General features: G+C 49.2%; 5 protein-coding genes and 1 non-coding gene across 8 annotated transcripts in view; 3 read left to right on the top strand and 3 right to left on the bottom strand.

The window, feature by feature from the left end:
- Positions 1-7,967: 7,967 nt before the first annotated feature.
- C1QTNF4 (C1q and TNF related 4) lies at positions 7,968-8,984 on the top strand. The gene has a single exon (XM_049780710.1). The coding sequence runs from the start codon at positions 7,968-7,970 to the stop codon at positions 8,982-8,984; it is 1,017 nt and encodes a 338-aa protein (XP_049636667.1).
- A 2,119-nt stretch (positions 8,985-11,103) lies between these two features.
- On the bottom strand, positions 11,104-16,412 carry NDUFS3 (NADH:ubiquinone oxidoreductase core subunit S3). Its single transcript, XM_049779889.1, has 7 exons — positions 16,300-16,412; positions 16,133-16,201; positions 14,791-14,888; positions 14,513-14,662; positions 13,054-13,179; positions 12,831-12,950; positions 11,104-11,357 (listed from the first exon to the last, which is right to left on the bottom strand). Exons 1-7 carry the CDS (start codon positions 16,367-16,369, stop codon positions 11,190-11,192), a joined length of 801 nt encoding a protein of 266 aa, XP_049635846.1. The 5' UTR covers positions 16,370-16,412; the 3' UTR covers positions 11,104-11,189.
- An 81-nt stretch (positions 16,413-16,493) lies between these two features.
- On the top strand, positions 16,494-25,442 carry KBTBD4 (kelch repeat and BTB domain containing 4). The gene is made up of 4 exons (XM_049779655.1): positions 16,494-16,534; positions 18,138-18,755; positions 20,735-20,841; positions 24,521-25,442. Exons 1-4 carry the CDS (start codon positions 16,507-16,509, stop codon positions 25,379-25,381), a joined length of 1,614 nt encoding a protein of 537 aa, XP_049635612.1. The 5' UTR covers positions 16,494-16,506; the 3' UTR covers positions 25,382-25,442.
- Positions 25,443-30,125: 4,683 nt separating this feature from the next.
- On the bottom strand, positions 30,126-36,236 carry PTPMT1 (protein tyrosine phosphatase mitochondrial 1). The gene is made up of 4 exons (XM_049779970.1): positions 35,889-36,236; positions 35,677-35,757; positions 33,510-33,701; positions 30,126-30,460 (listed from the first exon to the last, which is right to left on the bottom strand). The coding sequence occupies exons 1-4, from the start codon at positions 36,060-36,062 to the stop codon at positions 30,302-30,304; spliced, it is 606 nt and encodes a 201-aa protein (XP_049635927.1). The 5' UTR covers positions 36,063-36,236; the 3' UTR covers positions 30,126-30,301.
- On the bottom strand, positions 32,825-32,931 carry LOC126019799 (U6 spliceosomal RNA). Its single transcript, XR_007499421.1, has one exon. It is a non-coding gene; the product is annotated as a U6 spliceosomal RNA (small nuclear RNA).
- Positions 36,237-50,815: 14,579 nt separating the features above from the next.
- Positions 50,816-67,913, top strand: part of CELF1 (CUGBP Elav-like family member 1) — a 111,937-nt gene continuing 94,839 nt past the window's right edge. For 2 of the 3 annotated variants that reach the window (XM_049779676.1, XM_049779673.1), the window contains exon 1: positions 50,816-50,904. The gene's annotated coding sequence lies outside the window, so the exon portion shown is untranslated. The remainder of the gene's footprint in view (positions 50,905-67,913) is intronic. The other variant, XM_049779675.1, reaches the window with a different exon arrangement.

Raw genomic sequence — 67,913 nt, 5'->3', positions numbered from 1 at the left:
TTGCTTTGCATGCAGAAGGATGGTGGTTCGAATCCCGGTATCTCATATGGTCCCCCGAGCCTGCCAGGAGTGATTTCTGAGCATAGAGCCAGGAGTAACCCCTGAACATTGTCGGGTGTGGCCCAAAACCCCCAAAATAAATAAAAATAAAAATAAATAAAAATCTGGGGGGGGGGGGCGCAGAGAGATAGCACAGCGATGTTTGCCTTGCAAGCAGCCAATTCCAGGACCTAAGGTGGTTGGTTCGAATCCCGACGTTCCATATGGTCCCCCGTGCCTGCCAGGAGCTATTTCTGAGCAGACAGCCAGAAGTAACCCCTGAGCACTGCCGGGTGTGGCCCAAAAACAAAAACAAAAACAAAATCTAGGGAGAGAGGTGGATGATAGTGCAGCGGTAGGGCATTTGCCTTGCACGTGGATGACCCAGGACAGACCTTGGTTAGATCCCCGAAGTCCCAAATGGTCTCCCAAGCCAGGTGGAACCCCTGAGCACCACTGGGTGTGGCCCTAAAACAAAACAAAATAAAAATCTATGGCCTTTGACAGATAGTACAGTGAGTAAGCCATTTGCACATAGGTGGATTAGGGTTTGATCCCAACATTTCATATGGCCAGTCTCCTGAGTTCCTTGAGGAGTGATCTCTGAGTGCAGAGTTAGGTGTAAACCCTGAGCACCAGATGTGCCCCCTCTCCTGCCAATAAAATAAAATAAAATAAAACCCTCTCAGCCCTCCTCAAGGTCTTGCATCGGCCTTGCTGATAGAGCTCAGTGAAGCTGTGTGAGAACATATGGCTGGCATGTTGACGCTCTGGCTTTACCCATGAAGGCCCAGTGTAGTGCTCTCACCATCCAGCACCATGTGGAGGGGCTCCAATGTCCCTATGAGTTTGATTCCGCCATTCACCTAAACCTGGGACCCACCAGCTGAATAGGGATTGCGGAGCCACGTGGCCTGAGATGGCAGAGAAAAATCCCTCCATCCATCCACCTCAATCCAGCACCATCGTTAATTATTTAATTCTACACCTATGAAACAGAAGCACTCAGAACCTCCCCATCTAACCACCCTTCCCTCTAATAGAACCTCTGCTTTGTGGGGAGATCTAACACCATGTGGGGGTAGGACTTGCCTTGCACTCGGAAGAAGAGGGATCAATTCCCGGTACCCCATATAGTCCCCAAGCCCTGCCAGAAGTGATTCCTGAGCTCAGGACCAGGAGTAAACCCTGAGCCCAGCCGGATTTGACCCAATTCCAAAAAGAAAAAAAAAAATAACATCAACAAAACCCTTCTTCCTTCAGGAAGCCTTCCATTCTATCTCCTCCCTTTAAGTTACTGATGTGGGTCTAAAGGGTGTAGTGTGGGCTGCTTTGGTCTTGCACCGGCCACACTGTCTATCAATTCATCCATCCATCCAACCACCTATCCATTCACCCACCCATCCATCTAGCCACCCATCCATCCACCCATCCACCCACCCATCCATCCATTCATCCACCCATCCATCCACCCATCCATCCATCCCTCCATCCATTCATTCCATCCACTCATCCATCCACCCATCTATCCACCCACCCATCCATCCACCCAACCATCCATCCATCCATCCACCCATCCACCCATCCATCCATTCATCCATCCACCCATCCATCCATCCACCCACCCACCCATCCATTCATCCATCCATCCATCCATCCACCCACCCATCCATCCATCCACCCACCCACCCATCCATCCATCCATCCATCCATCCATCCATCCATCCATCCATCCATCCATCCATCCATCCATCCATCCATCCATCCATCCAATCCTCCCCAACCCAGGGCCATCTGGCCTGGACATCTGTCCCAGCCTGGAGCTCACCTTCCACTGTCCTTGCAGCGGCCAGTCTGTCTGTGGGTCTGTGCGTTCCACCCCTCTCCGGCTCCCTCTCGAACTAGTGGCAGGTGCCCTGGCCCCCTCCAAGGCCTCAGCCACCACCACCACCACCACCACTACCACCCCGCCCAGCCTCAGTTTCCCCATCCGCTCACTTGCTCTAGACGCAGAGGCGGCAGCTCTGGCAGGTCACGGGTGAGAAGGAGCCCAGGGCAGGACGCAGCGGGAGGGCACTGGAGCCTGGGTGCGGTGCCCCTAAGGCCGGGCCTCTGAGCACCCCCTCCCGTCGCACCCCTCCTCTGCCCTGTCCTCCCTTCCTCCCTCCCTCGCCCCTTCCCGCCTCTCCCCGCCGCCCCGCGCGCGGTGCGGTCGGTCCGCTCGCTCGGCTACATCTTCGGGCATCCTTCAGCTCCGGGGTCCCCTCGCCGCCGCCGCTGCTACTCCCCAACATCCCGCCAGGCCCGGAGCCCATCGGGGCTTGCAGGGGACTCGGAGCCGCCAGCCAGGTGAGGGGAGCCGGGGTCCCCCTGGATGGAAAGCGGGGCGCACGGGGATCGGGGCGCAGTGCAATTGTGTCCTTTCTCCCTGCAAGATGCTCCGAGCTTTGACAGGGAGGGATGGGTGGAGGGAGGTCGGGGGCTCCCCTTCAGGGAGGTGGGCTTGATTTATTCTGAGAAAGGAGCCCTCGATCCCTGAAACGGGGCTCCCCCCCACAGCACGGGGGGCGCTGGCACGGCTGGGTGGAGAGGGGGCGCGGGTGGAGCACAGGGAGGAGGGCGAATTGGGGTGGGGGGCGCAGGGAATGGGGACCAGATCCCTCTCCTGACGACGCGGCTGTGCCCTCCCCAGTCGATGTCGGGGGCCCTCCCTGGCTCTGCCCAGCTCTTCGTGCCCCAGTTTTTTTTCCCTAAGAGGAAGATTTTGAACCCCACCTGGGGAGCACGGATCTGTCCTTTTCCTTCCCTGGAGCTGGGGTGCCCACCTGGCCTCCTCCCACTGCTAGATCGCTGTGGGGAGAAGGTTTGGGGATGAGACAATGGACAGGACTGGGTGCAACGGGGGTGGGTCCAGAAAAAGGACCCTCTGGTGGGGGGTGCAGGTGTCCTTCGGTAGAACTTGATGGTCCATTGCAACCCCCCCCCCAAGCCCCACCACATCCCACCAGGTTTATCTGTGGTTTCTGGGAGGCTTTGTTTTCTTTCTCTCTTCATCCTGCCTGAGCTCTATCCCGCCTCTTTCTCTCTCTCCCTCTCCCTCTCCCTCTCTCTCCCTCTCTCTCTCTCTCTCTCCCTCTCCCTCCCTCCCTCCCTCCCTCCCTCCCTCCCTCTCTCTCTCTCTCTCTCTCTCTCTCTCGCTCTCCCTCTCCCCTCTTTCTTCTCTCTCTCCCCCCCCCCCTTTTTTTTTAAGAGGAACTACTCCCCTCAGTGCTCAGGGGTTACTCCTGGCTCTGAACTCAGATCACTCCTGGTGGTGCTCAGAGGACCATATGGGATGCTGGGGAATTAAACCCTGGTCCGCTGCACCTGCTGTACTATCTTCCCCACCCCTAATTCTTTTCTTTTTTAGTGTTGGGGGTCACACCCAGCAATCCTCAAACATAATATAATCCTGGCTCTGTACTCAGTAATTACTCCTTGTAGTGTTTGGTGGTCTATATGGAGTGTCAGGAACCAAACCTGGGTTGGCTGCCTACAAGGCCAATTGCTTTGTCTTGCCCATATTACTATGGCTCTGGCCCTTCCCTTTCAATTTTTGCATAAAGGAAAGCAACAGAGGGCAATTGGGCTGGAAAGCAGGTGTACAGGCAGGAAGGAGGTGCTCAGGGTACTGTGACCTGGAGGCAGGAGATTTTGGATTCAGAATCCCTTTTTCTCCATGGCCTTGAACCCCCATGCTTTTTTAAACTGGGCCTCATTTTGGTCATCTGTGAAATGGGAGCAGGTACATGGCCTTACTGAGGGACCAGATGTGTCCTAGGAGCATAATTCACACGATGGGCAGCAGAGGGCGCCCTCCCTGACCTGCCCCACAAGCCTGGCGAGCCCCAGGAGTCCCTTTGTAAATCTGGAGAAGGTTCCTCTGAACCCAGAGCAGAGCATGCTGGGCTAGCAGAAGTTGTGGGGGTTACTAACAATTATAAAAGGGCTTTCCCTTTGTTGCTAATGTCCACGCCACTCACCCCCAGGGCAGCATCCTTGTTACATGGATACATGGGCACGTAAGATCCTCCTCAACCAACAGGCCTGTCCACCCCAGAAATGTCAGCTGTCCACCTCTCAGTTGTTGCCTTTTTCTGTCTACTTCAGAGGTTCTGGGCATCCAATGCCTTAGACATGTTGGGGTTTCAGCCCTGCAAAGGGATTCTCTGAGTAGCCTGGATCCTCAGGGTTGAAGTCACCGAGACCCTTATGTCAAAAATCTCGTCCTGGGGCCTGTGCAATAGCATAGCGGTAGGACATTTGCCTTTCACGCTGCTGACTCTGGACGGACCTGGGTTCCATCCCTGGCAACCCATATGGTCCCCAGAGCCTGCTGGGAGCAATTTTTGAGCACAGAGCCAGGAGTAACCCCTGAGCACTGCTAGGTGTGGCCCCAAAACAAAAACAAACAAACAAACAAACAAAAAACTCTGGTCCATAGCTTGTTTCAAGACCATGACAGCACAAACTACATTCACACCTGCTAGCTCAGAGCATCTTCAGTGGAGGAGATGGTTCCTGCCATAGAGGAAGTCTTGCCCAGAGAGGATAGGGGGCATTCCTGAGGTCGCATAGCATGTAGATGGCCTGTGGTCCTGCACCCCCTCAGCACTACTCATGAATAAAGCCTCTGTCATGAATAAAGATTTTTCTTTTGGTTTTTGGTTTTGGGGTCACACCTGGCAGTGCTCAGGGGTTACTCTGGCTCTACGCTCAGAAATTGCTCCTGGCAGACTCGGGACCATAAGGGACACAGGGATTTGAACCACCAACTTTCTGCATGCAAGGCAAACAAGGCATGCAAGGCCTTACCTCCATGCTATCTCTCTGGCCCCATGAATAAAGATCTTGGTCTGATCAAGGCCCCCTGATATTCATCTCTTCCTGCCATTCCCAGTTCTGTCCTGCCCATCAACTCCCAGTGCAAAGGCTAAAGTCACTTTCTTTTGACTCTGATTGCATGAGGGGGGCTGCTGAAAGCCCCTATGTGCTGGTCTCCATAATGCTAGGAGGGGCCCTGGGAACTCAGAGGTGCAGAGTGGAAGCTGAGAAGGTCAGAGGCCCGGGAGCAGCTATTGCCAGTGTAAATGAGGGCTAAAAAGTGGCCTCATTAAGACCTCTCACTACAGAGAGGCAGGGCCTGAGTGAAGGCTGGGCCACAGACTACTAAGAGCCACAGGGAAATGCAACCCAGAGTTACCCATAACAAGTCCTTTTCTCCCCCAGTTGCCAGGGAGGTAAGCCCAGCAGACAGGGCTGTATAGATAGATCCCTTCAGAGCACCATTAGCTATGTCTGTGATTTGTGTTTTAGTTCTCACTTAAAAAAGAAAGAAACGGGAGCCAGAGTGATAGAACAGCAGTAGGGCATTTACCTTTCACGAGACTGATCCAGGATGGACCTCAGTTCAAACCCCTGCATTCCATAAGGTCCCCCAAGCCAGGAGTGGTTTCTGAGCCATAGCCAGGAGTAACCCCTGAGCATCATCGGGTGTGGGAAAGGAAGGAAGGAAGGAAGGAAGGAAGGAAGGAAGGAAGGAAGGAAGGAAGGAAGGAAGGAAGGAAGGAAGGAAGGAAGGAAGGAAGGAAGGAAGGAAGGGAGGGAGGGAGGGAGGGAGGAAGGAAGGAAGGAGGAAGAGAAAGGAAGGAAGAGAAAGGAAGGGAGGAAGGAAAGAAAGAAAGAGAGAGAGAAAGAAAGGAAAGAAAGAAAGAAAGAAAGAAAGAAAGAAAGAAAGAAAGAAAGAAAGAAAGAAAGAAAGGGCCAGGAAGGTGGCGCTAGAGGTAAGGTGTCTGCGTAAGGTGTCTGCCTTGCAAGCGCTAGCGTAGGATGGACCACGGTTCGATCCCCTGGTGTCCCATATGGTCCCCCAAGCCAGGGGCAATTTCTGAGCGCATAGCCAGGAGTAACCCCTGAGCGTCAAACAGGTGTGGCCCAAAAACCAAAAAAGAAAGAAAGAAAGAAAGAAAGAAAGAAAGAAAGAAAGAAAGAAAGAAAGAAAGAAAGAAAGAAAGAAAGAAAGAAAGAAAGAAAGAAAGAAAGAAAGAAGAAAGAAAGAAGAAGAAAGAAAGAGAGCAATAGCACAGTGGTAGGGCATTTGCCTTGCACGCAGTCAACCTGGAACAAACCTGGGTTCAATTACTGGCATCCCATATGATCCCCTGAGCCTGCCAGGGATGATTTTTGCGTGCAGAGCTAGGAATAACCCCTGAGGACTACAGGATGTGATCCCTCCCCCCCAAAAAAAAAGAAAGAAAGAAACTGTCTGGAGAGACAGTACAGCTGGTACTATAGTACAGTTGCATGTAGCCAACCCAGGTTCTATCCTTGGCACCCCATATGATCTCCCAATCACTGCCAGGAGTGATTCATGAATACAGAATCAGGATTAAGCCCTAAGAACTACTGCGTGTGCCCCCATCCACCCAAAAATAGAAACAAAGAAGTTCTGAGGTCAAAGCAGCAGTTGAGCGAGCTGGGTACTTACTCTGCAGATACCTGACCTAGGTTCGAACTTACGCATCTCATTTGGTCCCCCAAACACTGCCAAAGTGATCCCTGAAGGGGGAGCTAGGAGCAAGTCCTGAGCACCACTAGCTGTGGTTTCTTCTCCTGCCCCCCCCCCAAAAAAAAAGGTTTTGGTGCTTTCAGAACTTTTGGGAGTTGAGGCAGGAGATATAGCACAGCAGTTGGGTTATTACCTTGTACGCGGCTAACCCTGGAAGACCTGGCATCTTATATGGTCCCCCGAGCCTGCCAGTAGCAATTTCTGAGCGCAGAACCAGGAGTAAGCCTTGAGCGCCGTTGAGTGTGACTTCAAAACAAAACAAACAAACAAACAAAAAAGAATAACTTGTGGGGTTGGGGGACTAGAGAGCCTGGAGAGCCTGGGAGATAGCATTAGTGACAGAGCACATGCCTGGCATCAATGAAGCCCAGCAGGGAGGAGGATGGAGGAGCCCAGTTCTTCCTAGGATAGTTTCAGTGGATCTACCGTCCTGTAGGTGATGCTCCCAGGATAGCCTGAGTGGGTCCCCCATCTGTGCAAGTGACTCCTATTATTCTTTTTTTTGTTTGGTTTGGTTTGGTTTGGTTTTTGGGCCACACCCGGCGGTGCTCAGGAGTTACTCCTGGCTGTCTGCTTAGAAATAGCTCCTGGCAGGCACGGGGGACCATATGGGACACCCGGATTCGAACCAACCACCTTTGGTCCTGGATCGGCTGCTTGCAAGGCAAACGCCACTGTGCTATCTCTCCAAGCCCGTGACTCCTATTATTAAAAAAAAGGCAAAATAAATAAATAAATAAATAAATAAATAAATAAATAAATAAAAGGAGCCGGCGAGGTGGCGCTAGAGGTAAGGTGTCTGCCTTGCAAGCGCTAGCCAAGGAAGGACCGTGGTTCGATCCCCCGGCGTCCCATATGGTCCCCCCAAGCCAGGGGCAATTTCTGAGTACTTAGCCAGGAGTAATCCCTGAGCATCAAAACTGGTGTGGCTCTAAAAAAAAGATAAATAAATAAAAATAAATAAATAAATGAATAAATAAATAAATAAAATAAAAAGGCAGGAGCAGAGGAGTGTGTGTGTGTGAGAGAGAGATGGCACAGCAGTAGGGCATTTGCCTTGCACGCGGCCAACCCAGGACGGATGGTAGTTCGAATCCTGGCATCGCATATGGTCCCCAACCTGCCAGGAGTGCAGGAGCCTGCCAGGAGTGCAGAGCCAGGAGTCAGTCACCCCCTGAGCACCTCTGGGGGACTGCCCCCAAACCAAAAATAAATCTCCAGTTGCAGGTCAAGGAAGATCTTGCATGAACACGTCTCCCAGCTCTGTGCCTGCAACCCCCCTCTCTGTCCCTTGCTGTCGCCCTTTTGGCAGGCACCAACCATGCCGCTGCTGCTCATCCTGGGGCTGCTAGGCCCCGTCACCTGCGGGGCCCTGGGCCTGGCCCCGGCCCCGTCGGAGCTGCGCTCGGCCTTCTCGGCGTCCCGCAGCAGCCCGCTGGAGGGCTCGTCCGAGCTGCCCGTCACCTTCGACCGGGTGTCGGTGAACATCGGCGGCGACTTCGACGCGGCCACGGGGCGGTTCCGCTGCCGCGTGCCGGGCGCCTACTTCTTCTCCTTCACGGCGGGCAAGGCCCCGCGCCGCAGCCTGTCGGTCATGCTGGTGCGCAACCGGGACGAGGTGCAGGCGCTGGCGTTCGACGAGCAGCGCAGGCCGGGCACGCGCCGCGCCGCCAGCCAGAGCGCCCTGCTGCAGCTCGACTACGGGGACACGGTGTGGCTGCGGATGCACGGCGCCCCGAAGTACGCGCTGGGCGCGCCGGGGGCCACCTTCAGCGGCTACCTGGTGTACCCCGACGCCGACGGGCCCGCGCTCCCCGGCGACGACCCGCGATCGGCCTTCTCCGCGGCCCGCACCACCAGCCTGCTGGGCTCGGACGACGCGGCGCCCGGCCGCCCGCCGCACCCCCGGCCGCCGCGGCCGCTCACCTTCGACGCCGAGCTGGTCAACATCGGCGGCGACTTCGACGCGGCGGCCGGCCTGTTCCGCTGCCGCCTGCCCGGCGCCTACTTCTTCGCCTTCACGCTGGGCAAGCTGCCCCGCAAGACGCTGTCGGTGAAGCTCATGAAGAACCGCGACGAGGTGCAGGCCATCATCTACGACGACGGGGTGTCCAGGCGCCGGGAGATGCAGAGCCAGAGCGTGATGCTGGCCCTGCGGCGCGGGGATGTCGTGTGGCTGCTGAGCCACGACCATGACGGCTACGGCGCCTACAGCAATCACGGCAAGTACATCACCTTCTCCGGCTTCCTGGTGTACCCCGACCTGGCCCCGACCACCTCGGCTTTGGTGGCTGCAGGAGTGCCCGGAGTGCCGGGCTTGAGGCCTCCCGAGCTCTGAGTTGTTGTAGTAACCTCCGATCCTCCTCCTAGGGACAGCATGGGGGTTTGAGGGTGGATAGGGGTGGGTGTATGGGGTAGTGCCTGTCTGGTTGGTCATGGACTGAGTCTAAATAAAGTGGGTTGGCTGTCCCCCAGGAATTGGGATGAGTCTGGTTTTGTCTCTGGCACAACACACAGACACACACAGACACAGACACACACACACACAGACACACACACACACAGACACACACACACACATGATGGGATTCAGGATTCTGGAGGGCACACACACACACACACACACACACACACGATGGGATTCAGGATTCTGGAGGGCGCTAACTGGGGGACATTGGGCACGCGCGCGCACACACACACACACACACGCACACACACACACATACACACACGATGGGATTCAGGATTCTGGAGGGCGCCAACTGGGGGACATTGCCTGCACCCTGCCTGGCTGGCCTCTGTCGCCTTTAATTATCCTGTGCCACATGGCCCCTTTCTGATCATTTTCCAAATTAGTGTTTAGGGGGGCCTGAGTGATAACACAACCGTAGGGCGTTTTTGCTTTGCAGGATGCTGATCTGAAATGGATCCCCGTTCCATGCCTGGCATTCCATAAGGTCTCCCGAGCCTGTCAGGAGTGATTTCTGAGTTCAGAGCCAGGAGTAACTCTGTGCGCCTCCGCAGGTTGTGGCCCCAAAACAAACAAAAAGCAAAATTAATTTTTTTTTGGTTTTTGGGTCACACCCGGCAGTGCTCAGGGGTTACTCCTGGCTGTCTGCTCAGAAATAGCTCCTGGCAGGCACGGGGGACCATATGGGACACCGGGATTTGAACCAACCACCTTTGGTCCTGGATTGGCTGCTTGCAAGGTAAACACCACTGTGCTATCTCTCCGGGCCAAAGCAAAATAATTTTTAGGGAGCAGCTGATGCCTTTTGGTGACAAGGGGCACTCTTGACCTCACCAGGGCTTTGGAGTTCAAGAATCCTCACCACCCTTGCAGCGGGCTGTGTTCTCAAGGTAAAATGCCCCAGTAACTTGCTCCCATAGGACACAGGACAGGACCTTACCCTACAGGGATTCCCATATACAGGGGTAGGTGACAGGATGCAGGCATGTCAGGCAGAGGCTTGGGCTTGTCATCACCTCTCACCAGTCTCCTCTTTGCAGTCAGTATGCCTGAGTTGTGTTGAGATAATATGCCCCCACGGTAAGGTTCAACAGAATGTCCAGTCGTTTTCCCAGCCCATAAGAAGACACTTGAGGGCCCGGAGAGATAGCACAGTGGCGTTTGCCTTGCAAGCAGCTGATCCAGGACCTAAGGTGGTTGGTTTGATTCCCAGTGTCCCATATGGTCCCCCGTGCCTGCCAGGAGCTATTTCTGAGCAGACAGCTAGGAGTAACCCCTGAGCATCGCCGGGTGTGGCCCAAAAACAAAAACAAAAAAAAAAGAAGACACTTGAGGCTCAGGCTCCCTCCTTTCTTGAAGTGGGTACCTAGTTAGCCTCTCCCTACAGGCCGTCTGAAGCCTCCCCCTTCCTAACCCCCCCATTCCTGGCTGAAGGAAAGACCTCGCAGGTCACCTCTTAAGAAAGCATTAATTAGTGTAGTGGGCCCTTGGGGCTGTGGAGAGGCTTGTTTATGCCAAGATCCACAGCTCCCAGAAGTGCCTCCTTTTCCATGGGTTGAAGTGTCTGAAGATTCTAGAGTGTTTGCCAGGCTGAATGACCAACCTGCCACAAGCCCTGTGTCTGCTGCATTATCTCCAGAGCAAGCCAGGCCTGAGGATTATTGTACCAGGGAACCATTAGGAAAAAAAAAAAAAAGAGCTGGAGCGATAGCACAGCAAAAGGGCATTTGCTTTGCATGTGGCTGACCCAGGACAGACCCAGGCTCAATCACTGGGCATTCCATATGGTCCACCTGAGCCTACCAGGAGCAATTTCTGAGTGCAGAGCCAGGAGTAATTCCTGAGTGCTGTCGGGTGTGACTCACCTCCCCCCCCCCAATCCACCTCCACCCCATTTATGAAGTAGCTCTGAGGGAGCAGGAAAACCCTTGCTTGTTTTCCTGTCGGAGCCAGAGCTTCGCTCTACCCATAATAAACACACAGGGAGCACTGGGCTGAGTGGAAGTTTATTTACACGGACACTCATTCAATGACAGAAAAGACATTTTCCAGGGGCCATGTACTTTCCCGGGGCTACTTGGCTTCAGGTTTCTTATCGCCAGCTTCCAGCTTGGGACTCTCGGGGGTCTGGCGATAGGCAGGGAAAGCCTCCCAGGGGCTGTTCAGGTCAAACTTTCGGAACTCCTGTGACAGCTCCACCGGCTCGGCCACCACACGCTTCACCTCATCATCATAGCGCAGCTGCGGCAGAAGGGAGACCACATCAGGCACCAAGGCACCCTGGAACTTTCCTGCCCCTTCAACCTTGTCAAGTCTCTCTCTGTGCACCCCATCTCTACACCTTGGCCCCTATTCTGGTACCCTCACACTGCAGCTTAGAGCTCTTCTGTCAGCAGAAACGATGCTGATGCCCCTCCACATGAAAATAGGAAAATCAGCATTTGCCCAGGATTAAGATGAAAGAATGACTGAACAGCTGACATTTCATTTAAGCTCCTGTGCAGCCCCGGGCCAATTGCTGTCAGACGCCAGGCAGTGATGTGACAAGTCTTCTCCCGTCACAGGAGACAGGTAATGCCCAGGAGACAGGTGCATGTGGGTATAGAAGGCTGGTGCCACTGTTGACATTTCTTTCTTTTTTTTGGTTTTTGGGTCACACCCGGCAGCACTCAGGGGTTACTCCTGGCTCCATGCTCAGAAATCACTCCTGGGAGGCTCGGGGGACCATATGGGATGCCGGGATTCGAACCAATGACCTTCTGCATGAAAGGCAAACGCCCTACCTCCATACTATCTTTCTGGCTCCCACTGTTGACATTTCTAAGAAGTCACCTTGATATACTACCCCACCCGTCCAGAGCAGACTGTGTTCCCACTGCTGGACCTCCTGCGGCACTGAGCTTGTGTGTAGTGCCTGTGGTCCAGTCCCCCAGGCTTCCTCCAACTGTCCTTCAGAGACGGGGTAAATGACTCTCCACGTTCAGATCTCAGGGCATAGGCCAAGAGTGTCCTTAAAGTGCCTTTACAGGGACATTTAATGATAACAGGACCAGTGAGAGATAATAGATCTGATAATAGACCTGTCTTGCATGTGGCCAGCCCTGGAACCACATGGTCCCATGAACACCACTGGAGTGAGTGAACCCAAGCACAGAGCTGAAAGCCTGATTGATGTGGCCCCAAACCTCCCTATAAAGTAAGATAGCACGGGAACTAAGAGGCTTGCCTTGCACACAGCAGACCTAGGTTTGATCTCCAGTACAACCAAATGGTTCCGAGCCCTGCTCAGTATAACCCAACCCAAAATACAATCCAAATCTTCTAACAAAATAATGGCTTTAAGAGGCTGAAGTGATATTATGGTGGGTAGGGGACTTGTCTTGCACAAAGCCGACATGGGTTTGATCCCCTGCACCCCGTATGGTACCCTTAGCATCACCAATAGAGATCCTTAAGTGCAGAGCTAGGAGTTAAGTTCTGAATACTACTGTAGTGGCCCCAACCCAGACTGTACAAAACATTATTTGAAATCCCCAGAAATGTTTTAAATGCTATTACCATTCTTATTTTGTAGTAAGAAAACTGCCACAAGGAAATAACTTGCCACAGGGAACAAAAGAGAACTGCAATTTAAACATGCCCAGGCTCTTAAATCATAATCCAAAAACCTTGTTTCCTACCCTGTGGCTGCCTGCTCATTTCTAGGACTCCTACCTCCACATAGCCTGACAAGGGAAAGTCTTTCCTGAAGGGATGGCCCTCAAAGCCGTAATCCGTCAGGATCCGCCTCAGGTCAGGATGGTTAGCGAAGAAGACACCAAACATATCCCAGATCTAGAAAACACAAGCAGAAAACTGGTCCAACTCAGGGAAAGGGGCTGCAATGTACCCCAGAGTTTTGGCCACTCTCACCACTTGGGGCCTGCTGGTAACTCACCTCCCGCTCGTACCAATTGGCTGCCTTGTACACAGGGACAGTGGACTCAATGGGCGTCAGCTCATCTGCATAGGTCTTCACCCGGATCCGTGAGTTGAAGCGCAGAGAGAGGAGGTTATAGACGATCTAGGAAGAAAGGACAGAGGGAGCTGGACAAGCAAGAAAGGCACCAAGGAGAGAGGGGTGAGGGGAGCAGACCTGATTGGAGGCATCTATAAGGATTAGGGGATGGAGGACTATCTAAAACCTCAGAGGCCACTTTACTAACAGCTCCTTCCAAAGGTTTGTCACGCTGCAGCTTAGCACATCACTGCACTTGTTTGTGTTGCCATCTTTGTTCTGGGTATCTCTCAACTCCCCTCTGTATCCCCACTGGGCTCACTAGTTACGGCACACACGGGCTGGAGAGATAGCACAGTGGTGTTTGCCTTGTAAGCAGCCGATCCAGGACCTAAGGTGGTTGGTTCGAATCCCAGTATCCCATGTGGTCCCCCGTGCCTGCCAGAGCTATTTCTGAGCAGACAGCCATGAGTAACCCGAGTACCGCCGGGTGTGGCCCAAAAACCAAAAAAAAAAAAAAAAAAAAAAAAAGTTTCAGCACACACAGCACAGGCAAATCCCTTTCAAAGGTACCCCCCAAATGACTGAGCGGCCCCCAGAATCCTCATAGGTGACTGCTACAGGATCTTTTCCCTGTGGTGAAAAGTGTGGGGCGCGGGGTCAGAGCGATGGCGCTGCAGGATGGCATTTTTCTTGCACACTGTTGACCCAGGAAGAACCGCAGTTCGATCCCCCGGCATCCCATATTGTCCCCCAGGCCAGGAGCGATTTCTGAGCACATGGCCAGGCATAACCCCTGAGCATCACCCACTGTGGCCCCAAAACAAACCAAACCAAAAAAAAAAAATAGTGTGGGGTGCCCTGGAGGGCAAATGTTGGGGATTATTCTGCCTCAACTCCTGGATGTAACAGATGGTACATAATTAGTAAACAGGGTTGGAGAGAGTATAGTCTTGCACTGGCTAATCCTAATCCCCCAGCATCTCATATGGTCCCCCAAAACTCCACTAGGAATGAGTCCTGAGCATAACCAGTGTGGGCCCAAACCCAAAAATGGACAGTAAACAGCAACAGCTGCAAGTAGTGAAGTGAGTCTGACTCAATGAATCCACAAAACTAGCCCCAAAACAGGGACAATAGTACAGTTATGAATTGGTTTTTAGCAAAATTCCTTTGCACATTGGGAGACTGGAGCTTTGAAATACTGAAGTCAGATAGTCTATTGAGGTGCCATGCCTGGACTCAAAGTTTAGGCCAGCCAGATTCTGAGAACCTGGTTTAAGTATTGTCATATTATCTGACCCAAACTGAAACAGAAACAAAGAGATCTCGTGTTCCCCCAGACAGCTGATACCCCTAAAGCTCCCTGTTCCCATTCTTTCCTTCATTCCCCACTGACCTCGAAACGATTCTGCCGGGTGGGGACATCAACCGCTGTCAAGTCAGCCAAAGACTTGAACTGTGCGTTGGTGTGGTCCCGGAGGAACGTCAGCACAGGGATGACACCATCAGGATGGATGCAGATCTCCAACTCCCCATAGCAGGACACCTGTATAAAGGCAGGGAACAGTTTGGAGGAGTGTGTTCCTGGGATTCCGGGCTGCCCATGTCCACACCCCACTCTGACCACATAGTTCCTTCTTGACCCCCATCCAAACTCAAGCAAACAAATGTTACCTGAACATGCTGGACATACTTGGGCAGGATTTCAGCCACATACTCTCCAAAAGCTGAGAGCTGCTTGTTGGTGACATCATCCCGTGGCCTGACAGTGGCTGGAAAGTGACAGCAAAAAGCAATAGAGCAGGCAGCTCTGAAGCTAGTCTCCTGAGCTTGGGAGGGCTGCTATCTCCTCATAGGGTTCCCTATAAAACTACCAGAAAGGTAAGGGTGGAGGGTACCGTGTGCCTTGTAAACAAACACACAGCCAACCAAGATTTGATCCCCAGCACCACAGGTTCCCCCAAGCCCTGCTAGGATTGACCTCTGGGCAGAGAGCCAGAAGACTTGAATGCTGCCAGGGTGCCCCAAAACCACAAAACTAAAAAGAAAGGCAAGGATGGAGGATGCCTCTTCTAGGAGATGGAGAGTGATGGAAAGTTAGGACAATGCACAACCCCCAGAGATCCTTATTACAGCAGTTAGAATATTTGTGTCTTCTGGAAATGACTCCCAGGATTCACCACTGGGCCTACTTTTCTGCTGAACTAACAATATTCTGCCAGAACTAAGTGCTGTAGGCGAAAAGGAGAATTTTGGTTTTTCTGTGCTTCCTAGCACCTGGCTAAGGGTCTTCAGCAGAAAAGCTAGGGGCTAAAAGAGCACTCTTCGATGATGTAATTATCACTGGAGCTCCTGCAGAGAAATGAAGGTTCTGAAAGGGGAAAATGCCAGGTGCCTGATACCCAGTTGGCTATAAGCTCCAAATCATCCTTTGAGGCATACACACACACACACACACACACCAAAAAAATCACGACACTCACACACCACAGATTGCATTCTCTGCCTCGAGCCATAGGCAAACCTATCTTTAAGAGCTCGCTAGTTCTGGGGCTCTGGGCAAAAAAAAATAAAATAAAAGCACTTTCTTTGGAGCAGTTTTTGACGGTCCACACAACTGACAGCTCTTCTGATCTCCTAGGAGGGCACCACTCCCTAGTTCACTAAGGGGCTCAAGTGAGGATCTCCTAGGAGGGCACCACTCCCTAGTTCACTAAGGGGCTCAAGTCAGGATCCTGAGTGAGGACCAAAAGACTGTTCATTGATTGGAAAAAAAAAATGACAGTTGCATCCAAAAAAAGTGGGGACTGTTCTGCGGACGCCCAGGAAGGAGGGAGCCAGCTAGCTCCCTCATCTTCCCTAGAAGAGCCCCAAGGGTACACAGGGCCACCCCGGGATCATCAAGGGCACGGGAAGGGCAGGGCAGCTTGCTGGGGGCAAGGGCAAACCCCGGACGACGGGATCAAGGGGCTCCCGCCTGCAGCCCCGAGCAGGCCGGGCCTAGGCACATACTCACGGCGCGTGTCGGCCGCCGCGCTCTCCTTCCTCGCCTGCAGCAGCAAGGGCGCTGAGGGTCGCCGGGCCGCTGCAAGAGGGAAGAGGGTTTAAAAAAATAAAGCACAGGTCCTCAAGAGAAAGCACCCCCTATCCCGGGCCTTCGATCGCTCGCTGAGCCCCGCTCACCCCTGCTCAGCGCCACGGGCCCCGCCAGGCCCCGCCACCAGCCTCTCGCCATCGCCGCGGCCGCCGCCATGTTGCCCGAAAGTCCCCGAGCTGCGCGCGCAGGACACGGAGCCGCCAAGGGCACGGACCGGAAGCGGAAGTGAGTGCGTCTCCGGCTTCCTTCCGGCCGGACGCGTGGGGCCGCGAGCGGAGGTTCCGGGCTCGGGTATGAAAGGCATGAAAGGCAGGCACGCAGGTAAGCCGGGCCGGCGGGCGAGCGGGCAGGCAGGTGGGCGGCACCCCCGTGAGGTGGACGTGGGCCTCGCTTGGCATGGCGGAGGCTGGCGAGGAGGCGAGGGAGCCGAGAAGGCTTGCGCACGGGGCCTGGGTGGTTTCTGGGTTCCACGTTCCACGCCCTCCCCCGGGCTCCGCTTTGGACTAGGCTGGGCGGGGGAGGGGCCGGTTTCCCCGGGGACTCCCTGAGACCCGGATGACCCGACCCCGTGAGAACCGGATGACCCCGACCCCGTGAGACCCGGATGACCCCGACTCCGTGAGACCCGGATGACCCCGACCCCGCGAGACCCGGATGCTGCACTTGCTGGGGGATGCTCGACGCTCTGGACAGAAGCAGCTAAGAAAAGGGCCAGTGGGTAGGGCGCTTGCCTTGCAACGCAGCCAGACCAGGGTTCGATCCCAAGCATCCCATATGGTTCCCCACCTTCTCCCCCCCCCAGCACCTCCAGGAGGGATTCCTGCACTCAGAACTGAGCATCCCTGGGTGTGGCCCTCCAAAAATAAAATAACAGCAACCACAAAAAACGAATCCTTGTGGGATTGGCAGCTGTCACAGACCCCACCCAGTCCACCTAGGGACAAGTTTGGATCTCTTGGTGGCAGGGTAAAGGATGTCTAGGATTGGAGGGGTTTTTGTTTGTTTGTTTGTTTTGTTTTGGACCACCCCCAGGTGTTGCTTAGGGGTTAGTTAGTCCCAGGTCTGCACTCTGGAATTACATGTCAGTGCTCAGGGGACTGAATGGGATGTTGGAGATCGACCCTGGGGTTGGCCTTTTGCTAGGCAAGAGCCCTACTCGCTGTACTCCAGCCTCACGGTTATTCTTTTTTTTTTTTTTTTTTTTTTTTTTTGTTATTTTGGGGTCACACCGGCAGCACTCAAGGGTTACTCCTGGCTCTGCACTCAGAAGTCGCTCCTGGCAGGCACAGGGGAGCATATGGGATGCCGATATTTGAACCACCATCTCTGCCAGCCAATCAGCTGCTTGCAAGGCAAATGCCCTGTTGCTGTGCAATCTCTCTGGCCCCTTTTTTTGGTTTGGTTTTTGGGTCACATTTGGCTGCGCTCAGGGGTTACTCCTGGCTCTACACTCAGAAATCGGGGGACCATATGGGATGCCAGGATTTGAACTTCCATCCTTCTGCATGCGAGGCAAACACCTTACCTCCATGCTATCTCTCCGGCCCCTTTTTGTTTTTTTAATGGTAAGTGCTGCCTGGTTTCAACCCAATCTATATTTTGACAAAGCTTTTTATAAGATCATAGACTTTCTCCAGTCCTTGCTTTTCTAGAATAACAAGTCTTTTCTAAAGACTGAGTCTTTTGTTAGATTAGGGAAAAGGACATTATTGTGCTTTATCAGGGAACTGCCTGAAGTAGGAATTATTTTCATTTCTTGAGAGATGGGGCGCCAGTCCAGCCTGAACCGTGTAAGAAGAGCACCCATTGTTTGCAGTAGGGCCTGGTCTAACTCCAGCCCAACCCCACTTTGGCCTCACTCCACTGTTCTTTCCAGACGGACTGTGGGTTGCTCCCAGTGACCTCAGATGGTATTGCTTTGCAGACAGCTGGCAGAGAGAATACTGGGCTACCATGGAATCACCTGAGGAACCCGGAGCCTCCATGGAGGAAAACTATTTCGTGAACTACACCTTCAAAGACCGCTCCCACTCGGCCCGAGTGGCCCAGGGCATCATGAAACTGTGTCTGGAGGAAGAGCTCTTTGCAGACGTCACCATCTCGGTGGAAGGCCGGGAGTTCCAGCTCCATCGGCTGGTCCTCTCGGCCCAGAGTTGCTTCTTCCGGTCCATGTTCACATCCAACCTGAAGGAGGCCCACAACCGGGTGATTGTGCTGCAGGATGTCAGCGAGTCAGTTTTCCAGCTCCTGGTGGATTACATCTACCACGGGACTGTGAAGCTTCGAGCTGATGACCTGCAGGAGATCTATGAGGTGTCAGACATGTATCAGCTGACATCTCTCTTCGAGGAGTGCTCGCGGTTCTTGGCCCGCACCGTGCAGGTGGGAAACTGCCTCCAGGTGATGTGGCTGGCGGATCGGCACAGCGATCCCGAGCTTTACACGGCTGCCAAGCACTGTGCCAAGGCTCACCTGGCCCAGCTGCAAGGCACAGACGAGTTTCTCCACCTGCCCCACCACCTGCTCACTGACATCATCTCAGGTGAGTGAACAGAAGGGACCCATCTCACGTGCTTAAAGCATTGGTCCTGGGGCCGGGAAGGTGGCGCTAGAGGTACGGTGTCTGCCTTGCAAGCGCTAGCGTAGGACGGACCGCGGTTCGATCCCCCGGTGTCCCATATGGTCCCCCAAGCCAGGAGCGATTTCTGAGCGCATAGCCAGGAGTAACCCCTGAGCGTCAAACGGGAGTGGCCTAAAAACAAAAAAAAAACAAAAAAAAAAAAAAAAAAAAACAACAACAACAACAACAAAAAAGCAGCATTGGTCCTGATGGTGTAGGTACTTTCTGAGGAAGGGTGTCTAGCATTTGGTGTCACTGCTGTCAGACACAGTCTCTTACAACAAAGCAGGGAAAACAGAAGGAGAAGCACTTACCCATCAAAACATGAGTAACCATTTTTATTTATTTGTTTGGAGGCCACTTCTGATAGTGCTCAGGGATTATTCCTGGCTCTGCACTCAGAAATTACTCCTGGCGGGCCCGGAGAGATAGTACAGCGGCGTTTGCCTTGCAAGCAGCCGATCCAGGACCTAAGGTGGTTGGTTCGAATCCCGATGTCCCACATGGTCCCCCGTGCCTGCCAGGAGCTATTTCTGAGCAGACAGCCAGGAGTAACCCCTGAGCACCGCCGAGTGTGACCCAAAAACCAAAAACCAAAAACCAAAAAAAAAAAAAAAAAAAAATTACTCCTGGCAGTTTCAGGGGACCATATGGGATGCTAGGGATCAGTCAAGTACAAGGCAAATGCTTTACCTGCTACACTATTGTTCTGGCCACACTATTTTTATTTTATTTGGGGGCAATCCCCATTGGTATTCAGGGGCTATTTCAGCACTATTTGGGTACTTGGAATTACTCCTGCTAATGTGTAAAAAATGTGCGTAGGAGACCTTGCAAGACCAGGGATGGAACTTGGCTGCCCAAATTTAAGGCATGGATTTCCTTCCATTCAGCAATCTTCCTGGCCCCAAAAGAGAAACTTTGGTTTTGGTTGCCACACCCAACAGTGCTCAGGGACTTTTCCCGGTTTTGTATCCAAGAGTGACCCCTGATAGTGCTCAGGGGGCCATATGTGGTATCAGGGATTAAACTAAGGTCTTATGTAAAGCAAATGTCTTACCTCACAAATGCAGAACTTTTTTTTATTTTTTTGTCCAGACCTGCCAGTGCTTAGGGCTTACTCCTGGTCACTCTTGGCAGTGCTGGAAGTTCAGATGTGGTTCCTAGCATCAAACCCACTATATGTGAGACAAGTACCTTAATCTTTGTACTTAAGACTATTATTTAGGCTCTCTAAATAGGAAACACTTTATTATTGTTTTGGGTATATTTTGGAGGGGGCAACATCCAGCAATACGTAGGGCTTACTCCTGGCTCAATGCTAAAGGGACTCGGTGGTGTCAGAGATCAAGCCTAGGTTTGATTTGATGTGCAAGCCAGGCCCCACTGTACTATGGCTCTGGCCCAAGTAAAGAACTTTTTTGTGTTTATTTTTTTGGGGGGAGGGGGGACACACCCAGAGATTACTCCTGGTTCTGCACTCCTGGTGGTGCTAAGGGAATTGCATGATTCGCCGGGGATCAAACCCAGGTCGGCCACATGCAAAGCAAGCGCCTTATGAGCTATACTATCTCTCTAGCCCCCAAAGTAAGGATCTTCTTGAGTGATGAGACAAATTTAGGTAACAAGCCTAACACTGTAGATATAGAGAGAGGAAGAGAGAAACTTCTCGTTGATTTCTACAGCCCAGTAGATTGTTTCCATGGCATTTGGGTACATATTCCATTCTGATGGAAAGAAGCTAATGATCTCTGGTACCATTGTCATACAGATTCACATGCTGACACGGGTAGTCTGACAAAGTAGTTCATGTCTTCTGGAGCCCCACCAGGCCAGGAATGATTCCTGAATATAGTCAGCTTGCTATTGACCTTCCCTTCCCTTTCCTCTGACTCTTACAGATGGAGTTCCATGTTCCCAAAACCCAACAGAAGCAATAGAGGCCTGGATCAATTTTAATAAAGAGGAAAGAGAGACTTTTGCAGAGTCACTCAGGACAAGCTTGAAGGTAAGGAATATTTTGTAGGGTTGGGAACCTTCCTTTATCTCCATGCAATCCAGCCCAGTCGGCCTGGCCTCTGTGGAGGCTGGTAATTGAGCTCCCCTGGCAGAGTTACAGAACTGGGAGGACTTGTGCTGGAGCCCAGTGGCCACCATACTTGTACCCTCACAGCTCTCTGAAAGCTCCTTGTTGCACTAATGATTCTAAGCACCTTTGATCTGAAGCACTGGCAGTTTTTAAAAAAGCTGAAAGGGGGGCCCGGAGAGATAGCACAGCGGCGTTTGCCTTGCAAGCAGCCGATCCAGGACCTAAGGTGGTTGGTTCGAATCCCGGTGTCCCATATGGTCCCCCGTGCTTGCCAGGAGCTATTTCTGAGCACACAGCCAGGAGTAACCCCTGAGCACCGCTGGGTGTGGCCCCAAAACAAAACAAAACAAAACAAACAAACAAAAAAAAGCTGAAAGGACAAACGCAACATACTGTTTATCCCAGTGTAGGATGCCTGGAAGAAAGCTGATGAGGAGTTGGAGTGACACACAGTAGAGAGAAAGAGAGACCACAACCTCCTTGAAGGGAGGTAGACGCCTGTGGTTCAAGCCTTAAGGGTAGACATAAACTGGATAGTATAATCAGAGCCCAGGTTCCAAAACAAGGATCTGGTGAGACATGGGTCTGGAAGCAAACGTTGATGCAGGAAATAATACACACAGTGAAAAGGTACAAGAACGGTTCAGGAGGGGCTGTAGAGATAGCACAGCAGTACGGCGTTTGCCTTGCATGCAAGAGGACAGTGGTTCAGATCTCGGCATTCCATATGGTCCCCTGAGCCTGCCGGGGGTGATTTCTGAGTGTAGAGCCAGGAGTATCCCCTGAGCACTGCTGGGTGTGACTCTAAAACAAAAAAGAACAGATCAGGGGCCAGAGAGATAGCACAGCAATTAGGTATTTGCTTTAGACACAGAAGGATGGTAGTTCGAATCCCAGCATCCCATATGGTCCCCAAAGCCTGCCAGGATCGATTTCTGAGCGTGGAGCCAGGAGTAACCCCTGAACGCTGCTGAGTGTGACCCAAAAAAACAAACAAAAACAAACAAACAAAAAAACAACAACAAAAAGAACAGTTAAGGAAATCTAGCACTCAAGCAATGAATTCCACCACACAAGCCTTCTGCTCCTAAGAAGGAAAGAAGCTTAATGAAAAAAGACCAAAGAATATGCGCCTGCCTTCCTCAGACCCCTGCTTTTATTGACAAGAGCCAGGCCACACCCTGAGATGGAAGAGGAATACCACATACTGGAATAATCCAGTATCCCATCACCAGATCAACCCCTAGGGTGGAGTGTTAATATTGATTAGGGTGGGACCAGTTATCCAACATTTTCAAATTGACTTTATAGAAAAACAAAATAATTCACATGCCATGGTTCTAAGATTAGGGCCATGCCTCTAAAGATAAAGGTTGGCAATATTTTGCATAGGCTCAGCAAAAGTTAGGAAAATATGAAGAAAAACTTTTGACCTAAAAACAGGGTATCCCTACCCATGAAGCATCCTGCCTTAAGACTATCTATAGGGGCTGGAGAGATAGCACAGCAGTAGGGCATTTGCCTAGATGCAGAAGGACTGTGTTTGCATCCCGGCATCCCATATGGTCCCCTGAGCCTGCCAGGAGCGATTTCTGAGTGTAAGCCAGGAGGAACCCCAGAGCCTGCCGGGTGTGGCCCAAAAACAAACAAAGACCATCTACAGGCTCCCAGGCACACTAATTTGTCTAACCATAGTCTTTCTTCAAGGTCCCAGGAAAGGTTCTTCTCAAACACAGTTTTCACTGTCAGGTTAGCGGGTTAGCCTATCCTGGGGCAAGTAAGTGTCAAGACAGTTCCATTCATTCCTAGACAATCTCCAGTTTTCCTAGGCCAACATGCCTTTTGGCCTCCCTGTATATAGCTAGGGTTGGCCAACATAAAGATGCGAAGATCGAATCAGAATGATAAGCTGGAATGATAAGTTGGGCCTCTCATCCTCCGTAGGAGTGTCCTGTAAGAAGGGGGTCTTCTCATCTTTTTCAGGGTTGGAAGAGACTCTGAACTCCAGAATTTTTCTAGATCTTGAGAGGAGAGACCAGGCTGTGGCCAGTTGATGCAGATCTAGGGTCTGTAGTGGTAGATGGTCGATTTCTGATGTAGGTGCAGAGAACCGTTCTGGACCCAAGGTTCAGGGGTAAATGGCTGGTGTCCAAGTGAGAAAAGCCGAAGTCAAGTCACCAAGGCAAATGTTCAGAGTAGAAGGTCCCTGTAGCAAGAAATTACTGAGTCCTCATCCCTAATGGATAACAACTCCTCTTAGTTTCTAATATTTTCCAATTTTAATGGCACCTATGCAAAAGGAACCGTGCTATTGGATACTATTGGGGCCTGAGGGGAAGATAATAAACCAAACAATTCCTATCCTGGTTCTATCGAAAGCACATACTTAATGGGTATTATCTCTACTATCCTCTAAGAATTTCTACTAACAAATCTAGATAAAAAGGGGAAAGCGGGCCCAGCGTTTGCCTTGCAAGCAGCCGATCCAGGACCAAAGGTGGGTGGTTCGAATCCCAGTGTCCCATATGGTCCCCCGTGCCTGCCAGGAGCTATTTCTGAGCAGACAGCCAGGAGTAACCCCTGAGCACTGCTGAGTGTGGCTCAGAAAAACAAAAAAGGGGGGGGGCATAATACATCATAGAGCATATACATTTTTTTTTTTTTTTTTTTTTTTTTGGTTTTTGGGTCACACCTGGCAGTGCTCAGGGATTACTCCTGGCTCTACGCTCAGAAATCGCTCCTGGCAGGCACGGGGGACCATACGGGATGCCGGGATTTGAACACTGACCTTCTGCATGAAAGGCAAATGCCTTACCTCCATGCTATCCCTCCAGTCCCAGAGCATATACATTTTAAGAAAATACAAGAATCGATGGCATTTAGATGCCTTATCCAAGGATCTTGGATCTCTTTGAAGAGATTAGAAAATATAGGCAGGAACTGGAGCAATAGCACAGCGGTAGGGCATTTGCCTCGCAGGCAGCCAACCCGAGACCAACCCCAATTTGATTCTTGCAACCTGCAGAGTCCCTGTTACAGTTTCAGGTCTGAGTTCAGGCTCCATTTATAATCAGAGCCCTAGGCTCCAAAACAAGGATCTGGTGAGACACAATCTGTAAGCAAACATTGAAGCAGGAAATAATTCACACAGTGAAATGGTACAAGAAAACCAGCACTCAAGCAAGGAACTCACCGCACAACCATTTGCTCCTTAAAACGAAGGAAGCTTAGTGGAAGAAACCTGAAGAATGTGCACCTGCCTTCCTCAGACTCCTGTTTTTATTGACAAGAACCAGACCACATCATAAAATGGGAGAGGAATACTAAGTAGGGAATAATCTAATAATTCCATCACCAGATCACACCCTAAAATGGAGTATGAATATTGATTAGGATGGGACCAGTAAACCAACAGGATAGGTCAAAAGGGTTAGCCTAGGGTAGACTTGCTCATGTCTCTACATTTAGGGATCACTCCAAACAGTGCTCAGGGGACCTTATGGGGTGCTGGGCCACAAATGCAGGTCAACTGCATATGATGCCAGTGCCCTCCCTACTGCATTCTCTCTGGTGCCTATTTGTCCCTTTCGTTTTCTAGGAAATTGGGGAGAATGTGCACATTTACCTGATCGGGAAAGAGTCGTCTCGTACCCATTCCTTGGCTGTGTCCTTGCACTGTGCAGAGGATGATTCCATCAGTGTAAGTGGCCAGAACAGCTTGTGCCACCAGATCACTGCAGCCTGCAAGCACGGTGGTGACTTGTACGTGGTGGGAGGCTCCATCCCCCGGCGCATGTGGAAGTGCAACAACGCCACCGTGGACTGGGAGTGGTGCGCCCCGCTGCCACGGGACCGGCTCCAGCACACCCTGGTGTCTGTGCCAGGGAAGGACGCCATCTACTCACTGGGTGGCAAGACACTGCAGGATACTCTCTCCAATGCAGTCATCTACTACTGCGTGGGGGACAATGTCTGGACAGAGACAACCCAGCTAGAGGTGGCGGTGTCAGGGGCCGCCGGTGCTAACCTCAATGGGATCATCTACCTGCTAGGTGGGGAAGAGAATGACCTGGACTTCTTTACCAAACCTTCCCGCCTCATCCAGTGCTTTGACACCGAGACAGACAAATGCTATGTGAAGCCCTACGTGCTGCCTTTCGCAGGCCGCATGCACGCAGCTGTGCATAAAGATCTGGTGTTCATTGTGGCTGAGGGGGACTCCCTGTTGTGCTATAATCCCTTGCTAGACAGCTTTACCCGGCTTTGCCTTCCGGAGGCCTGGAGCTCCGCGCCGTCCCTCTGGAAGATTGCCAGCTGTAATGGGAGCATCTATGTATTCCGGGACCAATATAAAAAAGGGGATGCCAACACCTACAAGCTTGACCCTGCCACTTCTGCCATTACTGTTACCAGAGGCATTAAGGTGCTGCTGACCAATTTGCAGTTTGTACTGGCCTGAGCCCATGGGGAAACTGCTGGCTCGAAACCTCCTTTCTGGTACCTACCCATCCATACCGCAGTTCTCTTAAGACCCTGACTCAGTGCAGTGCAGTGCAGTGGTCTTGGTGGGGGGGGGCAGAGGTCCTCAGCCCTTTCCTGTATGCCTTGAGGTACGTGCCTGGGAGTCTTTACACTGCTGCTGCTCAGCTGGCTGCCTGAACTGACAGGAGACCACCACCACCACCACCACCACCCCTGTGTTCCGCCACCTTGGTAAACCAGTACACACTCTGGATTGCTCTCATTAGCCTCTCCAGCCCTTAGGCAGACTCCCCTTCTTTACCCGTCCTGTATTAAATAGACGTACCCCTCAGTCCTAAACAGGAGCAAATATGCCCAGTCTCCTTTTGTTCTACAGCCTGCAAAGCAGCTAGTTGGTCTTTTTTTCCCACAAAGAATTAGGTATTAAGAGTTTTTAAGACTTTGTGCTTTGTTTGGGATTAAGTTAAAGGTGTGGGGCTGGAGAGATAGCATGGAGGTAAGGTGTTTGCCTTTCATGCAGAAGGACGGTGGTTCGAATCCCGGCATCCTATAGTCCCCTGAGCCTGCCAGGAGTGATTTCTGAGCATAAAGCCAGGAGTAACCCCTGAGCACTGCCGGGTGTGACCCAGAAACCAAAAAAAAAAAAAGATGAAGGTGTGTTCCCAAACATACAATCAATTAATCTTTGCTAAAGGAGCAAGAAATGCCAAATGGAGCAAGGATAGCCTTGTCAACAAGTGGTGTTGAGACAACTGGTCAGCCACATGCAAAAAAGCGAACTTGGACCTCCATTTAACACCATGCACCAAGGTCAAATCCAAATGAATTAAAGTCCTTGATATCAGACCTGGAACCATAAGGTATATGGAAGAACATGTAAGTAAAACACTCCATGACACTGAGACTAAAGGCATCTTCAAGGAGGAAACAGCACTGTCCAATCAAGTGGAAGCAGAGATAAACAGATGGGACTATATTAAGCTGAGAAGCTTTTGTATCTCACAGGAGATAGTAACTAGGATACAAAGGCCTCCCACAGAATGGGAGAAACTATTCACCCAATACCCATCAGATAAAGAGCTAATAACTGAGATATACAAAGTACGAACAGAACTTAAGAAAAAAATCTAACCCCATCGAAAAATGGAGATGGGGCCAGAGCGGTAGCACAGCAGTAGGGCACTTATCTTGCACGCAGCTGACCCAGATCAGACCTCAGTTCAATCCCTGGTGTCCTATCTGGTCCCCCAACTCAGGAGCGATTTCTGAGCACATAGCCAGGAGTAACCCCTGAGCTGACCGAGTGTGGCCCAAAAAAAAAAACAAAACAAAAAAATGGGGAAGAAATGAACAGACATTTCCTCAAAGAAGAAATGCAAATGGTAAAAAGGCACATGAAAAAAAGCTTCATATCACTAATCATCAGGGAGATGCAAATCAAAACAACAATGAGGTACCATCTCATGCCACAGAAACTGGCATGCATCACTAAAAACAACAATCAGTGCTAGTGGGGATGGAGAGAAAAGGGAACTCTCATTTATTGATGGTAGGAATGCTGTCTAGTCCAGCCTTTGTGGAAAACAATATGGAGATTCCTCAAAAAAAGCCCTGGAAATTGAGCTTCCATATGATCCAGCTATATACCACTCCTCGGGATATACCCAAGGAACATAAAACACACAAAAAAAATGCCTTCTGCACACCTATATTCATTGCAGCATTATTTACAATAGCCAGAATCTGGAAACAATCTAGATGCCCAACAATAGGTGAGCAGCTAGAAACTGTGGTACATATACACAATGGAATATTCTGCAGCCATCAGGAAAAATGAAGTCATGAAATTTTCCGATACATGGATGGACATGGAAACTATTATGCTGAGTGAAGTCAGAGGGAGAAAGAAACAGAATATTCTCACTCATCTGTAGGATTTTATGAAAAATAAAAGACATTATTGTAATAATACCCAGAGAAGATAGAGATGAAAAGACTGGAAAGACTGTCCCAAAATATGAAGCTTACCACAGAGTGGTGAGTACAGTTAGAGAAATAACTACCAACAACTATCATGACAGTGTTAATGAGTGAGAGAAATAGAATGTCTCAAATACAGTGAGGGAGGAGGGGGATGGGGTCATTGGTGGTGGGAAGGTTACACTGACGAAGGGGGGTATTCTGGTGTTCTTTTTTATAATTGAAACCCAACTACAAACATGTTTGTAATCATGGTGCTTAAATAAAGATATTAATAAAAAATGAAGGTGTTCCTCACCAGCAAAGCCAGTTTTCTCAAGTCAAGGATGTTCTGTCTACTGTTTTCTCATCCATCAGCAAATGTATACTGTGGTTTCATTTTTGGCTAACTCCCAGGGGTAAGCCAGAAAGAAGTACAAAAGCTATTTCTGATTAATAACGAACTTTTTTTCAAACTCAAATCTGTAAGGTGTCTTTTAACACTTAAGTCAAGAGTTATGTTCATACAAATAAAAGTTTTTGAGGCGCGTGTGTGGGTGTTGTTCTAAAGGGGTGCCTTGATAAGAGAATCACATACCCACCTACCTACACATATAATAGATGTCTTGCTCAGAGAAAATTGCACACCCACCTACCCTATGTCTCAGTCTGAGGCCGTGCTGATTGAATTCCACACTTTGTTCTCGACACACAGGGTCACTGTTCTGACAGTTGTAGAGAACTCAGGCTGGAGCTCATGCTTTGTTTACAAGAGATTCTTTCCCCACTACCATGTGGCCTTCCGAGCACTGCCAGGAATGACCCCAAATTCTAATCCAAAAGTTACCTTGTGTACTGCCAGGTAGGTGTGGCCCAAAAACCGAAAGAAAGGGGAAAAAAGTGACTTCCGGGTTTATGAAATGGTGACAAAAGAACTAAAGGAGTGTATTCTAGCAAGTACTATAGTGTTGCTCCATCACTGAGCTGGGTTAGGTGCTCAGATTCCTTTGAACCTTTTTTTTTTTTTTTTGGTTTTTGGGTCACATCCAGCAGCGCTCAGGGCCTACTCCTGGCTCTACGCTCAGAAATCACCCCTAGCAGGCTCCGGGGACATATGGGATGCCGGGATTCGAACCACCGTCCTTCTGCATGCAAGGCAGATGTCTTCTTTTTTTTTTTTTTTTTTTGTGGTTTTTGGGTCACACCCGGCAGTGCTCAGGGGTTATTCCTGGCTCCAGGCTCAGAAATCGCTCCTGGCAGGCACAGGGGACCATATGGGACGCCGGGATTCGAACCGATGACCTCCTGCATGAAAGGCAAACATCTCACCTCCATGCTATCTCTCCGGCCCACATGCAAGGCAAATGTCTTACCTCCATGCTATTTCTCCAGCCCCAGAACCTTTTTATTTTATTTTTATTTTTTTGGTTTTTGGGTCACACCCGGCACCACTCAGGGGTTACTCCTGCTCTATGCTCAGAAATTGTTCCTGGCAGGCTCAGGGGACCATATGGGATGTTGGGATTCGAACCACCGTTCTTCTGCATGCAAGGCAAATGCCTTGCCTCCATGCTATCTCTTTGGCCTCCCCTTGAACCTGTTTATTAAAAAACCTAAAAATAGGGGCCAGAGAGATAGCATGGAGGTAAAGCGTTTGACTTTGATGCAGGTCACTGGTTTGAATCCTGGCACCTCATATAGACCCCTGAGCCTGCCAGGAGTGATTTCTGAGCATGGAGCCAGGAATAACCCTTGAGCGCTGCCGGATGTGACCCAGAAACCAAAAATAAATAAATAAAAGTAGGGGGCCAGATAGATAGCATGGAGGTAAGGCACTTGCCTTTCATGCAGAAGGTCATTGGTTTGAATGCCGGCCTCCCATATGGTCCCCCGAGCCTGCCAGGAACGATTTCTGGGCGTAGAGCCAGGAGTAACACCTGAGTGCTGCTGGGTATGACCCAAAAAAAAAAAAAATATATTCACAAGCCGGGGCCGGAGCAGTGGTATAAGCGGTAAGTGCCTTGTGTGCACTAGCCTAGGACAGACGTGGTTCGATCCCCCGGCATTCCATACAGTCCCCCAAACCAGGAGCGATTTCTGAGCACATAGCCAGGAGTAACCCCTGAGTGTCACCGGGTAGGGCCAAAAACAAAATAAATGTTCACAAGCTGTGGAAATCACACAAAGAAATGGCTGGCAAAGGTACACATGCATGTCTGCACCCCAGCATAGGTTTGGATCTTTAGAATCCTGCTATTTAGAACACTGAAAAGTCAGTCCAGCACAGAAGAGAAGGAGACCCAGGCACTACTGAGGTTTCTAGTAAGATACTTTTGGTGGGGCTGGAGCGATAGCACAGCGGTAGGGCATTTGCCTTGCATGCAGCTAACCTGGGACGGACCTGGGTTTGATCCCCTGCATCCCATATGGTCCCCCGAGCCTGCCAGAAACTATTTCTGAGTGCAGAGCCAGGAATTGGATTTCTGAGCACAGCCGGGTGTGGCCCCAAAATAAAAAAAAGACACTTTGAGGCAGAGAGATAATGCAAGGGGTTAAGGCACTGAATTGAACACATCTGTTCTGGTCCAACTCCTGGTTCCACATATGGTCCCCAAGCCCTGTCAGGAGTGATCCCCAAGTGCAGAGCCAGCAGTAAGTTCTAAGAACTGTTGGGTGTAGACATCCCTCACCCCCCACCTAAAAAACCTTTATCTCTATCCCAACCATCCCAAGTCTGTGAAGAAAAGACACACTAAGTCATCTTATCCACACAACATGTTATTTCAAAGAAAACAAAACAAGATAAAGGAACAAAATTACTCATTACTTAACACATTCTTTTACATCAAGTTGAGGCTTAAAGTCCCTTTAGTCCTATTAAAACATTTCCTGCAGCAAACGGGATAATCTTGTGTTCTTTCTAATCCATGCGTGTACTTCATGTCTGTGCACTGTGAAAAGTCTGACTGTTTGCTGCCTCTAAAGTAATCTCCTTGTGGAACTGTTTGAGAATTTCCAGCTGGCCCGGTCTGATGTAGATATGTGATCGGATCTTAGTGATGGCATCCACGGCTTCCTCCGGACTCCATTTATACACCTGCAGGATGGAGATAGCAAAGCAGAGAAAGCAAGGAGCTAATGGGTGCTAAAGGGCTCTCAGGATTTTATTTACAAAATTAAAATGGCAATGCTGGAGTACAATGGGTAGGCTGCTTGCCTTGCTCATGCTGACCCAGGTTCTAGCCCCAACATCCCGGAGTGATTACTAAGTGCAGAGCCAAGTGCAACCCCTGAGCATCACTAGGTGTGGCCCAAAATCAAAATATAAAAAAGTAAAATGGAGGGGATGGAGGGGTGGCTCAAGCGGGAAGGCTTTTACCTTGCTACGTGCTAATGAAGGACAGACCGTGGTTCAATCCCCCAGTGTCCCCTACAGTCCCCCAAGCCAGGAGCGATTTCTGAGTGCATAGCCAGGAGTAACCCCTAAGTGTCACCGGGTGTGGCCCAAAAACAAAAAGTAAAATGGAGAAGCTGGAGAGAGCACAATAGTAGGACATTTGCCTTGAATGCAACAGACCCGGGTTCGATTCCCAGCACCCTGAGCCTGCCAGGAGCGATTTCTGAGCACAGAACCAGGAGTAATCCCTGAACGCTGCTGAGTGAAGCCCAAAAAGTGAAATGGAAGGAGTACACGGAGAGATAATATAGGGGTAAAGGTACTTATCTTGCATATGGCCAAACTGGTTTGATGCCCAGAACTACATCATCCCCGAAGCCAGGTGTGGCCCAGGAGGTTTCCCAAGAACCACCAAGTGGCCTAGTTAATCTTCAGTGTCATAGGACCCAAGTGGCAGCACGTTATCGGAACCTCACATTGACCGCCAGCCCAGCTGAATAAGCATCATGGGGCTGGGTGGAGAGATAATACAACAGATACAGCACTTGCTTTGCCCTGAACCCTGCCAGGAGGAGTGAACCCTGAGCCCTGCAGGGTGTGGCCCAACTACAAAAAGAAAAAAGGGGAAAAAAATGAATCCTGGGGCTGGAAAGGTGCTTGCCATATGGTCCCCCAAGCACAGCCAGGAATGATCCTGACCAAAGGACCAGGAAAAGACTAGACAGTGTGGCCCAAAAACCAAAACCACCACAACAAAAAAGAATGATGGGGGACCCAAGCGATAGCACAGCAGATAGGGCATTTGGCCAACCGGGGTATGATCCCTGACATCCCATATGGTCCCCAGAACCTGCCAGAAATTATAGGAATAGGGCCCGGAGAGATAGCACAGTGACGTTTGCCTTGCAAGCAGCCAATGCAGGACCAAAGGTGGTTGTTTCTGAGCAGATAGCCAGGAGTAACCCCTGAGCACCACCGGGTGTGACCCCCCCCAAAATAAAAAAAAGAAATTACAGGAATAATACTGTGCCCATAAATACTCCTGAGCAATCCTGGGTGTGACCCAAAAAGGTCATAAAAAAGAATGAGATGGGATGGGGCCGGAGAGATAGCATGGAGGTAAGGCGTTTGCCTTTCATGCAGGAGGTCATCGGTTCGAATCCTGGTGCCCCATATGGTCCCCTGTGCCTGCCAGGAGCAATTTCTGAGCCTGGAGCCAGGAATAACCCCTGAGCACTGCCAGGTGTGACCCAAAAACCAAAAAAAAAAAAAAGAATGAGATGGGATGGGCCCAGGGCTATCTGAACAACCACCAGGGAAACATCCCCCAAACATAGTAAGGGTTGGAAAGATGGTTCAAAGGGCCAGAGCACATATTTTCATGGGGAAGGCCCAGATAGCATGCCTGGCATCACAAAGTCCACCCTGCCAAACATTACTGGAGGGGTCACTTATGGCCCTAATGCTCTAAAATATAAAATAAAATTGAGAGATACTAAAATTATCACAGTATCAGCAAAGTACTCTAACTCCTCAGTCTCCAGTTCCATCTTATGCAGCAGACTGGAGGGACAAGAAGGTCTTTACCTATTTCTTGCACCTAATTTCTTTTTTTTTTTTTTTTTTTGGGGGGGGGGGGCACATCCAGCAGTGCTCAGGGGTTACTCCAGGCTCTATGCTCAGAAATCGCTCCTGGCAGGCTCAGGGAACCATATGGGATGCCGGGATTTAAACCACCGTCCTTCTGCATGCAAGGCAAACACCCTGCGTCCATGCTATCTCTCTGGCCCACACCTCATTTCTTGACATGTTCTTTCTCTCAGGTGCTTCTAACCAGCTGGTGTTAATATCCCCTTCGAATCATTTTTTATTTCCTGTAGGTGTCAAGCCCTGCAGTTCTTGGCCTTGGCCATACCCACCTGGTGGGGTACTTGGTGAAGGTGGGGGTTATGTTATGCTCAGAATGTACTCTAATACTTGAGATATCTCCAGGCTCAGCAACTCCCTTTTGGGAGTGCTTGTAGTTAAGGCAGTACCGGACATATTTTCTCTCTCTCTTTTTTTTTAAATATGGAACGCTTCACAAATTTGCTTATCATCTTTGCGCAGGGGCCATGCTAATCTTCTCTGTATCGTTCCCATTTTAGTATAAGTGCTGCCGAAGCGAGCACCGGACATATTTTCTCATTTGAGCTTCCTAAGACATATTTTTTAGAGGAAATGGCAACAGAGAGAGAAAATCACCTTTTGCTAAGGCCACACAGCAGGTTAGCAAATCAGAGGACAGTCTCAGATGCTCCCACACCTAACCAGACCACCTCCCTAAGAGCGTGCAACAGTAGATAGGGTGTTTACCTTGAATGCAGCCAACCTAGGTTTCATTCCCAGTATCTCCTATGGTTCCTGAGCCTGCTAGGAGTGACCCTGGAGTGCAGAGCCCCGGAGTCAGCCCTTTAGTACAAAACAAAAACCACCACCAAAACAGCCTGCAGTTGGAGACACAGCCCTTCCAGCAAGGTCTGCAGGCTATCCATGGCAAAGGAGAACTTCCCGGGCCCGGAGAGATAGCACAGCGGTGTTTGCCTTGCAAGCAGCCGATCCAGGACCAAAGGTGGTTGGTTCAAATCCCGGTGTCCCATATGGTCCCCCTGTGCCTGCCAGGAGCTATTTCTGAGCAGACAGCCAGGAGTAACCTCTGAGCAACGTCGGGTGTGGCCCAAAAACCAAAAAAATAGGAGAACTTCCCTACCTGCATCAAATATGCTGCCACCATGGTGGCACTCCTGGAACGGCCCGCCTTACAGTGCACGTAGACACACTGGCCCTGCGACTGGTACCGGAGAGCAAACTGAACCCCTTTCTGGAGGTTTTTCAGGGTTGGGATCCCAGTCATGTCTACAGTGCTGAGCCGCAACTGCTCCACGCCCGATTTCTTCCATTCCTGGAACCAGGTCCACAAGTATGCAAAAGAGAAAAAAAAAACCTGATGTAACTGCTTTGAATGAAGATACCTCCCAAGAGAGCAAAAAGCAACAAGGAAGTACCAGCATGTACTACCATGTTGGACCTGAGTGATAGTACAGCAAGATAGTACTTGCCTTGCAATCCTAGAAGAAACATATTACTCCCCTGAGTGATTCCTGAGTGCAGAGCCAGGAGTGCCCAGAGCACCCAGGGTGGGCCTTTCCCCCACCCTCCCAAAAAAAAAACCAAGGGTTTACTATAGTTGAATATACCATTTCCTACTTTCATTTTTGTTTTTGGGACACACCCGTTGATGCTCAGGAGTTACTCCTGGCTATGGGGGGGACCATATGGGACGCTGGGAAATCGAACCCTGGTCCGTCCTAGGCAAGCGCTTGCAAGGCAAATGCCTTACCTTTAGCACCACCGCTTCGGCCCTTTCTACTTTCATTTTTGCCTGATTTGGTCTGGTTTCGGGGCCACCTCTGCAGTGGAGTAGGAGGAAGAAGCATTAGGTGCTGGGAATCCAACTAGGACCTCCTGGATGCACCCTAGACTGCTGAGATACTTCTCAAGCCCAGTGTTCACTATTTTCTAGTTTTTGTTTTTTTGGGGGGCCCCACTCAACAGCAGTGCTCAGAGCTTACTCCTAGCTTACTCAGGGATCACTCCTGGAGGGGCTTGGAAGGATGTTGGGGATCAAACCCAGGTAAGCTATGTGCATGCAGCCTACCCACCCTACTATCAATTTGGTCCTTACTACTCTCTAAAAACTTCAATAGGGCCAAAGAGAACAATGGGTAAGGTACTTGCTTTGCAATGGCTCATCTGGGTTCGATGCCTGGCACCCCATACCGTTCCCTGAGCACTGCCAAGAGTGACTCTTGAGTGCAGAGCCTGGAGTAACTCCTGAGCATTGTTGGTTATGACCCCAAAACCAAGAAAAAAAGTAATAAAAACTGTTCTACAAGAGTTGGGGAGATGGCTCAACGGATCAGGTTCATGCGTTGCATGCAGGAGGCCTGGGTTTAATGCCCTGAGACCTTACATCCCTGAGCGCCAAGCCAGGAGTAGAAAACCAAAACTGTGGACGGACCACAGTTCGATCCCCCGGCGTCCCATATGGTCCAAGCCAGGAGCAACTTCTGAGCACATAGCCAGGAGTAACGCCTGAGCGTTACCGGGTGTGGCCCAAAAACCAAAAAGAAAACCAAAACTGATGATAAAACAAATAAACATGTATGTATGTATGTATATATATATGTGTGTGTGTGTGTATATATATATATATATATATATATGTATATAAAGTGTGTGTGTGTGAAATTGAAGTTTTCCTTTTGCAGGGGGTTGTGTCACACCCAGGGTTGCTCCCAGGCTCTCTAGGCAGGTTGCTCCAGGTGATCAGTGCTTGACCCATTGAAATATTACTGATGTGGGGGTGGGGGGGCGGGAGCCAAAGACCTACCCAGCAGGGGGGCCAGGGAAAGGAGAGGTGTGAAGGGACTTCAAAGCACCAGGTGACCCCAGGAGAGCTAGGGGAAGTCCATGCAGTCGGGTAGGTGCCTTGTTCGTGCCAGCCAGACTTGCAAGTCTAGCCCGGGAGTCTTCCCGGGTCTCAGAGCGAGGGGGAAAACAGCCAGCCCTCGAAGAAAAACAGTACCACCTCCGTCCCTTGGGACAGATTTCAGAGCCTGAAACCTAACCAGGCCTTTTGTGCCGGAAGGAACCACCATGAGGCTTGCCCAGCTTCTCTACCTTGAGTTTCCAAGTCGCAGTTTCCGCCGCTGTTGCTGAAACTTAGGAGACTCAATCTGTCCTCCAAAGGTGGCCCAAAAAATAAAATAAAAGCCCAGAGACCCAGTCCCGGGGAGACAGGGTGCAGCAACCCGCTGGGCACTTGGGAGGAAGGAGGCCCGAGATGGGGCCCGGCAGTCAAGTCAGTCAGTCACCTTGTAAGAATTGCAGAGGAACCTCGTCTCGTACTCCTCGTTCATGGTGATCACCCCACGCACGTTCTCGTCCCGCACCAGCTGCCGGAGGCAAAGGGGAAGCTAGCTGAGCTCAGGGCGCCGGGCGGTGGCCGTGGCTCCCAGCGCAGGCGGCCCGATCACCCGGGAGCTCCGGCCCGGCCCGGCCCGGCCCGCCCGGCTGGCTGTCTCACCCGCGTCGTCATGCCCCGCAGCGGCAGCGCGCCCAGCAGCACGGTGCGGTCGATGCGGTGGTACCAGTCGCGGTGCGCCGGGCCGGGCAGCTTGCCGCGGAAGAGCGTGTAGAGCAGCGACGGGTAGAAGAGCACCCGGGCCAGGCCGGCCTCCAGCAGGCTGCGGGCCGCCATGCGACCGTCCCACCCGAAGCGGCGCAGCTTCGTGCAGCCGCGCGGCCGCGCCGACAGGCACACGGACGCCCGCCCGGCGCCTTCGGCCGGCGCCGACGCCGACGCCGACGCCGCGGGCCCGATCGCTGCTCCCGGGGGCTCGGCGGGCCGGCCGGGGACGCGGGGCTGCGGCCACATGGCTCGGGAGGGAGGAGGAGCCTCGGCGGACGGGCCGCAGGGGAGGGATCGGGGCGGGCCCGCTCAGAACCAGAGCCGGGCCGGCCGGCCACCCAGCAGGCCGCGGGCAGCGGTCACGGTCAACGGGACGCCGCCCGGTGGGGAAGGCCGACCCGCTGCTCACGGCCGGACACCCCCCTCCCGAGGGAGGGGGCTGCGACCCCAGGTGCGGGGGGCCCTGACCCCCGGTCAGCCTGGAACCTTGACCCCGGCCAATGACCGGTAGGCTTGGGCCCACCCCCCGCGGGCCCCCCAAGGGGAACGCCGGGTCGCGGGGGACCTGATGAGGGCCCTGGAGTGGGCACAGAGCTTGGCACCAGAAGGGCTACCTTAAGACCTCTGGGTCCTGTGCACTTCTGGCTGGCTCAGGGAACCAAAAGGGATCAAACCCAGGTCCGTCCCTAATTCGCCCTGTGCAAGGCAAATGCCTTACCGTTGTGCTATCATTCCGGCCCCTTGATTTATTTATTTATTTTTGTTTTTTGTTTTTGTTTTTGGGCCACACCCGGCGGTGCTCAGGGGTTACTCCTGGCTGTCTGCTCAGAAATAGCTCCTGGCAGGCACGGGGGACCCTATGGGACACCGGGATTCGAACCAACCACTTTTGGTCCTGGATCGGCTGCTTGCAAGGCAAACACCGCTGTGCTATCTCTCCGGGCCCCCCTTGATTTATTCTTAAGGAAAATATAACCTTAAACTCACATCTATAACAAAGCCAGCCTATACGGGCTTGAGCCATAAAATAAAGTACAGGATGATTGCCTTGCACTTGGTAACCTACCCAGATTTCACCCCAGCACTGAATATAGACTCCCCAGTGCTGCCATAGTGATCTCTGAGTGATGTGGCCCCAAAACTAAAGAATAAATAAATAGGGGCCGGCGAGGTGGCGCTAGAGTTAAGGTGTCTGCCTTGCAAGCGCTAGCCAAGCAAAGGACCACGGTTCGATCCCCCGGCGTCCCATATGGTCCCCCCAAGCCAGGGGCAATTTCTGAACACGTAGCCAGGAGTAACCCCTGAGCATCTAACGGGTGTGGCCTGAAAAACCAAAAAAAAAAAAAAGAATAAATAAATAAACCTGTAATGTGGCTACTTACTTACAAAAAGTTCTCTAAATTTGCAGTCAGGACTTTTTCATTGCCAGGCATCAAAACCAGGTCACGTGCAAATCATGCAAAAGGCTCAGCCCTTTGACCCACCTCTCCACTGTCCCCCTCACCATCACATCTTTAACTAGTTCCCTTTCATTTAGGAAGTTTTGTGTTTGTTCGTTTGGTTTTTTGAGGGAGCACACCCAGCATGAGGGACTATTCCTTACTCTGTGCTCGGGAGTGACCCTTAGTGGTGCTCAGGAAAATATATGTGGTTCAGGGGATTAGAACCAGAATTGGTGTCGTGCAAGGCAATCTTAACACTTGTCCTCTCTGCTGGCCCCAACTATTGCCCTGTTGGTGCTAGGAAATCCACTGAGTAATAGGTGGGCCTTTGTTTAATTTCTATGTTCCCCAACTTATAGGAATAGTTGAATAGAACAGAATTGTCTGGGGGCTGGAGCAATAGCGGAGTAGTAGGAAATTTGCCTTGCACATGGCTGACCCAGGATGGACCTGGGATCGATCCCCAGCGTCCCATGTGGTCCCCCAAGCCAGGAGTGATTTCTCAGCACTTAGCTAGGAGTAACCCCTTGACACTGGGTGTAGCCCAAAAACAAAACAAACAAACAAAAACAACAACAACAACAAAATACAACAAAACCAGAATTGTCTGGAAAATAAGTCAGGGAACTTGTTAGCACAGGTTGTAGAGCCATTTCAGAAAGGGTGCGTGGGGTCCGATTTTATGCCTAGCTTAATTAATTTAATTAATATGACATCAGTCTAGACATATTTAGGAGGTTCCAAGGAAAAATTACATAAGGGAAACAGTGGGTATGGATAATTGAGGCACACTCAATAAACACATCAGGGGCTGGAATGATAGTACAAAAGGTAGGGTGCTTGCCTTGCATGCCGCTGACTCAGATTCAATCCCTGGCACTACACATGGTCCCTTGAATACTGCCAGGAATTATCCTGAGCATAGAGCCAGAAATAATTCCTGAGCACTTTCAAGTGTGTCTAAAAATTCAAAACAACATAAATCATACACTGTAGGGGCCGGAGAGATAGCACAGTGGTGTTTGCCTTGCAAGCAGCTGACCCAGGACCTAACGTGGTTGGTTCGAATCCCAGCGTCCCATGTGGTCCCCCGTGCCTAACAGGAGCTATTTCTGAGCAGATAGCCAGGAGTAACCCCTGAGCACCGTCAGGTGTGGCCCAAAAACCAAAAAAAATAAAAATCATACACTATACAGAAAATGGCAGAGAAACATAACATCAGGGTCCTTGTATTTTTGTTTGTGTTTTTGTTTTGTTTATTTGTTTGTGGGCCAAACCCTGTGGTGCTCAGGGATAATTCCTGGCTCTGTTCCTGGGGTCAGAGCAATAGTACAGTGGGTAGGGCATTTGCCTTGCACATGGCCAACCCGATTTGGGTCCCCAACATCCCATATTGTCTGCCAAGAAAGAAAGAAAGAAAGAAAGAAAGAAAGAAAGAAAGAAAGAAAGAAAGAAAGAAAGAAAGAAAGAAAGAAAGAAAGAAAGAGAGAGAGAGAGAGAGAGAGAGAGAGAGAGAGAGAGAGAGAGAGAGAGAAGGAGGGAGGGAGGGAGGGAGGGAGGAAGGAAGGAAGGAAGGAAGGAAGGAAGGAAGGAAGGAAGGAAGGAAGGAAGGAAGGAAGGATTCCTGGCTGAGTTGGGGAACTGTATGGGATGCCAAGGATTTAAACTCACGTCAATCACATGCAAGGCAAGTGCCTTACATGCTGTGCTATTGCTCTAACCCTCTTTTGCCATGGCAGTAGGGCATTTGCCTTGCACATGGCTGACCCAGGACGGACTTGGTGGGTTCAATCTTTGGTGTCCCATATGGTCCCCTGAGCCAGGAGCGATTTCTGAGTACATAACTAGGAGTAACCCCTGAGCATCACCAGGTGTGGCTCAAAAAAGAAAAAAAAGCCTGCTACTCTACCAAAATCACATAATTATGATAAATTTTTAAGTCATCATTGACAAGGAACCAAGAAAAAATTTTAAAAGGTTGTTATCTGGCCCATATGATGTTATACAGACTGAGGAGACAGACAGCCCAAAGGGCTAAAGTGCATATTTTGCATGCAGGAGGCCCTGGGCTTGAGCCCTGACACCATATGGTCTCTGGAACAAAGACATTCTGAAGGAGCACCCCCTCCTGAGGACCCAGCTGGAAGAAGCCACTAAGCAAGGCCAGCTGTGACCTAAACAACAAAGAAGATTTGCTACCAAAGCCAATTGTGATTTCAATCTCTCCCAAAAGTGTAATCTTCAAGCAAATCAACCAGGAGCTTCCTGGTCTATACTAGAAGCTAATGAACAGAAGGGCCTCCTATGGCCTCCTAAAGGAAGCTTGGTTTTTCCGGAATTAATCTTTCTTTAGGTATAATAACTTGTCCTGTGCTTTTTCTCATTATAAAAAGTTTCATTCTGTTTGTATAACTTTCTTGTAGCACTTTCTGCTTGCTGGAAGGTATAGGATACCTGATTTAAGAATAAAGTTTTGTATTTGTGTTTGGATTACACCCAGTTGTGTTCAAAGATTATTCCTGGCTCTCCACTTAGGAATTATCCTGACAAGCTCAAGGGTACCATAAGGAATGCCAGGAATCAAACCCCAGTTGGCATTGTTCAAGGCAAATGTCTCACCTGCTGTTCTGTTACTCTGATCTCAGAAATTTTTTTTGTTTATTATGTTGTTTTTTTTTTGGGGGGGGAAATATATGGTACTCCTTAGGAGCTATTACTAGCTCAGCACTTGGTTGGGGAATTGTTCCCAGTACTAGGGGATCATGTGGTGTGTAGGAGATGAAGCCAATGTCCCCTGCATGTCAAGCATGCTTGGCATTTGTTCAGTCAATGAGCTATCTCTGTAACTCCCAGGAATACATTTTTTAGAAGGTATCCACAGAGGTCACTCAGTCGTCTGTTAGTGGATCATGCAGTTCTGGGTATCAAATCAGAACCTCTGGCATGAAAAGCATGCACTCTGTCCCATTGAGCTCTCTCTATCCCCTGATCTCCTTTTGTATCAAATATGATATTGTTCTAACAGTACATGGACCATATACGTCAATACATGTCGGCATTTACCCAGGACTTTTTTTTTTTTTTTTTTTTTGGTTTTTGGGCCACACCCGGCATTGCTCAGGAGTTACTCCTGGCTGTCTGCTCAGAAATAGCTCCTGGCAGGCACGGGGGACCATATGGGACACCGGGATTCGAACCAACCACCTTTGGTCCTGGATTGGCTGCTTGCTAGGCAAACGCCGCTGTGCTATCTCTCCGGGCCCAGAATTTTTTATTTATTTATTTATTTATTTTTTGCAATATCTTCCTTTTCTTCTCCCGAGAGTCATCTTTTAACACTCATAATATTCATTTTTAAGGAAAAGAATATTTAATATTTTGTTAAATGTATTGATGTTTCACCTCTTGTTTATATAATTATCTTTAATATTTTATATAATTATTTATATAATTATATAATATTTTATATAATTATATAATATTTTATATAATTATCTTTTATCCCAGGATTTTTTTACCTTAAGAGAAGTTCCTATAGGGCTGGAGCAGTGGCACGGAGCGGTAAGGCCTTGCCAGAGCTAGCCTAGGACGGGCTGGGCTGCGGTTCTATCCCCCGTTGTTGCATATGGTCCTATAAGCCAGGAGCGATTTCTGAGCGCATAGCCAGGAGTAACCCCTGAGCATCACCAGGTGTGGCCCAATAAACAAAACAAACAAACAAACAAACATAAAAATACATGGGCTCGGAGAGATAGCACAGCGGCGTTTGCCTTGCAAGCAGCCGATCCAGGACCAAAGGTGGTTGGTTCGAATCCCGGTGTCCCATATGGTCCCCCGTGCCTGCCAGGAGCTATTTCTGAGCACACTGCCAGGAGTCACCCTTGAGCACCGCCGGGTGTGGCCCAAAAACCAAAAAAAAAAAAAAAAAAAAAAAGAGAAGTTCCTAAGAGAAGAAGTAAAGTTCCTTACAAAAAATTTCAAAGGCATATAAAGCTTCAAATTCCTCCAGAAACTCTGAATTCCCCTCCACCCCCACCAGTATTTGGGGATGTTTCCTTGCTTGATAACTACCATTCATTAGGAGAGCACACACCTCCCATATGATGGGGTACCATTAATGAAAAACATCACAGTGGGGGTCGGAGCAATAGTACAGCAAGTAAGGTGCTTGCCTTGCATGTGGCCGGCCTGGATTTGATCCCTGACATTCCTTGAGTTCGTCATAAGTGATTTCTAAATGCAGAACCAGGAGTAGCCCCTGAGTACTGCCAGGTGTATTCCAAAAGCAAAATCAAAAAAGAAAAACAAGGGGCTGGAGAGATAGCATGGAGGTGAGGCTTTTGCCTTTCATGCAGAAGGTCGGTGGTTTGAATCCCGGTATCCCATATGGTCCCCTGAGCCTGTCAGGAGCGATTTCTGAGGATAGAGCCAGGAGTAACCCCTGAGCGCTGCTGGGTGTGACACAAAAACAAAAACAAAAACAAAAACAAAAACAAAAAAAAGCAAAGTGGGGCCGGAGAGATGGCATGGAGGTAAGGCGTTTACCTTTCATGCAGAAGGTCATCGGTTCGAATCCCGGCGTCCCATATGGTCCCCCGTGCCTGTCAGGAGCAGTTTCTGAGCACAGAGCCAGGAAAAACCCCTGAGCACAGTCGGGTGTGACCCAAAAACCACAAAAAAAAAAAAAAAAAAAAAAAAAGCAAAGCACACACATGAAACAAAAACATTGGACTCCATGGAGAAGACAATAGAAGGACAAGATAAATTTTTTTCCTTTTTATTTATTTATTTTTTTGGGGGGGCCACACCCGGCATTGCTCAGGGGCTACTCCTGGCTGTCTGCTCAGAAATAGCTCCCGGCAGGCACGGGGGACCATATGGGACACCAGGATTCGAACCAGCCACCTTTGGTCCTGGATCGGCTGCTTGCAAAGCAAACGCCGCCGTGCTATCTCTCCGGGCCCCTCCTTTTTATTTCTTATACAGCTCTTTAGGCATTTGGACTGGTTAGTATTATGCCTATGCTGTGAAGTCCTTGGAAATTTTTTTGTTTGTTTTGTTTTGGGGGGGTGCCTGACATCTAGAAGATACTCAGAGATTACTCCTGGTGGTGCTCAGGGGACCATATATATGGAACCCAGGTCAATCACATGCAAGGCACGTACCCTTCCCGCTATACTCTATCTTTAACCCCAAAGCCCTAGATAATTTTAGAGTCCATCTGTGTTCTTCAGTGAGTTGTTTTTTTCCTGCTTTGGGCTCACAGCCATGGTCTTTCTTGGTAACCACTTGCAAAACTGATAATACCCTTGGCCTACAAGGAGTGGCAGAGCCACTCAGCTCTAATTCAAGGAATAGATAAAATGGGGAGAAGTGTCTGGTTGCCGTTTTAGAAATATCTTTCTAGCCAGACACTGTGAAAAATACTGAAGATATAAAGAGCGAGACAGGCGTGGTCCCTTAGTTCATGGAGAGGTTCCAGAAGAATTTTATGGGTTTTTTTATTTGATTATTTTTCTAACTAATTTTGCTAATGAGCTCCAGTTCTTTGAGCTATCTTCCCAGATCCATTATACATATTTTTTTTTGGGGGGGGAGGCACAGGGCTATATCTGGCAGTGCCAGGAAACATGGGGTATTGGAGATCAAAACCAGCATCTTGCAAGGCACATTCTCTAATACTTGATTCACATCTTTGGTCTGTGAGTGTGAGCTGCCATAGGGGAATTGGGCTGGAGAACTAGGACAGCCTTGTACCTCACTGACCCCATCAAACTGGAGTTGAACCCCCAGCATCACATAGCCCTTGAGAAGTGCTGGGACTAAACGCTGAACAAAGAAACAGGACTAGGACTTGAGCATGAAAAAACAACTAAATAAGGTAGTCAGGGAAGACCCAATTGAGGTGACATTTAAATCAAGAGCCAAAGGAAGGGAGACATATGGATAGCTAAGTGATTGTAAGGTACACAAAACAATATGATGCTCTGCTGAAAAGATTTCTCTGATCTGTGGCAGCTGGGAGACAAATATAAAATTTCTTGTGGTAATTTATATGCTTATATTCTACAAGCTAAGGGCCTATAAATATAGGATGCTTTCAGTAGATTGCATATGAAATTACTAACAGGAGCAAGATAAGCTGCCTCTATGTATATGAAATGATAAGTCACAGTAGGGGACTATGGCAATGTAAGACTTAGAGCAGGGGTCCTCAACTTTTTTTTTTGTTTGTTTTTTTTGGGGGGGCCACACCCGGCGGTGCTCATGGGTTACTCCTGGCTGTCTGCTCAGAAATAGCTCCTGGCAGGCACGGGGGACCATATGGGACACTGGGATTCGAACCAACCACCTTTGGTCCTGGATCGGCTGCTTGCAAGGCAAACGCCGCTGTGCTATCTCTCCGGGCCCACAACTTTTTAAACAGGGGGCCAGTTCACTGTCCTTCAGACTGTTGGAGGGCCAGATTATAGTAAAAACAAAAATTATGAACAAATTTCTATGCACACTGCATATATCTTATTTAGAAGTGAAGAAACAAAATGGGAATAAATACAATATGTGGCCTGCGGGCCGTAGTTTGAAGACCCCTGACTTAGAGGTTAATTGTTGTGCTCTGTATGGTGCCAGAAAAACTGGTCACATTTATTGCCTACCTTCCCCCTACTTTGTCAGATTGAATTTTGCAAAAATTTAGAATAAAGAAAAAAAAAGAAAAACTGGTGAGTTATTTTTCTTCCCCAAGAGGAAAAGATACACTTCCAACACATAGTAAAACCCCTGAGGTGTCACTTCATTTTTTGTATATGTCAAAGTAGGTTATAATCAATATTTGTGGGCATAGGAATTATTAACTCTAGGACCAGAAGATGTTAGAAAGCCCATGAGTTATTTGCATATTTCAGAGCCAAAAGGCTCCAGAATTAAGTCTTCTTTTTCTATATCCATTTTATTGTGCCATAAAGTGAGAGAATGGTTTTAAAAAACTGACATGGGGGGGCAGCATGGTGGTGCAGTGGTAGGGTGCTTGCCTTGCATGTGGCTGACTTAGGACAAACAGCGGTTCGATTCCCGGGCATCCCATGTGGTCAGTCCCCCAAGCCAGGAGCGATTTCTGAGTGCATAGCCAGAGTTACCCCTGAAAATCTGACATCAGGGAGCTGGAGCCATAGCACAGCGGGTAGGGTGTTTTCATTGCACATGGCCAACCCAGGACCAACCCGGGTTTGATCCTTGGCATCCCATATTGTTCCTCAAGTCTGCCTGAGTACAGATCCAGGATTAACCATTAAGCGCTGCAGTTTAACAGGTGAAGCCCAAAAACAAAGAAACAAAAACAAAAAAACAACAAACAACCCCCCCCAGAAAAAATGACATTGAGAGACTAGACAATAAATAATACAATGGGTAGGGTGCTTGCCTTGCTCTGCTGACCCACACACCAAAACCAAGACAACATTGATCAAAAGAGTGTACTGATTTTGGGGAACATTGCATCCAGTTCCTGCTTTTTTTTTTGGGGGGGGGGTCACACCGGCAGTGCTCAGCAGCTACTTCTGGCCCTACACTCAGAAATTGCCCCCGGCAGGCTCAGGGGACCATATGGGATGCCAGGATTTGAACCACCATCCTCTACCTGCAAGGCAAATGCCTTACCTCCATGCTATCTCTCCGGCCTAGTCCTGCATTTGAAGGTGATTTTTATCAATTTATTTTGGATGAAAGCGTGGAAATGCTCCCAATTTTTTGTTTTATTTTGCCTTGTTTTTGGATCACATTGTGTTGTTTTGGCTACTCCTGGTGGTGGTGTTGATGGTGGTGGTAAGAATGTTCACTCCTGGGGCCGGAGAAATAGCACAGCGGTAAGGTGTTTGCCTTGCATGCAGAAGGACAGTGGTTCAAATCCCGGCATCCCATATGGTCCCCAGAGCCTGCTGGGGGTGATTTCTGAGCGTAGAGCCAGGAGTAGCCCCTGAGTGCTGCCGGATGTGACCCAAAAACAAAAACAAAAAAGAATGTTCATTCCTGGGAACCATGTGGTGCTGAGGAGCCACCCCGTATCTCCAGAATGCTAAATATGTGCTTTAGTCCATTGAGCTATCCAGCTCATGGATTTAAATTTTATTCTATTTTGGGTTTTTGGGTGCTCAGTACATGGAGATGCTCAGTACTCAGTGATCATTCCTGGAGGTACTACTCATGGTTTTCCTTTGTGATCCTTGAAAATCAAACTGTCATTGTTCATTTGCAAAGCAAGTGCCTTAACCCCTGTATTACCTTTCTGGATCTTTTTTTTTTTTTTGGTTTTTGGGCCACACTCGGCGGTGCTCAGGGGTTACTCCTGGCTGTCTGCTCAGAAATAGCTCCTGGCAGGCACGGGAGACCATATGGGACACCGGGATTCGAACCAACCACCTTTGGTCTTGGATCAGCTGCTTGCAAGGCAAACGCAGTTGTGCTATCTCTCCGGGCCCTGGATCTTATTTAATTATTATTATTTTGGGGGATTTGGGCCACAACTCAGTGGTGCTCAAGGGTCTACTCGAACCCGGTGTCCCATATGGTCTCCCGTGCCTGCCAGGAGCTATTTCTAAGCAGATAGCCAGGAGTAAAACCTGAGCTCCACTGCCAGGTGTGGCCCAAAAACCAAAAAAAAAAAAAAATTTGTGGGGCTGGAGAGATAGCATGGAGGTAAGGCATTTGCTTTGCATGCAGGACAGTTGTTCGAATCCTGGCATCCCATATGGTCCCCTGTGCCTGCCAGGAGCAATTTCTGAGTGTAGAGCCAGGAGTAACCCCTGAGTGCTGCCAAAAACCAATATATATATATTGTATATATATATATATATATGTATATATATATGTATATATATATATACAGCATGGACACTACTGGCTGTGCTATCATTCTAGTCTCTTTCATTTATTTATTTATTTATTTATTTATTGGTTTTTGGGTCACACTTGGAAACGCTCAGGATTACTCCTGGCTCTATGCTCAGAAACCGTTCCTGGCAGGCTCGGGGGACCATATGGGATGCTGGGATTTGAACCACTGTCCTTCTGCATGCAAGGCAAACACTTTACCTCCATGCTATCTCTCCGGCCCCTATTTTTTGTTTTTTGGGTCATACCCGGCAGCACTCAGGGGCTATTTCTGGCTCTACGCTCAGAAATTGCTTCTGACAGGTTCAGGAGACCAGGATTTGAACCACCATCCTTCTGCATGCAAGGCAAATGCCCTACCTCCATGCTATCTCTCTGGCCCCTTTATTTTATTTTTGTGTGTGTTGTTTTTTTTGGCCACACCAGGGATGCTCAGGAGTTACTCTCGGTTCTGCACTTCAAAATCACTCCTGGAGGGGCCGGCGAGGTGGCGGTAGAGGTAAGGTGTCTGCCTTGCAAGCGCTAACCAAGGAAGGACTGCGGTTCTATCCCCTGGTGTCCCATATGGTCCCCCCAAGCCAGGGGCAATTTCTGAGCGCTTAGCTAGGAGTAATCCCTGAGCATCAAACGGGTGTGGCCTGAAAAACCAGAAAAAAAATTGCTCCTGGCTTGGGGGACCATATGGGATGCTGGGGATCCAACCAGGTTCATTCTGGGTTGGCCACTTGCAAGGCATACACTCTGCCACAGTGCTATCGCTCTGGCCCTGCTCTCTCTCTCTCTCTCTCTCTCTCTCTCTCTCTCTCTCTCTCTCTCTCTCTCTCTCTCTCTCTCTCTTAATATTTTGTTTTTAGGGCCAGGAAGCAGCCAGTGGTCAGTGGTCTCTCTCTGGAGGAATGAGTTGGGCTTATGGGTAATTCTGGCTCTGCATTCAAGAATTACTTCTGGTTGGCTTGGGAGACCGTATTGGATGCCAGAGATTGAACCTGAGTTGGTCTCCTGCAAGGCAAAGGTTCTACCCTCAATACTATGGTTCTGGCCCCTTAGGGGTCGCTTCTGGCTCTGTAGTCAGGAATTACTGCTGGCAGTACTTGGGGGACCATATAGGATGCCACCGAGGATCAGCCACATGCAAGACAAGCGCCCTATCCATTGTATTATTTTATCTGAACAGTTATGTTTATTGTCTCACAGACCCCTCACTTCATTGCTATTACTGTTTGCAAGAGGGGGAGGGTTGCATGTGCTCAGTAAAGTCACTTGGGGAGTGGGTGGCATTCCTGACAATCTTTGTTGTTTGTTGTTGTGTTTGTTTTTATTTTTGGACTACACCTACCTGTGCTCAGGGCTTACTCCTGGCTCTGTATTCAGGCAAGTTTCTAGTCTTCTGGGGGACCATATGGGGTGCTGAGAATCGCACCAGAGCTGGCTATTTGCAAGGCAAACGTTCTACCTGCCCCCTCATACAATCTTCAGTTATGAGAATGCATATTAGTTAGTGTTGCAGAATAGCACACATCTGAGAGTGGTATTGGGGGGGGGGGGAGACTGAGTGCACGTCAGCCATAAACTTTTCCAGGACACACTTTGCTACCCCTCCCCCAATTTTCTGCCTAACTCACCTGGAGGTTGAAACTCTCCCACAGCTGTGGTTGGTAATTAAGAGTGGCCTGGGAAGAGGGGTGAGAGGTGCAGCAAGGAAGATTAGAGACAGGATGATGCAGAGAGGCTGCTTAGCTTAGAGGCCCTGTGAGGAATATGCACATGGCGGTTAGGGCCTTGTAATAAAGCTGGATGTCTCTTGAAACTTCATCTGACTGCCTGTGGATCATTTCTTCACTCTAACCCTGATTCCTACAGACCCACTGGCTGAAGAGGCTGCAGGTGCCGGGCTGGTTGGAGAAAGGCCTCACCATCCACCATCCACATTACCAGGACTCTATATTTAAGAATTAATACAACACTGTCTGTGGGTCAGTCGCACTGGATACCCACAAAGGTTTCACTCAAGGCTTTGGACTTGCATAGCACAGCACATGCGTTGCTGTTGCTGAGACCCTGGCCTGGGGCTCCAAAGCCCCAGGTAAAAAGTAATGTAGGGCTTGACTGACAAGTTTCTTTTATTTGTGTGTGTGTGTGTGTGTGTGTGTGTGTGTCTGTGTGTGTGTGTCTGTGTTGAGGGTTAGGGTTTGGGCCCAATGCATAGGGACTGCTCTTGGTTCTGTCTCAGAAGTCACTCATGAGGTTCCTCAGGGTTCAGTTACTTACAAGGCAACTAGTGCCTTATGCCTATGTCTCAGGATAATCTTTCCTTCCTTCCTTCCTTCCTTCCTTCCTTCCTTCCTTCCTTCCTTCCTTCCTTCCTTCCTTCCTTCCTTCCTTCCTTCCTTCCTTCCTTCATTCCTTCCTTCCCCCTCCCTCCCTCCCTCCCTCCTCTCCCTCCCTCCCTCCTTTCCTTCCTTCCTTTCCTTCCTTTCCTTCTTCCTTCCTTCCTTCCTTCTTCCTTCCTTCCTTCTTCCTTCCTTCCTTCCTTCTTTCTTTTCTTTCTCTTCTTTCTTTCTTTCTTTCTTTCTTTCTTTCTTTCTTTCTTTCCTTCTTGCTTTCTTCTCTGGGCCACATCCAGTGTCAGTGCTCAGGAGTTATTCCTGATTTTGCACTCAAGGATCACTCCTGGTGTGCCAGAGATGGAACATAGTTTGGCTGTGTACAAGGCAAGCGCCTTACCTACTGTACTATTTCTCTGGCCCCACATTTTTTTCTTTTTGTTTTTATTGTTTTTGTTTTTGGGTCACACCCAGCAGTACACAGGGGTTACTCCTGGCTCTATACTCAGAAATAGCTCCTGGCAGGCTTGGGGACCATATGGGATGCCTGCCGGGATTCGAACCATTGTCTGTCCTGGATTGGTTGCGTGCAAGGCAAACGCCCTACCGCTGTGATATCTCTCGGCCCCACATTTTTTTTCTTCTTTTAGCCACATCTAGATGCTCAGGGTTTACTCCTGACTTTTTGCTCAGGAATTACTCCAGGCAGTACTTTGGGGACCATATGGGATGCTGAGGATGGAACTGCCCTACAGCTCCAGCTGATAATAGTGATTTTTAGCAGGATTCCACAGGCTCATACTACTCTAAAGCAGTCCCCTAATCTTGGAATTTATTTATTTTTAGTTTTGGGGCCACACCCACCGGGCAGTGCTCAGGGCTCACTCCTTTGCACTGTGCTCATGGGCTCATTCATACTAGGTGCCAGGTTGGCTTGTGTGCAAGGCAAGCATCTTACAGCTAAGTATCTTTTCCAGCACTCCTTTTATGAATTTAGAAAAGCTCGCACTAAAATTCACATTCCACAACTCAGGCCAGAGGGGGAAGGCCTGAAATCCCTCAGCAAGTTCACTTGGAGCACAAAGAGGTTTCTGTCATGCATGCACTCGAGGCAGGCCCAGACAGACACCACTTCATTCACTCCATTCATTCACTTGTCAAAAATATTTCACATAATGGGACTGGAGAGATAGCATGGAGATAGGGCATTTGCCTTGCATGCAGAAGGACGGTGGTTCGAACCCCGGCATCCCTTATGGTCCCCCAAGCCTGTCTGGGGGATTTCTGAGTGAAGAGCCAGGAGTAGCCCCTGAGCACTGCTGGGTGTGACCCAAAAACCAAAAAAATAATTACTCCTGACAAGACTGGGGAACATAATATGTGGTGCTAGGGATCCAACAGAGGATAGTCTCATGCAAAGTAAATACCCAATTCTCTGTACTGTTGCTCAGGCCACCCAAGATTCCTGGGGCCGGAGAGATAGCATGGAGATAAGGTGTTTGCCATTCATGCAGAAGATGGTGGTTCGAATCCTGGCATCCCATATGGTCCCTTGAGCCTCTGCCAGGGGTGATTTCTGAGCATAGAGCCAGGAGTAATCCCTGAGCACTGTCAGGTGTGACCCAAAGACCAAAAAAAAAAAAAAAAAAAAAAAAAATTCACATATTGCCCAGTGTGGGTGGGCCCTAGGCAAGCAGAGGGGTCTTTAGCTGGGAGGGTCATTCATTCTGCACTTCTCACAGGGATCGGATGGTGCACAGAGCCTCCTTTTGGGCAAACTTTCTCAGCTACAGGCCCGGGGGCTCAGTCCCCTGGGCCTCCTTTTTCCCCACTCCAGCAGTACTCAGAGACAAAGAGATGCCCCTGAGGTCACTGAACTAACTGGCTTCCTCCTGCGGCCCGGGGTGGGGTGAAGAGAGAAAATAGCCTGGGGCTCGACTGCTGCAGTTCCACTCCCCACCTCTAGGAGCCGTCTGCAGTGCCGGGCGCTCGGCTACCGCTGGGCGGGTTGGTACGTTCCTCCCCGAGCCCGCCCTCTCCGGGCCCTTCCCTCCCCTCCCCTCGGTGGTCGGCGCCGGAAGTGCCGCCATTTTGGGTGTTCTGCTCCGGCGGCAGTGGCAGTGGGCGGTGGCGGCAGCAGCGGCGGGCGGCGGCGGCGGCGGGACGCGGAGGCGCTTCCCCGCGGGACTCGGCCTCAGCAGCGAGGCGGCGGCGGTGACCGGCAGCGGAGGGCAGCGGCGGGCTCCGGTGCAGCCGCTGGTGAGCGCGGCGGCCGCGGGAGATAACGGGAGGGCGGGAGGGGAGGAGGCGGGGAGGCGCCGCGGGGCGGGGCGGGTCCGCTCGGGTCATCGGGGCCTTGCTTGGGGCGCGCAGCAGCAGCTCCAGGGGGGTCTGGAACTCGGGGTGCAGCGGGGCGATTTTTCGGTCCCCCTCTTAGCTGTGGGCGCCCTTGGCTCCCCGGGGCCCGCCGCGTGGCCCCCGCGCCCCGGGAGGGAGCGAGCCCCGCGCCCCGCCCTCCTCGTGGCCTTGTCCCCGCGCCCTTTGGCTTGCCTCTTCTTTGCACCCTCTTTTTCCGCGCCCCCAAGTGGGGGGCTAAGTCCCAGGCTCCCCACTCGCAGCTTGCAGCCCGCCGCCGTGCAAAAAAGCCCATGCCTGCTGTTGCTGCTGCTGTTGCTGCTGCTGCTGTCGCCCCACGTGGTGCTGGTGGTGGTGGTGGGCCCCCCCCACATTAACTGGAGGGCCCCCCACCCCCCAGTGCTGCAAGGCTGTGCTTCTTTTCCAGGAGCTCCTGGAGCCCATCTCTGCCTCTTCAGGGTTCGCTTGGGGCTTGGACGCGCCCTCTAGCTATCCCCCTCCAACATGCTCCAGAATATCAGGTGTTTCCAGAGTCAAGGCCTACTAGGCAGGAGACCCACCGAATGGGAGATCCCCCCCCCCTTTTTTTTTTTTTTGCAATGCTTAGGAGGGTTTTGAAGCCGGCCAGGCTCTAGGCTGCAGACCCCCCCCCCCCCCCCGAGCTGGAAGGAGGTTTAGTTTCCACTCCATATATACACACAAACCCTCCCCCCCCCCCCCAGGAATCGCCCCCTGCACCATCTCCCCCGGAGCTGCGGGTGGATGGAGACTCATGCCCAGATTCCTAGAGGGAAAGGGAAGGGGAAGGGGGCGAGGTTTTGGTCCGGTCTTGGCTCCTTGCAAAATGGAATCTTGTCTCCAGCTAACCGGCCTTTGGCCGAGCGGATGCGATGCGGCCCCTGGTCCCTTGCATCCATGCCACCGCAGGTGGCCACAGGCTGTCTGACAGTTCCGATGCTTGTGGGCCCAGCGCTGCTAATCGAGCTCTTAGGGGGCCGGCCGGGGGCTTCATCTTTCCAAGGGCTCTCCGGTGCTCAGGGGCGATTGCAGAAGCTCAGGGGCTCCTCGGGGTGTGCTGGGCCAGCCCCGAGCAGCCTCTCATCTTCTCAAGGGCAGTTGCCAATTCCCGGTTCATTTGGATTCTTGGCGAGGTGGAACTAGGCTTCTCTAGACCCCACTTCGCCCCACCTCCGAGCCCCGTCGAATCCCGCAGGGGCTTTCCGTGTGTGTTCGCGTGAATGCACCCACGTGGACAATCTGGAAGTTGCTCTCTACATGTCTGGACCACGGCTTCAGTTATTTTGGCCCACCCGCCTCGCCTCCCACTTCCCCCTCCTGGCATTTTTATTTTTATTTGGGGTATCCAGGCTCCAACTCAGAGCCTCAAACGTGCTAAAAGCATGCTGGCGACTACTGTGAACCTCCGCTGGGCCCTCTTGCGTCACTTAGCCCCACTTCTGTTGTTTTCCTTCTGGTTCTGCTTTGGGGGCCACGCCCGCTGGTGCTTTGGGGCTGGCTGCTCCTGGCTTGGTGCTGGAGTGGGGGGTTGTTGTTGCCAGCTGTGCGTGGTGCAGTGCTGAGAGGGTTGGGACCAGCTTGCCAGCCAGCCCTTTGACCCATCTCTCCAGGCCTCTTATGTAATTTCAAACATGTATTTACAGTAAGTGGTTTCTGATCAGGAATTAGACAGGATGGAAGCATTGCTATTAGTAAAGCTAGAACTTTAAGCCCTTGCTTTTTTGGGGGGGAATACTAACGGGCTTACTCCTGCCCAGGAACATATGGGGTGCTGAGGTGCCTGGGTCAATGGTATGCAAGACAAGTGCCCTACCTGCTGTGCTCGCTCTGGCCCTCGCCCTTCCTTGCTTTAATTAGTTTATATAGCTTTCCTAATGGTTTTTGTCCACCACCTGTTTCCATTAAGGATGGCTCTTGGGGATTTGAAGGATTGAACCCTGGCATCATATGGCCCCCAACTAACTCATAGGTACTATTGGGTGTCACTTTCAAAATAATGGATAAACAACAGAAAGTAAAATTGAGGGGTCAGATCCTGAGTAGGGCTTTGCCTTGCACATGGTGGATGGACTCTAGTTATTTTTAGCTTCACATCTGATCCCCCAATCCTGTGGAAGTGATCTGTGAATCCCTGAATACAGTCTGGTGCAGACCTCCCCCCCCAGGCAAAATGAATTGGTTTTTAGCTCAAAGCACTGACCTTGTTATTTCTAACTTCTCCTTCTTGCCCAGAGGGCTTTGGGTTTACTGCTATTTAGCTGGAGGGCTTGATAGAGATAGAATATTCCTTCACTTTTTAGAATTCTGAACCGACCAGAGTTAGGGGGTTTATTTGGCTAAGGTTACATAGCATGTGTTCCTAAGTCTTAACAGATTGATGGTGGTGGTTGGTGGTGGTGGGGTGTACTGTGGATTGAAACCATGATCTCATACATGCACTTTGCCAGGGTGCTGCATCCATCTCTTTCCAAAATTGTTTCTAAAAGAGTGTGGTGTGTGTGTGTGTGTGTGTGTGTGTGTGTGTGTGTGTGTGTGTGAGAGAGAGAAGAGAGAGAGAGAGAGAGTGTGTGTGTGTGTTTGTCCCTCCATCCATCTTACCGAGTAATGTGAAGGTATGCTGCATCCATCTCTTCCAAGATTGTTTCTGAGACAGAGAGAGGGAGAGAGAGAGAGAGCGAGAGAGGAGAGAGAGAGAGGAGTGAGAGAGAGAGAAGAGAGAGAGAGAGAGTGAGAGAGAGAAGAGGAGAGAGAGAGAGAGAGAGAGAGAGAGAGAGACACTGTGTGTGTGTGTGTGTCCATGTCCATCTTCACCTAGTAATGTGAAGGTATTACTCCTGGTGACCACATGGGATGCAGGGGCAGTTCAGTTTGGGTCTGTAGCAACCAAGGCAGTGTCCTACCCTCTGTACTTTACAGTACCTGACAAGCTGACAGGTTTTTGGTTGCTTTGTGTATGTGTGTGTTTTTCCTTTAATCTGAACAATAATGCAAACTGTCCTTTTGTGACTGTGGAAGGGCCCTGAATTTGAAGTGAGAAGGACTGTAATCATTCTGTTGTTAATTACAACTACACACTTACTGTGAATATGTTTATTTTCTTCTGCAAAATGGAGGAGAAGAGTTGCTGTTTCACATGGTAAAATTCAGCACCAGGGCTGGAATGTGTGAAATTGCCCCAGGTAGACAGTGAAATTTTAACTAGGATCTTGAGTTTTTCTGAAGATTTTCATTTATTTTATTTTGCTTTTGAGCCACACCTGGTGGTGCTCAGAACTTACTTCTGGCAGGACTTGAGGGCCATCTGGGTTGCTGGATCAAAAGTGGGGTGATCGTGCAAGACAAGTGCCTTACCCACTGTCTCTCTCCAGCCCTGATTTCTAACGTATTTTTATTTAGACAAGTTTCAGACTCATTATGAAAGATGCAGATAACCAAAAAGGAAGAAACTTATCTTTAGATCCACAACTCTTCAGAAAGCTTTATTTTCTTGTTTTTGGACCACACCCTGCTGTGCCTAGGGCAGGAAACTTACAGCTCTAGTACAAGTGAGGTAGGCTAGTGAGTATTCCTGCACAGTAGCAGAAAAGTCCCTCTTGTTAGCACATGCTAGGCTGGAAGAGCAGAAACCCAACATTGATTGTAGGTATACTGGTCGTCCTTTTTTTGGGGGGGGGAGCGGCTCATTTTAATTTATTTTGGGCTGTGCTGTTAAATGCAGTAGTGTATTTCTCTCTCTCTCTCTCTCTCTCTCTCTCTCTCTCTCTCACTCTCTCTCACTCTCTCACTCTCACTCTCACTTGTTTTTGGGCTACACCAAAAGGCTACACGAAAAGGTCCATCCTGGGTCAGTCGTGTGCAAAGCAGACACCTTACCGCTGTGCTATCGCTCCGGCTCCAGTGGTAGATTTGCAATTGCTGCTTCTTCAACTTAATTTTTTTTTTTTTTGGTCATACCGGCAGCTCTCGGGTTACTCCTGGCTCTATGCTCAGAAATCGCTCCTGGCAGGCTTGGGGGACCACATGGGATGCCGGGATTCGAACCACCGTTCCTTCTGCATCTAAGGCAAATGCCCTACTGCTGTGCTCTGTCTCCGGCCCCCCAACTTAATTTTCTTTTGAAAAGTCAGAACTGACATGGAGACCAGAAGTTAAGCATAGTAATCTCTTCAAGACATGGGTTACTTGCACTAAACTACTTGTATACTTTGTTTTCCTTATAGTTTTGGGGGCTGTAGCTGGTTGGGTAGGTGGGCTCTTTTTTCTGCCTTATGCTGGGGTGTGGGGCCAGCTCTCAGCAGTGCTTTGGGGGCCATGTATTACCTGGGACTATATTTACAAAGCATGCACCCCAGCCCTGTGAACTCTTTTCTTCACTCCTCTTTAAAAAAAAAAAGAGCGTTGGTGGTGCTGAGAATTGAAGCCAGGACCACTCACCTCTGAACTGAGGAGGAATGACCAGCCCTGTGAGGTCCGTTCTCTGTCACTGATATCCTTCTCCTTCCCATTTGCTTTGTTATATGGTTTTTGTGCTCCATACCCTTGAGTCTTTTGGAGGGCTCCAAATTAGAAGCATTTTTTTTTTTCTTTTCAGTTTTGCTTTGCAAGCAAGCCCAAAGCTTACACTTACAGCTATGTCCCAGGCTCTCTTTGTTTGCTGATGGATAAAAGTTGTATTGACTTCTTGGCCCCTTTAATTAGTGCTACTATAAATATCTTTCATTAAAGAAAAAAAAATAGAACTAGGGTGTGTTCAGTGGTAGAAACTTGTCTTGTATGTGTGAGGCCTGGGTTCTGATACACACACACACACACACACACACACACACACACACACACACACACACACACACACACACACACACACACACACACACACATCAGACCCTGGGTTCTGTTTCTCTATCACCAAAAAGGGATTGTTGGCTCTTAAGTTCTGTATTTTATTGATGGGTGGTGGTGTGGTAATTCAGGCCTATCTTCTAACTCACGGTGTGCTTGAGGCTTTGACCATATGGGATACTGGGAACTGGACCTGGTTGGCCAAGTTCAGGGCAGCTTGATACCTGCCTCTCTTGCTCTGGCCTCAATGAATGATTTTAAAATACTTTGCTCTTTTACTGGGTAGCTTAATTCATTCTGTTGATTACGTTCTTTAGTGCTCATATATTTTTTTTTCTCTTTTGGATCAAATTGGCATTGCTCATGGGCTGCTTCTGGTGCAGTGTAGTGCTTGGGGGTAGTAGCTTCCAGTGGTGCTAGAAGACCATGTGGTGCCAGGAATTGAGCCCTGGAAGCTGTCTCTCCAGCCCAGTCTCCATAAGTAGCAACACCTCATTTCTCCTAGCACCTGACGCATGGTTTCTAGTTTACGGTCCTTTTCTGAGGGTTTTGCTTAATTTAGGTGTTTTGTCTTGCTAGAATGATTTATTATTTATTATGTGTGTGGCTTATTTCACTCACCATCATGTTTTTTTTTTTTTTGTTTTTGGTTTTTGGGCCACACCCGGTAACGCTCAGGGTTACTCCTGGCTATGTGCTCAGAAGTTGCTCCTGGCTTGGGGGACCATATGGGACACTGGGGGGTAGAACCGCGGTCCGTCCAAGGCTAGTGCAGGCAAGGCAGGCACCTTACCTTTTAGCGCCACCGCCCGGCCCCACCATCATGTTTTTAAGGTTTACCTATGTTGTAGTATTCAGTTCATCAGGGTTTCATTCTTTTTTTTTTTTTTTTTTTTTTTTTTTTTTTTTTTTTTTTTTTTTTGTGGTTTTTTGGTCACACCCGGCAGTGCTCAGGGGTTACTCCTGGCTCCATGCTCAGAAATTGCTCCTGGCAGGCACGGGGGACCATATGGGACTCCGGGATTTGAACCGATGACCTTCTGCATGAAAGGCAAACGCCTTACCTCCATGCTATCACTCCGGCCCCAGGGTTTCATTCTTAATGACTGAATTCCTTCTTGAGTTTTTTTTTTTTTTTTTTTTTGGGCCACACCTGGTGACGCTCAGGGGTTACTCCTGGCTATGTGCTCAGAAATAGCTCCTGGTAGGCACGGGGGACCATATGGGACACTGGGATTCGAACCAACCACCTTAGGTTCTGGATCGGCTGCTTGCAAGGCAAACACTGCTGTGCTATCTCTCCGGGCCCCCTTCTTGAGTTTTCTTGTTGTTTTTGTTTTTGGGCCACACCTGGTGACGCTCAGGGGTTACTCCTGGCTATGTGCTCAGAAATAGCTCCTGGCTTGGGGGAACCATATGGGATGCCGGGGGCAAGTGGAGGGAATTGAATCCAGGTCTATCCTAGTCTAGAGGTTGGTCCTAAGCTAGCACTTGCAAGGCAGATGCCTAACCTGTAGTGCCACTGTTCCGGCCCACAGATAAGTTTTTTTTTGTTTTTGTTTCTGGGCTACCTCCAAAGCAGCAACCAGGCTACTCCTAGCTCTTAGCTCGGAAATTGCTCCTGGCAGGCTCAGGGGACCATATGGGATGCTGGACTCGAACCTGAGCCCATCCCAGGTCAGCAGCAGCTTGCAAGGCAAATGCCCTACTGCTGTGCTATCACTCCTGCCCCCCAGATAAGTTTTTAAACCTGGTACTTAATGACTTGCTTAGAATAAATGGCTAATGCTTTAGGTAAAGGCATTTTGAAGGTAGCCATAGGTCTCTAATTTGTTTCAGTATGAACGGAACTATCTGGAGTATTCTCATCCATGAAAGATACTCTAATTAAGATGAGAATCCATCTATCCATCTCTTTTTTTTTTTTTTTTGAGTCACACTCGGCCACGCTCAGGACTTACTCTTGGCTTTACGCTCAGAAATCACTCCTGGCAGGCTGGGGGACCATATGGGATGCTGGGATTCGAACCACCGTCCTCTGCATGCAAGGCAAACGCCTTACCTCCGTGCTATCTCTCCGGCCCCACTCTTTCACTTATTTTTATTCTTTCCAGCAATAACATAATAAAGGACGTTTACTATTAATCTTAGGGGTATGGGATGAATTGGACATTTTGGCAAGGTCGGTGCCTAACCCCCTGTCCCTAGACAAAAATTTTTGTTTCTTTTTTTTTTTTCTTGGTTTTTGGGTCACACCCGCCAGTGCTCAGGGGTTACTCCTGCCTCTACTCTCAGAAATCACCCCTGGCAGGCACGGGGACCATTTGGGATGCCACCATTCGGGATGCCGGGATTCGAACCACGGTCCTTCCACATGCAAGACAAAACGCCTTACCGCTGTGCTATCTCTCTGGCCCCTTTTAGCTTTGTTTTGTTGGTGCTCAGGGCTTATTCTGGCGCTGCACTCGAGTCACTCCTGGCAAGCTAGGGAGAAACCATATGGGATGTTGGGGATGGAACCCAGGCAAAGCAAGCACCTTACTTAGTATACTATTGCTTTGCCTTCCCAGTCTCTGTACATATTAAAAAATAACCACAAATGGTTATTTTTAATATATATATATATGTAGCATGTGTGAGGCTCTGCATTTGTTTCCATCCCAGCACTACTTGGAAAAAAAACCTTCATGGTACTGTATGGAATAGTCTGTCCTTAACATTTCTGGGCCGTTTTTTTTTTTTTATCTTTGAAATAGTGATCTCTGGCTTGGGAGATAGCTCTAAGAGTGGACTGCATACTTTACTTTGTGTGCGAAGTGTGTGAATCAGGTGTGTGTAATCCAGGTTCTGTCCCTGGCACTCTGGGATCCCTGAGCACAGCTAGGATTGACTCCTGAGTGGAGGCCTGAAAGCAGCCTCCGAGCACTGGTGGGTGTATCCCTCACCCCCCCAAGCAGATACCAGTGTGGAACAGTAACTTGAGAATTATTGAGATAATGTATGTTTTGCATTGCACTAAATGGTGTCTGGTAGAGTGTTGATAATTACTCAGGTCAGATAGATACTCAGGCCTGGAGAGTTATTACAGTGGGTTGGGTGCTTACCTTGCATGCAAGTTTGATCTGGGATTGATCCTCAGCATCCTGTATGGTCCCCTGAGCCTCCAAGGAGGAGGAGTAATGCTGAGTGCAGAGCCAGGGAGTAACCCTTGAGTATCGGTTGGGTGTAGCCTAAGCCCTCCCATTCCTTCCCAAAATTGTCTTTGGGCCCAGAAGATGGCTGAAAGGATGGCTGATCCTGCCCCACTATATACAGTATCACAGCACTGCTGGGTGTGGCTGGTCTCCCCCAACTGCTTTCTGAAGTTCACTTTGTGCATCTGAAATGATTTGCTATACAGGGCATCCATTTCTGGCCTGGTGAGACCATTTGGATATGAAGTTTCATTCTTTGGGAGCCAAACAATATAAGCAGATGGTCCTTGGGTAGCCATCGAGAAAGCTTATGTGTCTGTACCATCCTCTATCAGGGCCAGAGGACATGATTTTGTGGGCCTTACGTGACCTACAGACTGGCCATTCTTCATCCTGTTCTAGAATCTTTTAGTTTATTGTTCCTGTTTAATACTTGGGAAATGTGGTTTCCTAGATTCAGAGTCTTCATTGTCTGCACTTCATATGGGAGACTGTTGATAGGAATTGTGTTTATAGAAAACTGAAAAACATACAAATGTATTTTAATAATAGGAAACTCTAATATCTCTTCTTAATTGAGTAATTTTTGATTGGGGAAGGTGGGAGATCTCTGGGGATTTGGAGTTGAAGCAAAGATCAAAGGGTTCATGATGACTGGAGAGAGTATAGTGGGTAGGGAACTTGCCTTGCAGGCAGTGGACCTGAGTTCAGTCCTTGTCACCACATATGGTCCCTTGAGTCCTGCCAGTAGTGATCCCTGAGCACAGAGCCAAAAGTAAATAAAACCTGAGTTCAGCCCAGTTGTGGCCTTTAGTATAAAATAAAAGTTATTGGTAGGGCTGAAAAGGTCCCTCAGTGGGCTGAACCCAAGTTTTTCATGCAGGGTTCTAGGAATCGCTTCACTGCTTGACCCCCTGAGCACTAAGTTAGACATGAAGTACTGCCCAGTGTGGCCAAAGGATAAAACAAAAGAAATTAATTGGCGGGGCCGGGAAGGTGGCGCTAGAGGTAAGGTGTCTGCCTTGCAAGCGCTAGCATAGGAAGGACCACCGAGGTTTCAATCCCCTGGTGTCCCATATGGTCCCCCCAAGCCAGGGGCATAGCCAGGAATAATCCCTGAGTGTTAAATGGGTGTGGCCCAAAAACAAAACAAAACAAAAAAAAGAAATTAATTGGCTTCAGTATTTTGCTTTAGAAACTTTTTTTTTGGGAGGGGGGAACACCTGACAGTGCTTAGGGGTACCATATGGGATGCTGGGAATTGAACCCAGGTTAGCCTCATGCAAAACAAAAGCCTTAGCTGCTCTGCTATTACTCTGGCCCATACTTCAGAACCAATTTTTTTTTTTTGGGCCATACCCGGTGACGCTCAGGTTACTTCTGGCTGTACGCTCAGAAATCACTCTGGCTTGGACCATATGGGACGCTGGGGGATTTAACCAGGAACATCCTAGGTTAGGGCGTGCAAGGCAAACGCCCTACTGCTTGCACCACCGCTTCGGCCCCATACATTAGAAACTTAACAGTTCTAGGGTTGTGCTGGGGATGAGTCTCAGTGGTAGAGGCTCTGGGTTTGGTTATCTGTCAGCAAACAAAGGGAATTTTAGGGCCTGGAATGTAGCTCAATGGTAAAATACTTTTCTTGCGTGTGAGAGATCCTGGATTCTATCCTGAATTTCTCCTCCACCCTCCAGAAAAGTTTAGGGTCATGGAGATACCTCAAAGGACCTGGAGCACATTTTGTTTAATTTTATATTTAGGAGCCCCCAGGTTTAGTCCCTGGTACCACATGGTCCCCTGAGGATCTTGGGACCACTGCCAAGCACTCAGCAGGGAGTCATACCCCATTCCACCCTTATAAACAAGAGTTTATCAGAGCTTAATGATTTGCTTCAGATAATTTCTTGATAAGGTTTTTGTAATTGTAACTTTGCTCATGTTATGAAATTGTGAGAATCAGCAAAACTGTTTTTTAATCTCTTGCTATAAAGTGGAGATCCTGAGTGTGCTTTTTGGGACGGTTGGGACATGCTCAGGATTGAATTTTGGACCACACACATAGAAAATGTGCAGCTACCATTGAGCTGATTTCCTGCTTCATTTTCATTGCTTATGAGTTTCAGATCTGTAAAAGTTAGAAGTCCCCCCATTTGCCGTGCTGATGATGGTGGGATGTGACAAGTATACTTCATTGTCTTGCTCCCAAGTGTTGGCCATGTTAATTAAGTACTTACACACAATTGTTGCAGTGTTTTGGACTAATTTTTTTGGGAGGCCACACCCAATTGTCCAGGAATTACTCCTGGTTCAATGCTCAGGAATTATTTCTGGCAGGCTTGGGGGGGTCATCTAGGACGGGGTTTCAAATCCGGGTCGACCACGTACAGACAAATGCTCCACCTGCTGTGCTCCAGCCCCTCAACTAATTTTTTCTGTGACACTGGTGACCCTAAATGGCATTGCTAGTATTACACTTGGCATATGTGATGCCACTACAGGGATAGAATTCATGTCTCTTAGCACTGAACTATCGCTGGATCCCAAGAATGTTATGTACTTCATGTACTTCAGAGTAACATAACATTTTCTTTCTTTCTTTCTTTCTTTCTTTCTTTCTTTTTCTTTTCTCTTTTTTCTTTCTTTCATTCTTTTTCTTTCTTTTTCTTTTTTCTTTCTTTCTTTCTTTCTTCTTCTTCTTTTCTTTCTTTTTTCTTTCTTTTTTTCTTTTTCTTCTTTCTTTCTTTCTTTTTTCTTTCTTTCTCTTTCTTTCTTTCTTCTTTCTTTCTTTCTTTCTTTCTTTCTTTCTTTCTTTCTTTCCTTCCTTCCTTCCTTCCTTCCTTCCTTCCTTCCTTCCTTCCCCCCTTCCTTCCTCCTTTCTCCCTCCTCTCCCTCTCTCTCTCTCTCTCTCTTTCTCTCTTTCCTTCTTTTCCTTCCTTCCTTCCTTCCTTCCTTCCTTCCTTCCTTCCTTCCTTCCTTCCTTCCTTCCTTCCTTCCTTCCTTCCTTCCTTCCTTCCTTCCTTCCTTCCTTCCTTCCTTCCTTCCTTCCTTCCTTTATTCTTTTTGTTTTTGGGCTACACCCGGTGATCTCAGGGGTTACTCCTGGGTATGCGCTCAAAAATCACTCCTGGCAGGCTCGGGGGACTATATGGGATGTCGGGATTTGAACCACCATCCTTTTGCATGCAAGGCAAATGCCTTACCTCCATGCTATCTCTCTGGCCCCCCATAACATATTCTTTCTGATAAAGAATTCTGATTCAACTGAAAACTACTTTTAGGGGGCCACACCCAGCTGTGATCAGGGCTTACATTCAGGGGTCTCTACTAACAGGAATCACTCTTGTTAGTGCTCAGAGGACCATATAGAATGCTGAGGATTGAACTCAGGTTTGCAGCATGCAAAGCAAATGCCCTACCCATGTACTATTGCTCCAGTCTTGTAGCTTTGATTATTTTCTTTTCCTTTGCTTAGAAATCAGGCTGCACATGTAAAGAGTAATAGGTGTGTGTATGTATATATATGTGTGTGTGTATGTAAATATATATATATATATATATATATATATATATATATAAAATTTGGAAATTTTAGACAGATCTCATTTAGTTGATTTTATTTATTTTTGTTATTTGGGTCACACCCAGTGATGCTCACAGCATTTATTCCTGACTGCACTCAGGAATTACTCCTGGTGATGGTTGGGGGACCTTATGGAATGCTTGTGGAGTGAACATGGGATGGCCATATGCAAGGCAAGTGCCTTACTTACCCTCTGTACTGCTGTTCTGGCCCTTACTTAGCTGATTTTTTTTTTTGTTGTTGTTGTTTTGTTTTTTGGGTCACACCCAGCAGCGCTCAGGGGTTACTACTCTTGGCTCTACACTCAGAAATCACTTCTGGCAGGCACGGGGGACCATATGGGATGCCGGGATTCGAACCAATGACCTTCTGCATGAAAGGCAAACGCCTTATTTCCATGCTATTTCTCCGGCCCCACTTAGTTGATTTTCAAAATGCCACTTTAGGGTTTTTTTTTTTTTTTTTTTTTTGCCATACCTGATGCCCCTCAGGGGTTATTCTGCACTCAGAAATCACTCCTGGCAGCCTTGAGGGACTTTATGGGATTCTGGGAATTAAATCTGGGTCAGCTGTGTTCTAGACCAATGCCCTAGCTGCTGTGTTACTGCTCTATCCTGGAATGATTTTTTGTGGGGAGGGAGTATTTTTGGGCCACACCCAGCAGTGCTCAGGGGTTACTCCTGATTGCACTCAGAAATCGATCCTGGCAGTCTTGGGTGCTGGGGATTGAACCTGCGTCAGCCACGTGCAAGGCAAACGCCCCACCTGCGGTGCTATCGCTCCTCAGTGATATTTTCCTAAGTGAAAGTATGACTTTAGAAGGAATTGGTCACTAACTTTATGTCCACAGACTGCCCAGCCCTTTCGAGTTAGTTTAGCTTTTACAGAAAGGATTTGAAATGACCCCATGAAATTTCATTTTTATGTTGAGGACTATCTTTGGTTTGGGGAGTATACAAAATGAAGTTTTTGGTTCCAGAGCTGTTTAATTTTATAGTGTTATGCTTTTATTTTGAAAGGTCAGTCGTTTCCATTTACATAACATTGTCACTCTTCAGCGAGGGAGCTGCTGACTTAGAAACTGTCACCACTTTCTCATTGTTCTTTTACCTTTTTGTTTCCTGTGAGCTTGAAACCAGCTTTTGCAGAGCCTGTGGGAATGTGTGATAATTTGGTGATAATGGGGGTAACTGACGTCTCCTGTGAGTAGGCTGTCCTTTTTAAATCTGGTATTATTCGCACATCTGTTACGTTTCCCTCGTTTCGTTTTGTGTAGAAACTTTACTGTAGGCTTTCCCCAGATTCTTTGTGTGTGTGTGTGTGTGTGTGTGTGTGTGTGTGTGTGTGTGTGTGTGTGTGTGTGTGTGGAAATGCTCCTTTTTTCTGCAGCTCTGGGCCCCTCCCCCCACTAAGAGCCCCGAACTGGGCTAGTTCCTTCCTGGCTGGAATCTGGCTGTGTGTTGCTGCTAAGTTACCTAATGTGCTATGCCGAGTCCAGTATTGCCAAAGAGAAAATCGTCTATTTGTTGACTCCTGCCTGATTCTGAATGCTGTCTGAGCAGAGTCAGGGGCCCAGGAGTGAAAGGAAGGTGGGGCGGTGTTGACAAGCAGTTTGTAATGTGCAACTGATTTTCATTATTTCTGCACATTGAAGCAGTTCTGCTTTGTGACCTTGCAGTCATTTATAACATAACAGGCATACAAAACATAGTTTTTCACTGGAAATGTTTCTTTGGTAAAAGACATTCATTAGATACATCTTTCTTTTGGGGGGGGGGGTTGGTGGATTGCACCATACTTGATTTCTCAAAGCTTACGCCTGGCTCAGAGCTTACACCTGGCTATGTGCTCAGAGATCAGTTCTTTTTTTTTGGTTTTTGGTTTTTGGGTCACACCCTGCTGCGCTGAGGGGCTATTCTTGGCTATATGCTCAGAAATTGCTCCTGGCAGGCTTAGGGGACCATATGGGATGCCGGGATTCGAACCACCATTCTTCTGCATGCAAGGCAAATGCCCTACCTCCATACTATCCGGTCCCAAGAGATCACTTCTTGAAGGGCTTAGCGGACTGATTGTGTTTCTGAGTATTGAACATAAGTCAGCTATGTTCAAGGCAAGTGCCTATCTAATGCTGTTTTAGCTCCTCTGCCCCATTCATATTTCTTATATGCATAAGAGGAACAGGTATTGCCATTTTTTTTGGGGGGGGCCACACACAGTGGCGCTCAGGGGTAACTCCTGGCTCTGCACTCAAATCACTCCTGACAGGCTCAGGGAGGGCCTACACAGGAATGCCGGATTCAAACCCTACTCAGCTGCATGTAGGGCAGACACCCTACCTTCAGTGCTCTTGCTCTGGTCCCAGCCATTTGTATTTTTACCTTCTCTCTCTCTTTTTTTTTTAATATATTTTTTATTTTTAGGCCACACCTGGCAGCACTCAGGGGTTACTCCTGGCTCTGCGCTCAGAAATCGCTCCAGAAATCGCTCCTGGCAGACTCGGGGGACCATATGGGATGCTGGGATTCAAACCACCATCCTTCTGCATGCAAGGCAAATGCCTTTCCTCCATGCTATCTCTCCGGCCCCTTTACCTTCTCTTTTCTTCTCTTTTTACGGTTCAGTTGTGTGTGTGTGCCCGCCTGCATGCCAAATGCTTGTGTGCTTTTTGGTTTGTTTGGTTTTGGGCCACACTCAGTGGTGCTCAGGATTTACTCCTGGCTCTGCTCAAAAATTACTTCTGGCAAGCTAGGGGACTATATGGGATGCTGGGGATGGAACTTGGATCAGCCATAGAGCAATGCCTTATGGTTATAGGTCCCTATGCTCAGTTTCTGTTAGTGAACTAACTTCAGTGATTAGCCTTTCTCACAAAGCTTTTCCTTTTCCTTTTAATACTGTATCATAGATGAAGTATTTTGCTAATAACTACTTTGCTTTGGAGCCACACTTGGCAGTGCCCAAGGGTTATCTGGCTCTGTGCTCAGATCACTCCTGGTGGGGGGCTCGGTGGACCATATGTGGTGCTGGGATCATCGAATCCAGGTTGGCTGCATTCAAGGGAAGCCTTACCTGCTATCCTTCTCTGGTCGGTCTTTTTCCAACCCTTTCCAACTTCGTTTCTTTCCTCTGCACCTCCCCTCCTGTTCTGTCCCTCCAATTTCCTCCCTGGTCTTGTGTTGTGGTCCCCCTTTACGTGATTTACAGAGCCTCCAGTAGAGAAGTACTGGCATAGATTTTTAGAAGTCAGGGTATTGTTCTCTACCTCATTTACACTCTGAATTAGTCCTTTGTTTTATTTTTGTCACTTTATTATACTTGTGAAACATATACTTTATCACTGATTAACTTACTTGACCTTGAACTAGTCCTTTTTATGTAAGTTTATTGGACCAGGGATCAACACCTAAACTGAGCTGGGCCAACCAGTTTTCTACTAGGAATTTGAGATGGAAATTGAAGTGCAAGACTTTAGGAAACAAACCTCACATGAATTTAGAAAATTTGCAACATAAAAATTCAGATGCTGGAGCTCAGCCAAGTTCAGTCTTATACTTGTGGAAGGCTAAAAAGGCTTCATCTAGAAAGAACAGATCAGAAACCGGAGCCATAGTATTGTGGTAACCTGTTTGCCTTGCACACAGCTGATCTGGGTTCAATTCTTTGCATCCCATATGGTTCCCTAAACCCAGGTGTGGCCCCTCAAAAAAACAAAACCACCATCAGATCTGCAGTTCTGTTGTTTTTTGGCTTTGCTTTACACTCAACAGTGCTCAGGGCTTACTCCTGGCCATGAGCTCAGGAATTACTCCTGTTGGTGCTCAGGGGACCATATGGGATGCCAAGGATCAAAAACAGGTTGGCCCATGTGCAATCTCCTTTTTTTTTTTTTTTGGTGCAGTCGCCTTTGATACTGTACTATCTCTTACTCCCACCACTGTTTTCATCTTTATATTTTGGTTTTGGGGTCATACCCAGCAGTGCTTAGAGGCTATTCCTGACTCAGTGTTCTCTGGAGTCTGTTGTGGACCACAGAGGACCTTGTGGTACTTACTGGGTCTGTAGCATGCAATGTCCTTTGAATGATTTTTTTCAGCCTGAGCTACTATTTTTGAAATCTTTTTTTTTTTTTTTTTTTTTTGGTTTTTGGGCCACACCCGGTGACGGTCAGGTACTCCTGGCTATGCGCTCAGAAGTCGCTCCTGGCTTGGGGGACTATATGGGACGCCAGGGAATCGAACCGTGGTCCGTCCTAGGCTAGCGCTGGCAAGGCAGACACCTTACCTCTAGCGCCACTGCGCCAGCCCCTATTTTTGAAATCTTACCGTATTTTCCGGCGTATAAGACGACTATTGAAACAAAAGTCAACCGAAAATCCGGGGGTCGTCTTATACGCCGAGTATATCCCGGAAAATGTTTCGATATGCCAATAAATGAAACAAAAAAAAAAATCAGGCCGCAGAGTTTCCAGATCTCTTTCTTGGGGGCTCCCAAACAGTACTTAGGAGATCTGGGGGCCACTTCTGGCAAAACCTAGCTAACTATGTTGGTGGTTCAGTGCTAGGGTCCGAGGATGGGGTGTTGTTTGGTTCATGTAGTGGGGGAGATTAACTGAGGCCACCAGGGAATTGCCAGAAAAGGTGCCTGTGATAAGGGACTAATCTCTGGAAGGCTGCTTGGACCGCCTCTCTAACTCAGCCAATCCAAGCAGGCTTTTGATGCATGCAAATTAGACAATGTTCTGGACTCGAATCTACACTGTCAAAAGCCTGCTCAGATTGGCCAGAGACAGAGAGGAAGTCTATTCCAGTATAACCTTTGAACCTTTGCTTGTTGTGATTGGCTCGCTGTGGTACATACAGTTGCAGCACAGGAACGTTCTGTCTGATACAGCGAATAGAGGCCTAAACCTATGTTTTAACTGCAAAATTAGGGGGTCGTCTTATACGCTGGAAAATAAAATAATTTGTTTTTGCCACCCAGCTGGTGCACAGAAGACCTTTTGGTGTATTGGGGATGAACTAGATTGGCTTCTTGCAAAGCTTGTGGCTTACCTGCTGTCCTCTCTTCAGCCCTGAGGCTGTTCTCAGCTATGTGAAGCTGCTCAGGCCCCAGTGCTAGGGACTTCACTGAGTGATGTTCTTATGGGCTGGGCTCAAACTATGTGCCTGTGCTTGCAAGGCATAAACTCTAGCTCAGGGGTCTCAAACTCAATTTACCTGGGGGCCGCAGGAGGCAAAGTTGGGGTGATCCTTGAGTGCAAAGTCAGTTGTAAGCCGTGA

Source organism: Suncus etruscus, chromosome 9 (assembly GCF_024139225.1).
Source record: "Suncus etruscus isolate mSunEtr1 chromosome 9, mSunEtr1.pri.cur, whole genome shotgun sequence".
NCBI lineage: Eukaryota > Metazoa > Chordata > Mammalia > Eulipotyphla > Soricidae > Suncus > Suncus etruscus.
This window is presented reverse-complemented; position numbering and strand designations above follow the sequence as displayed.

What these genes read in the sequence shown, in the direction of transcription:
- NDUFS3 (XM_049779889.1), bottom strand. Translation starts at nt 16,369, where the DNA reads ATGGCGGCGGCCGCGGCGATGGCGAGAGGCTGGTGGCGGGGCCTGGCG. An exon ending in GCCCGTGGCGCTGAGCAGGG is followed by an intron (nt 16,202 to 16,299) that starts GTGAGCGGGGCT and finishes TCCCTCTTGCAG; the next exon opens with CGGCCCGGCGACCCTCAGCG. An exon ending in CCCGGCAGAATCGTTTCGAG is followed by an intron (nt 13,180 to 14,512) that starts GTCAGTGGGGAA and finishes CTTTCTTCCTAG; the next exon opens with ATCGTCTATAACCTCCTCTC.
- C1QTNF4 (XM_049780710.1), top strand. Translation starts at nt 7,968, where the DNA reads ATGCCGCTGCTGCTCATCCTGGGGCTGCTAGGCCCCGTCACCTGCGGG.
- KBTBD4 (XM_049779655.1), top strand. Translation starts at nt 16,507, where the DNA reads ATGAAAGGCATGAAAGGCAGGCACGCAG. An exon ending in CATGAAAGGCAGGCACGCAG is followed by an intron (nt 16,535 to 18,137) that starts GTAAGCCGGGCC and finishes ATTGCTTTGCAG; the next exon opens with ACAGCTGGCAGAGAGAATAC. An exon ending in CACTCAGGACAAGCTTGAAG is followed by an intron (nt 20,842 to 24,520) that starts GTAAGGAATATT and finishes TTCGTTTTCTAG; the next exon opens with GAAATTGGGGAGAATGTGCA.
- PTPMT1 (XM_049779970.1), bottom strand. Translation starts at nt 36,062, where the DNA reads ATGGCGGCCCGCAGCCTGCTGGAGGCCGGCCTGGCCCGGGTGCTCTTC. An exon ending in TGCGGGGCATGACGACGCGG is followed by an intron (nt 35,758 to 35,888) that starts GTGAGACAGCCA and finishes TGCCTCCGGCAG; the next exon opens with CTGGTGCGGGACGAGAACGT. An exon ending in TGGCAGCATATTTGATGCAG is followed by an intron (nt 30,461 to 33,509) that starts GTAGGGAAGTTC and finishes TCCATCCTGCAG; the next exon opens with GTGTATAAATGGAGTCCGGA.